Raw genomic sequence first — 72089 nt, 5'->3', positions numbered from 1 at the left:
GTGAGAGTGCTTGGTAACTCTGGTAAAGAATTGTGCTCATTTCTCTATTTTTGTTTTGTTTTTCAAATAATTCAACTTTGATGTACGCGGTCAGGAATCTGGAGGGAATTCTCGATCTATTTGGGCATAATGAGAAGCAAAGTCCCTGAAGGAGGGCACTTAATTTGTCTAACCTTAATATCGGCTACGTAACTATCCCCTCTATTTTCATGCTCTCAGTCGAACGACGCCGGGATGATGTTCAAAATTCGGGCTCAAGAGCGCCCTCATGTACGCCTGTGTTGCGTAATAGCATTCTAGGTATTGCTTCGGACCCTGCAAAAAATCGCAGCACCAATAAATGTTCCGTCCTGCACTCGGCTCAGGGGCCGCATATGAAGCGCTGAAGGGTCGTATCCAGCCCGGGCAATGGGTTGGCCACCGCTGGTGTGTATAATGCATGGTGTGTGTGTGTATATAATGCATGAATGGTGTGTGAAACAACAAAGAGTGGGGAGTGATCACAGGACCATACTAATTGAATGAAGTATTTATATTCATAGGTGAGGTAATCAAAAGGTGGGTGCAAACTGTGAACTGAAAGTGAATCAGAAAAGGGGAAGGGGAAACACAAAATGAATGTGCCCCCAAAAGAATTCACTTAAATGCACACCACCCAAGTATAAAAATTAACTTTTAATAAATCCTTAAAACATATATTACCAAAGTAACGTGTGATGTGAATTAAAAATGTATTAAATCATAGCTATCAAGCAATCGTGTCGTAAGTTATTCATACTATCCCAGTACCAGTTGATAGGATGGGATGTTAAAGACAGGGACTGCTATGAGTAGGGTATTAACCCCTCTGGGGCAACGATGAGACCAATTGTAGAGTTGTGTATAAATATATTCAGGTAGGTGGCCACAGGATTTAATATCCTATTACTGCTAAATATAGCTCCTTTGCACATTAACATAGAGATTAGTCTGAACAATAACGCTGGCATGTGATAGTATAATAGCTGTATTATAGATCTTCCAAACACAGCAGTGCTGGCTTGAATACACAGCAATTTGATGTAAAGACACCTCACATAAGGTGCAAGGATAGCAGGCTCACTGACCATGAATTGATTAATGAATAGTTAACTCATATGGTCTTCACAGTTACACCCAGGATACTGCAAACACTACATTAAAAACAGCTCCAAGTAGGAGACTGACAACATTGCGCGTCCAACGCGCGTTTCCCTCCAGCAAAGGAGCTTCTTCAGGGACAAGTATTATTGAGAGATCAAGAGATAACGAATAACTTGTCCCTGAAGAAGCTCCTTTGCTGGAGGGAAACGCGCGTTGGACGCGCAATGTTGTCAGTCTCCTACTTGGAGCTGTTTTTAATGTAGTGTTTGCAGTATCCTGGGTGTAACTGTGAAGACCATATGAGTTAACTATTCATTAATCAATTCATGGTCAGTGAGCCTGCTATCCTTGCACCTTATGTGAGGTGTCTTTACATCACACTGCTGTGTATTCAAGCCAGCACTGCTGTGTTTGGAAGATCTATAATACAGCTATTATACTATCACATGCCAGCGTTATTGTTCAGACCAATCTCTATGTTAATGTGCAAGGGAGCTATATTTAGCAGTAATAGGATATTAAATCCTGTGGCCACCTACCTGAATATATTTATACACAACTCTACAATTGGTCTCATCGTTGCCCCAGAGGGGTTAATACCCTACTCATAGCAGTCCCTGTCTTTAACATCCCATCCTATCAACTGGTACTGGGATAGTATGAATAACTTACGACACGATTGCTTGATAGCTATGATTTAATACATTTTTAATTCACATCACACGTTACTTTGGTAATATATGTTTTAAGGATTTATTAAAAGTTAATTTTACACTTGGGTGGTGTGCATTTAAGTGAATTCTTTTGGGGGCACATCCATTTCGTGTTTCCCCTTCCCCTTTTCTGATGAATGGTGTGTGTTTTTATATATATATATATATATATATATATGTATATATATATATATATATATATATATATATATATATATATCTATATCTATATAAAATGCATGGATGGTGTGTGTAAGCATATATGATGCATGGATTGTGTTCGTGTGTATATGATGCATGGACGGTGTGTGTGAGTATATATGATGCATGAATGGTGTGTGTGTGTGTGTTTATATATATGGACGGTGTGAGTGTGTGTGTATACAGTATATCCATAGTACCAGCATGGACATAAGGGTATTCATAACCCTACGTCCCTCCTTGACCCAATCCCGAATCAAACAAGCAAAGATATGTCACAGAAAAAGACACATCTTTCAGCAGCAGTTTTCCTCCAGCGTTCCAGTGTCTCACTGGGTCAGACGGACCCCGGCATGTGTGAGCAGCCTGGGGTTTTTTAAGCCCCTTAATGAGGCAGCTGGGACCTGATCAATTAGGCCAACCTTCTCCCAGCTGGAATTATCCTTACGGGCAGCAAAGGAATTAAGGGGTTAACAGAAATCCCAGACACAGAAAATTACAATATACCTATTTTTTTGTCTCCACGTACCCTTTCCAGGTCTGCCAGCAGGAGACCCGCGTCTGACTCTTTATGGGGTTGGTTGAGTGTGGGGGGCATATATCTTTAATATTATCTGAACAAGCTCCTCACCCCTACCACACGCAGCACTTATCATCTGAGATCAGACTCCAAAAGACTGTTCATGGTCCCAAGGCTCAACAAAGTATCCGGCCGTTCCTCCTTCTCGTACCGTGCACCCCAAAACTGGAACAACCTACCGGAGACTCTCACAGCCGCCACCAGTCTAAGTACTTTCTAAACTAAAACAGTCTATCATTTTAACCTAGTCTGTAACTGTTACATACGCTCATAATATATATTACTAGCTGAGAGCCCCGGCGTTGCCCGGGATGTTTGTGGTGTGGGTGTGGCATTTGGGTGGGGAGTGGTCCACGCGGCCCATGTGCGGTGGTAGTGCTGCTGTGGCTGTACTGATGGTGATTGTATTGGTGTGCTGATTTGGGAGGGTTTGGTGCTGATGTGGGGGTGCGGATGTGGGTGTGCCGATGGGGGAGGTGCAAAGGTGGCGATGTGTGGGTGCTGATGGTGTTGATGGGGGCTGGGAATGGTGGGGAGCCGAGAATGCCAGTGTGCTGGGGGGGCATGGGATACCGGTGTGCTGATGTGGTGGTGCTGGGGTGTGTGTGTGTATACATGTTTGTGTGTATACATTGTATGTGTGTGTGTGTATACATGTGTGTGTGTGTATGTGTACGTGTGTGTGTATACACGTGTGTGTATGTGTATACACGTGTGTGTGTATACACGTGTGTGTGTATACACGTATGTGTGTGTATACACATGTGTGTGTATACACGTGTGTGTGTATACACGTGTGTGTGTATACACGTGTGTGTGTATACACGTGTGTGTGTGTATACACGTGTGTGTGTGTATACACGTGTGTGTGTATACACATGTGTGTGTGTATACATTGTGTGTATGTATATATCGTGTGTGTGTGTACACATGTGTGTATACACGTGTATACATGTTTGTGTGTGTGTATACATGTTTGTGTGTATACATTGTATGTGTGTGTGTGTGTGTGTGTGTGTGTGTGTACATTTGTGTGTGTGTACACATGTTTGTGTGTGTATACACATGTGTGTGTATACACATGTGTGTGTGTGTGTATACGTGTGTGCGTGTGTATACATGCGTGTGTGTATACACGTGTATGTGTGTATACACATGTGTGTGTATACACATGTGTGTGTGTGTGTGTGTATACGTGTGTGTGTGTGTATACGTGTGTGTGTGTATACATGTGTGTGTATATACATGTGTGTGTATATACATGTGTGTGTATACACATGTGTGTGTACACATGTGTGTGTGTACACATGTGTGTGTGTGTATACACATGTGTGTGTGTGTATACATGTGTGTGTGTGTATACATGTGTGTGTGTATACATGTGTGTGTGTATACATGTGTGTGTGTGTATACATGTGTGTGTATACATGTGTGTGTGTGTATACATTATGTGTATATATACCTGTGTGTATACGTGTGTGAGTGTATATGTGTGTGTGTGTGTGTGTACATGTGTGTGTGTGTGTATGTCTCCATGTGTGTGTGTGTGTATGTCTCCATGTGTGTGTGTGTATGTCTCCATGTGTGTGTGTACGTGTACATGTGTGTGAGTATACGTGTACATGTGTGTGTGTGTACGTGTCTACGTGTACATGTGTGTGTGTGTGTGTGTGTGTACGTGTCTACGTGTACATGTGTGTGTGTGTCTACGTGTACATGTGTGTGTGTCTACGTGTACGTGTGTGTGTCTACGTGCGTGTGTGTACGTGTGTGTGTGTGTGTGTGTACGTGTGTGTCTACGTGTGTGTGTATGTGTGTGTGTCTACGTATGTGTGTTTGTGTATACGTGTGTGTGTTTGTGTCTACGTGTGTGTGTTTGTGTCTACGTGTGTGTGTTTGTGTCTACGTGTGTGTGTTTGTGTCTACGTGTGTGTGTATACACATGTGTGTACACGTGTGTGTGTACACATGTGTGTATACACATGTGTGTGTGTATACACGTGTGTGTGTGTGTGTATACATGTGTGTGTGTGTATACATGTGTGTGTGTGTATACATGTGTGTGTGTGTGTATACATGTGTGTGTGTGTATACATGTGTGTGTATACATGTGTGTGTGTGTGTATACATTATGTGTATGTATACCTGTGTGTATACGTGTGTGAGTGTATACGTGTGTGTGTATGTGTACATGTGTGTGTGTGTATGTCTCCATGTGTGTGTGTGTATGTCTCCATGTGTGTGTGTGTATGTCTCCATGTGTGTGTGTGTGTATGTCTCCATGTGTGTGTGTGTATGTCTCCATGTGTGTGTGTGTATGTCTCCATGTGTGTGTGTACGTGTACATGTGTGTGAGTATACGTGTACATGTGTGTGTGTGTACGTGTCTACGTGTACATGTGTGTGTGTGTGTACGTGTACATGTGTGTGTGTGTGTGTACGTGTCTACGTGTACATGTGTGTGTGTGTCTACGTGTACATGTGTGTGTGTGTCTACGTGTACGTGTGTGTGTGTCTACGTGCGTGTGTGTACGTGTGTGTGTGTGTGTGTGTGTGTGTGTGTGTGTGTGTGTGTGTGTGTGTGTGTGTGTGTGTGTGTGTGTGTGTACGTGTGTGTCTACGTGTGTGTCTATGTGTGTGTGTGTGTCTATGTGTGTGTGTTTGTGTATACGTGTGTGTGTTTGTGTCTACGTGTGTGTGTTTGTGTATACGTGTGTGTGTGTATACGTGTGTGTGTGTGTGTGTGTATACGTGTGTGTGTGTGTGTGTATACGTGTGTGTGTGTCTACGTCTGTGTGTGTGTGTGTGTGTCTGTGTCCCTGTGTGTCCTTTGGCCCGTGACTCCGCCTCAGGGAAGGGGGGGGGGGGGGGGGGGAAGGTGGTGGGAAGGGGGGGGGGGGTGGGGGGGAGGTGGTGGGAAGGAGGGGGGTGGGGGGAAGGGGAGGTGGGGGGGAGGTGGTGGGAAGGGGGGGGGGTGGGGGGGAGGTGGTGGGAAGGGGGGGAGGTGGTGGGGAGTTGGGAAGGGGGGTGGGGGAGGTGGGAAGGGGGGTGGAGGTGGGAAGGAGGGAGTGAAGGGAAGGTGAAGGGGGGGTGAAGGTGGGGGTGGAGGGGAGGTGAAGGGTGGGGGTGGAGGGGAGGTGAAGGGTGGGGGTGGAGGGGAGGTGAAGGGGGGGGTGGAGGGGAGGTGAAGGGGGAGGGGGTGGAGGGGAGGTGAAGGGGGGGGGGGTGGAGGGGAGGTGAAGGGGGGGGGTGGAGGGGAGGTGAAGGGGGGGGTGGAGGGGAGGTGAAGGGGGGGGTGGAGGGGAGGTGAAGGGGGGGGGGGGGTGGAGGGGAGGTGAAGGGGGGGTGGAGGGGAGGTGAAGGGGGGGTGGAGGGGAGGTGAAGGGGGGGTGGGGGGGTGAAGGGGAGGTGGGGGGTGAAGGGGAGGTGGGGGGGTGAAGGGGAGGTGGGGGGGGGTGAAGGGGAGGTGAAGGGGGGTGGAGGGGAGGTGAAGGGGGGGTGGAGGGGAGGTGAAGGGGGGGTGGAGGGGAGGTGAAGGGGGGGTGGAGGGAGGTGGAAGGGAAGGGAAGTGGAGTGAGGGGAGGTGAGGGGTGGGTGAGGGGAGGTGAAGGGGGGTGAGGGGAGGTGAAGGGGGGTGGGGGGGGGTTAAGGGGGGTGAGGGGAGGTGAAGGCCGCTCCCTCACCCGTCCGGCAGCTCACTCATACGTCCGGCAGCTCCCTCACCCGTCCGGCCGCTCCCACGTGTATCTGAGGCGGGAGGCAGCTTGTTGTGGCCGCTCCCCCGCTGTGTCCCGGGCGCTCGCTCGCTCCGCTGACTGTAGCGGCGCCGGGGGGGGGGGGGGGTGGAGGGGAGGTGATTTGAAGGGGGGTGAGGGGTGGGTGAAGGCCGCTCACTCACCCGTCCGGCCGCTCCCACGTGGAACTGAGGCGGGAGGCAGCTTGTTGTTGCCGCTCCCCCGCTGTGTCCCGGGCACTCGCTCCTCCGCTGACTGTAGCGGCGCGGGGGGGGGGGGTGTTTGAAAGCGCGGGAGACACGGGGAGAGGAGGACGTGCGCGCGGGTGTGGAGGCTGATTTCGGGGAGGAAGAGGCGGAGGCTCCGGCGGGTATGTGAGCCCCCCCCCGGGTTATACATGCTGCTAATGTACACCCCCCCTACTGTGTGTGTGTGTGTGTGTCCGTGTGTGTCCCTGTGTGTGTGTGTCCCTGTGTGTGTGTGTCCCTGTGTGTGTGTGTCCCTGTGTGTGTGTGTCCCTGTGTGTGTGTTTGTGTCCCTGTGTGTCCTTTGGACCGTCACTCCGCCTCAGGCCAATGAGAGGTGTGCGGGGGCGGCCCAATGGACCAATGAGATTTCCCCTAGGGACACCGGACATCCAGCAGGCAGGCATACAGTGCTTTCACTAATATAGTATAAGATCTGTAACTGTGCATGCAATGTCTTGTATATAATGTGTAACCCTGATCCCTTAATGTAACTATGTATTTGTAACCATGTATCTGTCACCATAACTCTGTGCCCAGGACATGCTGTACGTGAAAACGAGAGGTAACTCTCACTGTATTACTTCCTGGTAACACATTTTATAAATAAATATATGATGCAGCCCGTATTAATACAAGGATAGCGTCTGTCATTAAACTGGGCTGAAGCAGCAGCTCAGTAGCAACGTCACTACCCTTTGAAGTGGGTGAACTCAGTTCAAACCACTGCATCAGCATGGGCGAGTCACTTTCTCGGTGCCGACATTAGAGTGTAAGCCCTGCGGGCAAGGATCCCGTGCCTGCATTCTATGTACAGCACTGCGGACACAGCCAGCGATATAGTTAACTCCGCGGCTGGCGGCGGGTCTGGCCGTGCCTCTGTAGTATGTAAGAGGAACCGTATGTGTGCCTCGCTGTGTACGTCCGAAGAAGAATAGGCGCATTGTAACAGAGATAACGAGGCGTATGATCTTTACCCCCAGGGACAGACATGCTGTAATACACACTGCTGCTCACTTATCCTCTGTGCAAACAGCCTCTGTCATGAGACGTAGCCTGTCACCCTCACAGCCCACCCGGCACCCTCAGCTTGCGCCAAGCCCGAAGCAGCGTGCGGGCGGGGGGCAAGAGAGGCGGGGTGCTGTGGGGCCAAGGGTGGTGAAGGGGGATGCTACAGGGCCTGGGAGGGTGCTATGGAGTCAGGGATAGTGTGGTGGGGGGGGGGGGGGGGGTGCTACGGGGTCCAGGATAGTGAGGGAGATGGTACTGGCCAGGGATTGGGATGGAGGGTGCTACTGGGCCAGGGATAGTGAGGGGGCGTGGTATGGAGTGAGGGATAGTGAGGGGGGGATGCTATGGAGTGAGGGATTGTGAGGGGGCGTGCTATGGAGTGAGGGATAGTGAGGGGGGGATGCTATGGAGTGAGATAGTGAGGGGGCGTGCTATGGAGTGAGGGATAGTGAGGGGGGGATGCTATGGAGTCAGGGATAGTGAGGGGGGGATGCTATGGAGTGAGGGATAGTGAGGGGGGTGTGCTATGGAGTCAGGGATAGTGAGGGGGGATGCTATGGAGTGAGGGATAGTGAGGGGGCGTGGTATGGAGTGAGGGATAGTGAGGGGGCGTGCTATGGAGTGAGGGATAGTGAGGGGGCGTGCTATGGAGTGAGGGATAGTGAGGGGGGATGCTATGGAGTGAGGGATAGTGAGGGGGGGGATGCTATGAGTCAGGGATAGTGAGGGGGCGTGCTATGGAGTGAGGGGTAGTGAGGGGGTGTGCTATGGAGTGAGGGATAGTGAGGGCGTGGTATGGAGTGAGGGATAGTGAGGGGGGCGTGCTATGGAGTGAGGGATAGTGAGGGAGCGTGGTATGGAGTGAGGGATAGTGAGGGGGCGTGCTATGGAGTGAGGGATAGTGAGGGGGCGTGCTATGGAGTCAGGGATAGTGAGGGGGCGTGCTATGGAGTGAGGGATAGTGAGGGGGCATGCTATGGAGTGAGGGAGAGTGAGGGGGCGTGCTATGGAGTCAGGGATAGTGAGGGGGCGTGCTATGGAGTGAGGGATAGTAGGGGGGGCGTGCTATGGAGTTAGGGATAGTGAGGGGGGCGTGCTATGGAGTCAGGGATAGTGAGGGGGCGTGCTATGGAGTTAGGGATAGTGAGGGGGCGTGCTATGGAGTCAGGGATAGTGAGGGGGGGCGTGCTATGGAGTTAGGGATAGTGAGGGGGGCGTGCTATGGAGTGAGGGATAGTGAGGGGGCGTGCTATGGAGTCAGGGATAGTGAGGGGGCGTGCTATGGAGTTAGGGATAGTGAGGGGGGCGTGCTATGGAGTCAGGGATAGTGAGGGGGCGTGCTATGGAGTGAGGGATAGTAGGGGGGGCGTGCTATGGAGTTAGGGATAGTGAGGGGGCGTGCTATGGAGTCAGGGATAGTGAGGGGGCGTGCTATGGAGTTAGGGATAGTGAGGGGGGCGTGCTATGGAGTTAGGGATAGTGAGGGGGCGTGCTATGGAGTCAGGGATAGTGAGGGGGGCGTGCTATGGAGTGAGGGATAGTGAGGGGGCGTGCTATGGAGTCAGGGATAGTGAGGGGGCGTGCTATGGAGTGAGGGGGCGTGCTATGGAGTCAGGGATAGTGAGGGGGGCGTGCTATGGAGTGAGGGATAGTGAGGGGTCGTGCTATGGAGTGAGGGATAGTGAGGGGGGCGTGCTATGGAGTCAGGGATAGTGAGGGGGCGTGCTATGGAGTGAGGGATAGTGAGGGGGCGTGCTATGGAGTGAGGGATAGTGAGGGGGCGTGCTATGGAGTCAGGGATAGTGAGGGGGCGTGCTATGGAGTTAGGGATAGTGAGGGGGCGTGCTATGGAGTCAGGGATAGTGAGGGGGCGTGCTATGGAGTGAGGGATAGTAGGGGGGGCGTGCTATGGAGTTAGGGATAGTGAGGGGGCGTGCTATGGAGTCAGGGATAGTGAGGGGGCGTGCTATGGAGTTAGGGATAGTGAGGGGGGCGTGCTATGGAGTTAGGGATAGTGAGGGGGCGTGCTAGGAGTCAGGGATAGTGAGGGGGGCGTGCTATGGAGTGAGGGATAGTGAGGGGGCGTGCTATGGAGTCAGGGATAGTGAGGGGGCGTGCTATGGAGTGAGGGGGCGTGCTATGGAGTCAGGGATAGTGAGGGGGGCGTGCTATGGAGTGAGGGATAGTGAGGGGTCGTGCTATGGAGTGAGGGATAGTGAGGGGGCGTGCTATGGAGTCAGGGATAGTGAGGGGGCGTGCTATGGAGTGAGGGATAGTGAGGGGGCGTGCTATGGAGTGAGGGATAGTGAGGGGGCGTGCTATGGAGTCAGGGATAGTGAGGGGGCGTGCTATGGAGTTAGGGATAGTGAGGGGGGCGTGCTATGGAGTTAGGGATAGTGAGGGGGGCGTGCTTTGGAGTCAGGGATAGTGAGGGGGGCGTGCTATGGAGTGAGGGATAGTGAGGGGGCGTGCTATGGAGTCAGGGATAGTGAGGGGGGCGTGCTATGGAGTCAGGGATAGTGAGGGGGGCGTGCTATGGAGTCAGGGATAGTGAGGGGGGCGTGCTATGGAGTGAGGGATAGTGAGGGGGCGTGCTATGGAGTGAGGGATAGTGAGGGGGGATGACACGGGCCAGGGATGGTGAGAGCGGTGGCTACGGGGTCCAGGATGTTGCGAGGAACCATAATGCTATGCGTAGGGGGAGGCTCGCCATGCGTAGGGGAGGCCCGCCATGCATAGGGGAGGCCCGCCATGCGTAGGGGAGGCCCGCCATGCGTAGGGGAGGCCCGCCATGCATAGGGGAGGCCCGCCATGCGTAGGGGAGGCCCGCCATGCGTAGGGGAGGCCCGCCATGCATAGGGGAGGCCCGCCATGCGTAGGGGAGGCTCGCCATGCGTAGGGGAGGCCCGCCATGCTTAGGGGAGGCCCGCCATGCGTAGGGGAGGCTCGCCATGCGTAGGGGAGGCTCGCCATGCGTAGGGGAGGCCCGCCATGCTGCTGCCCTATGTACAAATAATGACATCCTTTAGGACAGTATACTAATAATAGTGCTCATTCTGCACGGGCGCCCCTGCCTGAGGCACTGCGGGGGAATGGGACTCGCCCGAGAGAGGAGAGCGGGCACTAGGATTCGAACCCGGGCTCACCCACTTCCAAGACAGTGTGCGGCTACTGCAGCGGGGAGCATCCATGGGCAGCGGGGGGATCCACGGGCAGCGGGGGGATCCGCGGGCAGGATCAGCGGGGGGATCCGCGGGCAGCGGGGGGATCCGCGGGCAGCGGGGGGATCCACGGGCAGCGGGGAGCATCCATGGGCAGCGGGGGGATCCGCGGGCAGCGAGCGGTGGGGAGGCAGCAAAGAGATAATGGTGTCTCCTGCCATTTCTAGCCACTGATCCCAAACACCGGCACACCATGCTCTTTAACCACTGCACAAATTCACAGTCACGGGGGGACACAGTCACAGACACACACACTGATACACACACAGTCACAGACACACACACTAATACACACACAGTCACAGACACACACATACACACAGTCACAGACACACACACTGATACACACAGTCATAGACACACACACTGATACACACAGTCATAGACACACACACTGATACACACAGTCATAGACACACACACTGATACACACAGTCATAGACACACACACTGGTACACAGTCATAGACACTAATACACACACAGACACACAGTCACAGACACACACACACTGATACACACAGTCACAGACACACACACTGATACACACAGTCATAGACACACACACTGATACACACAGTCATAGACACACACACTGGTACACAGTCATAGACACTAATACACACACAGACACACAGTCACAGACACACACACACTGATACACACAGTCATAGACACACACTGATACACACAGTCATAGACACTAATACACACACAGGCACTGTTCCACACACACACAGACACACTGCTATATACATACAGGCACATTGATACACTGATACGGTATATACACAGGTTCACACTCACACACAGACCCACACATGGTATATACACTGCTGAGATGGGAAGCCTGTTGTTATATGGGGGCTGCACTGCTGACATGTGGCAGGGAAGGGGTTACATGTAGTGTTTACCCCACACACCTTCTGGGAACTGCAGAGCGTCCGGACCAGATGTTACTGGGGTGAGTCCAGTTCTTTTCATCCTGCAGAGCCGGAAGCTTCATAAAATGTTGAGACCAACCCATCCGAACACCCACCCAGCTGGGAGATGGACCAGGCAACTCTGTGTGTGTTCGCCCAGCTTAGAGTGTGAGCGTGTGTCCTCTCCCTAAATACACCCATCACACACACCGTCATAATTATACCCATCAAACACCGTCATAACTACACCCATCACACACACCGTCATAACTACACCCATCACACACACCGTCATAACTACACCCATCACACACCGTCATAACTACACCCATCACACACACACACCGTCATAACTACACCCATCTCACACACACCGTCATAATTACACCCATCACACACTGTCATAACTACACCCATCTCACACACACCGTCATAATTACACCCATCACACACCGTCATAACTACACCCATCACACACACCGTCATAATTATACCCATCACACACCGTCATAACTACACCCATCACACACACCGTCATAACTACACCCATCACACACACCGTCATAACTACACCCATCACACACACACCATCATAACTACACCCATCACACACACCGTCATAACTACACCCATCACACACACACACCGTCATAACTACACCCATCACACACACACTGTCATAACTACACCCATCACACACTGGCATAACTAAACCCATCACACACACCGTCATAACTACACCCATCATACACCGTCATAACTATACCCATCACACACCGCCATAACTACACCCATCACACACCGCCATAACTACACCCATCACACACACCGTCATAACTACACCCATCTCACACACACCGTCATAACTACACCCATCACACACCGTCATAACTACACCCATCACACACACCGTCATAACTACACCCATCACACACCGTCATAACTACACCCATCACATACACCGTCATAACTACACCCATCAAAACACAGCGTCATAACTACACCCATCACACACAGTCATAACTACACCCATCACACACACCATCATAACTACACCCATCACATACACCGTCATAACTACACCCATCAAAACACACAGTCATAACTACACCCATCAAAACACACCGTCATAACTACACCCATCACACACAGTCATAACTACACCCATCACACACATCGTCATAACTACACCCATCACACACCGTCATAACTACACCCATCACACACACCGTCATAACTACACCCACCACACACCGTCATAACTACACCCATCACACACCGTCATAACTACACCCATCCCACACACACCGTCATAACTACACCCATCACACACACCATCATAACTACACCCATCACACACACCGTCATAACTACACCCATCACACACACCGTCATAACTACACCCATCACACACCGCCATAACTACACCCATCACACACACACACCGTCATAACTACACCCATCTCACACACACCGTCATAATTACACCCATCACACACTGTCATAACTACACCCATCTCACACACACCGTCATAATTACACCCATCACACACCGTCATAACTACACCCATCACACACACCGTCATAATTATACCCATCACACACCGTCATAACTACACCCATCACACACACCGTCATAACTACACCCATCACACACACCGTCATAACTACACCCATCACACACACACCATCATAACTACACCCATCACACACACCGTCATAACTACACCCATCACACACACACACCGTCATAACTACACCCATCACACACACACTGTCATAACTACACCCATCACACACTGGCATAACTAAACCCATCACACACACCGTCATAACTACACCCATCATACACCGTCATAACTATACCCATCACACACCGCCATAACTACACCCATCACACACCGCCATAACTACACCCATCACACACACCGTCATAACTACACCCATCTCACACACACCGTCATAACTACACCCATCACACACCGTCATAACTACACCCATCACACACACCGTCATAACTACACCCATCACACACCGTCATAACTACACCCATCACATACACCGTCATAACTACACCCATCAAAACACAGCGTCATAACTACACCCATCACACACAGTCATAACTACACCCATCACACACACCATCATAACTACACCCATCACATACACCGTCATAACTACACCCATCAAAACACACAGTCATAACTACACCCATCAAAACACACCGTCATAACTACACCCATCACACACAGTCATAACTACACCCATCACACACATCGTCATAACTACACCCATCACACACCGTCATAACTACACCCATCACACACACCGTCATAACTACACCCACCACACACCGTCATAACTACACCCATCACACACCGTCATAACTACACCCATCCCACACACACCGTCATAACTACACCCATCACACACACCGTCATAACTACACCCATCACACACACCATCATAACTACACCCATCACACACACCGTCATAACAACACCCATCACACACACCGTCATAACTACACCCATCACACACCGTCATAACTACACCCATCTCACACACACCGTCATAACTACACCCATCTCACACACACCGTCATAACTACACCCATCTCACACACACCGTCATAACTACACCCATCACACACACACTGTCATAACTACACCCATCACACACACCGTCATAACTACACCCATCACACACACCGTCATAACTACACCCATTTCACACACACCGGCATAACTACACCCATCACACACACCGGCATAATTACACCCATCACACACACCGGCATAATTACACCCATCACACACCGTCATAACTACACCCATCACACACACACCGTCATAACCATAACTACACCCATCACACACACCGTCATAACTACACCCATCACACACCGTCATAACTACACCCATCTCACACACACCGTCATAACTACACCCATCTCACACACACCGTCATAACTACACCCATCTCACACACACCGTCATAACTACACCCATCACACACCGTCATAACTACACCCATCACACACACCGTCATAACTACACCCATCACACACCGTCATAACTACACCCATCACATACACCGTCATAACTACACCCATCAAAACACAGCGTCATAACTACACCCATCACACACAGTCATAACTACACCCATCACACACATCGTCATAACTACACCCATCACACACCGTCATAACTACACCCATCACACACACCATCATAACTACACCCATCACATACACCGTCATAACTACACCCATCAAAACACACAGTCATAACTACACCCATCAAAACACACCGTCATAACTACACCCATCACACACAGTCATAACTACACCCATCACACACATCGTCATAACTACACCCATCACACACCGTCATAACTACACCCATCACACACACCGTCATAACTACACCCATCACACACCGTCATAACTACACCCATCACACACCGTCATAACTACACCCATCCCACACACACCGTCATAACTACACCCATCACACACACCGTCATAACTACACCCATCACACACACCATCATAACTACACCCATCACACACACCGTCATAACAACACCCATCACACACACCGTCATAACTACACCCATCACACACCGTCATAACTACACCCATCTCACACACACCGTCATAACTACACCCATCTCACACACACCGTCATAACTACACCCATCTCACACACACCGTCATAACTACACCCATCACACACACACTGTCATAACTACACCCATCACACACACCGTCATAACTACACCCATCACACACACCGTCATAACTACACCCATTTCACACACACCGGCATAACTACACCCATCACACACACCGGCATAATTACACCCATCACACACACCGGCATAATTACACCCATCACACACCGTCATAACTACACCCATCACACACACACCGTCATAACCATAACTACACCCATCACACACACCGTCATAACTACACCCATCACACACCGTCATAACTACACCCATCTCACACACACCGTCATAACTACACCCATCTCACACACACCGTCATAACTACACCCATCTCACACACACCGTCATAACTACACCCATCTCACACACACCGTCATAACTACACCCATCACACACACACCGTCATAACTACACCCATCACACACACCGTCATAACTACACCCATCACACACACCGTCATAACTACACCCATTTCACACACACTGGCATAACTAAACCCATCACACACACCGTCATAACTACACCCATCATACACCGTCATAACTATACCCATCACACACCGCCATAACTACACCCATCACACACCGCCATAACTACACCCATCACACACACCGTCATAACTACACCCATCTCACACACACCGTCATAACTACACCCATCACACACATCGTCATAACTACACCCATCACACACCGTCATAACTACACCCATCACACACAGTCATAACTACACCCATCACACACATCGTCATAACTACACCCATCACACACCGTCATAACTACACCCATCACACACACCGTCATAACTACACCCATCACACACCGTCATAACTACACCCATCACACACCGTCATAACTACACCCATCCCACACACACCGTCATAACTACACCCATCACACACACACCGTCATAACTACACCCATCACACACACCATCATAACTACACCCATCACACACACCGTCATAACAACACCCATCACACACACCGTCATAACTACACCCATCACACACCGTCATAACTACACCCATCTCACACACACCGTCATAACTACACCCATCTCACACACACCGTCATAACTACACCCATCTCACACACACCGTCATAACTACACCCATCACACACACACCGTCATAACTACACCCATCACACACACCGTCATAACTACACCCATCACACACACCGTCATAACTACACCCATTTCACACACACCGGCATAACTACACCCATCACACACACCGGCATAATTACACCCATCACACACACCGGCATAATTACACCCATCACACACCGTCATAACTACACCCATCACACACACACCGTCATAACCATAACTACACCCATCACACACACCGTCATAACTACACCCATCACACACCGTCATAACTACACCCATCTCACACACACCGTCATAACTACACCCATCACACACACACCGTCATCACTACACCCATCACACACACACACCGTCATAACTACACTCATCTCACACACTCGTCATAACTACACCCATCACACACACCGTCATAACTACACCCATCACACACACCGTCATAACTACACCCATCATCTACACCGTCATAACTGCACCCATCACCTACACCGTCATAACTGCACCCATCACCTACACCATCATAACTACACCCATCACACACACCGTCATAACTACACCCATCACACACACACACCGACATAACTACAACCATCACACACACCGTCATAAATACACCCATCACACACACACACCGACATAAACACAACCATCACACACACCGTCATAACTACACCCATCACACACACACACCGACATAACTACATCCATCACACACACCGTCATAACTACACCCATCACACACACACACCGACATAACTACAACCATCACACACACCGTCATAACTACACCCATCACACACACCGTCATAACTACACCCATCACACACACACACACCGACATAACTACAACCATCACACACACCGTCATAACTACACCCATCACACACACCGTCATAACTACACCCATCTCACACAAACCGACATAACTACAACCATCACACACACCATCATAAATACACCCATCACACACACCGACATAACTACAACCATCACACACACCGTCATAAATACACCCATCACACACTGGCATAACTACACCCATCACACACACCGTCATAACTACACCCATCACACACTGGCATAACTACACCCACCACACACACACCGTCATAACTACACCCATCACACACACACACCGTCATAACTACACCCATCACACACACCGTCATAACTACACCCATCTGACACACACCGTCATAACTACACCCATCTGACACACACCGTCATAACTATAACGACACCCATCTCACACAGTCATAACTACACCCATCACACACAACCAGCACCAAAGACCAGCAGACCCTTAACCTACAGCATGCCCCACGAATACCCGCATCCCCACTGATGGATACTGCAGAATGCGGCTCCATTAACCCCTTCCCAGCTGCAGAGCACACCCCGCTTCCCAAACGGATAGCTGCAGCACATCCCTTCCCAGGCTAGAGAGATCTGCAGCACATCGCTCCAGGCTAGACAGAGATCTACAGAGTATCGCTCCTCTCCCTTCCCAGGCTAGAGAGAGAACTGCCAGTATCACTCCTCTCCCTTCCCTGGCTGCAGAGAGACCTGCAGCACATCGCTCCACACCCTTCCCAAGCTAGAGAGATCTGCAGAGTATCGCTCATCTCCTAAAACCCTTGCAGTAACTTCAGCAATGAAACAGTTAACCCAGCATTAAAGACACAGAACTCCCCCCCCCCCCCCCGTCCCTTACCTGTCAATAATATATGACATCGTCCCCCCCCCCCCCTCAGCCAGCGATGTCTGGGGTTATATTTAACACAGTACAAGCGCAGGCTGGAGAGGTACAGACTTGCAGGATAAGGGGTGGGGTCACTTTAAGGAACTCCTTATAATAAATGAACGCCTTCCTCTGTGACTGTATATTCCATCCATTCTACATTGGGACAATATGTTCATCGACTTCAATATATGAGCCCAAGCACAGCGTGTACCCATAGGGTAAGTACTGGGGGTTAGGGGGCCACAGCTTATACCCATAGGGTAAGTACTGGGGGTTAGGGGGCCACAGCTTATACCCATAGGGTAAGTACTGGGGGTTAGGGGGCCACAGCTTATACCCATAGGGTAAGTACTGGGGGTTAGGGGGCAACAGCATGTACGGTGTACCCATAGGGTAAGTACTGGGGGTTAGGGGGCCACAGCTTATACCCATAGGGTAAGTACTGGGGGTTAGGGGGCCACAGCGTGTACCCATAGGGTAAGTACTGGGGGTTAGGGGGCCACAGCTTATACCCATAGGGTAAGTACTGTGGCTAGGGGGCCACAGCGTGTACGGTGTACCCATAGGGTAAGTACTGGGGGTTAGGGGGCCACAGCGTGTACCCATAGGGTAAGTACTGGGGGTTAGGGGGCCACAGCGTATACCCATAGGGTAAGTACTGGGGGTTAGGGGGCCACAGCGTGTACCCATAGGGTAAGTACTGGGGGTTAGGGGGCCACAGCGTATACCCATAGGGTAAGTACTGGGAGTTAGGGGGCAACAGCGTGTACCCATAGGGTAAGTACTGGGGGCTAGGGGGCCACAGTGTATACACATAGGGTAAGTACTGGGGGTTAGGGGGCAACAGTGTATATCCATAGGGTAAGTACTGGGGGTTAGGGGGCCACAGCGTGTACACATAGGGTAAGTACTGGGGGTTAGGGGGCAACAGTGTATATCCATAGGGTAAGTACTGGGGGTTAGGGGGCCACAGCGTGTACCCACAGGGTAAGTACTTGGGGTTAGGGGGCCACAGCGTGTACGGTGTACCCATAGGGTAAGTACTGGGGGTTAGGGGGCCACAGCGTATACCCATAGGGTAAGTACTGGGGGTTAGGGGGCCACAGCGTGTACCCACAGGGTAAGTACTTGGGGTTAGGGGGCAACAGAGTATACGGTGTACCCATAGGGTAAGTACTGGGGGTTAGGGGGCAACAGCGTGTACGGTGTACCCATAGGGTAAGTACTGGGGGTTAGGGGGCCACAGCGTATACCCATAGGGTAAGTACTGGGGGCTAGGGGGCCACAGTGTATACACATAGGGTAAGTACTGGGGGTTAGGGGGCAACAGTGTATATCCATAGGGTAAGTACTGGGGGTTAGGGGGCCACAGCGTGTACACATAGGGTAAGTACTGGGGGTTAGGGGGCCACAGCGTGTACGGTGTACCCATAGGGTAAGTACTGGGGGTTAGGGGGCCACAGCGTATACCCATAGGGTAAGTACTGGGGTTAGGGGGCCACAGCGTGTACCCACAGGGTAAGTACTTGGGGTTAGGGGGCAACAGAGTATACGGTGTACCCACAGGGTAAGTACTTGGGGTTAGGGGGCAACAGCGTGTACGGTGTACCCATAGGGTAAGTACTGGGGGCTAGGGGGCCACAGCGAATACCCATAGGGTAAGTACTGGGGCTAGGGGGCCACAGCGTGTACCCACAGGGTAAGTACTTGGGGTTAGGGGGCCACAGCGTGTACCCACAGGGTAAGTACTTGGGGTTAGGGGGCAACAGAGTATACGGTGTACCCATAGGGTAAGTACTGGGGGTTAGGGGGCAACAGCGTGTACGGTGTACCCATAGGGTAAGTACTGGGGGTTAGGGGGCCACAGCGTATACCCATAGGGTAAGTACTGGGGCTAGGGGGCCACAGCGTGTACCCACAGGGTAAGTACTTGGGGTTAGGGGGGCACAGCGTGTACCCACAGGGTAAGTACTTGGGGTTAGGGGGCAACAGCGTATACGGTGTACCCACAGGGTAAGTACTTGGGGTTAGGGGGCAACAGCGTGTACGGTGTACCCATAGGGTAAGTACTGGGGGTTAGGGGGCCACAGCGTATACCCATAGGGTAAGTACTGGGGGCTTAGGGGGCCACAGCGTGTACCCATAGGGTAATTACTGGGGGTTAGGGGTCCAAAGCGTGTACCCATAGGGTAAGTACTGGGGCTTAGGGGGCCACAGCGTATACCCATAGGGTAAGTACTGGGGCTTAGGGGGCCACAGCGTATACCCATAGGGTAATTACTGGAGGTGAGGGGGCCACAGTGACATTTTTAGTGCGGTACCATGAAATTGCAACAGAGTCAAACCCCATTGATTGAAGCGAATAGGTTAAAGTTGGGGTTTTAAAATGGCGGAAAAAGCAGTGGGGATCACGGCAGATTTGAAGAAATAATGTTTTAATATTGAAAGGAAGGATCTTAGCTTGTGGAAATGTTTGTCCAGTTTTCACGCTGGAGAAATAGGAAGAATCCCTTTTCTTTGAGGAGGGAGTGGTACTCTCGCCCGTGAGCGGCTCAGTGAGTAGAAACACTGTCTAATACCAAGCACCCCGAGTGTGACGCGGGGGAACCCCGTCCCATTCCCGGGGTCAGCCCTCGGTGACCTTGCGCAAGTCACTTAATCTCCCTGTGCCTCAAGCACCAAAGCATAGATTGTAAGCTCTGCGGGGCAGGGACGGTGTCTACAATCCTATGTACAATGCTGTGTGCTGCACACTAATAATAATAATAATAATATATATTGTGTTTGCGCTATATGAAAGAAAGTTATTCTTACAAAGTAGTTGTTACTTTACTGGGGGTAAAAATGTTAAAGTTAATGAGTAGTAATAAAGGTTCGGGAATGTCATGAAAAAAAAGCAGCAGTACTGTTGAAATGAAGGTTATGGTACTTCGGCTTAGAAGATGAAGTAGTACTGGTACTTCTCACCGGCAGATAACAGAAGTGGTACTCCTGGTATGAAAATTAAAAGTACTGGCATACAAAAAAATAAATGTGATACACTGTTCCCTGTCACACTATAAGACCACTGATTCTGGTATGACCCGTAGTACAATTCATCGATTTACAGCTATTGATCCTGAAAGTATTGCTTTTAGATTAGATAAACTATTGATTCTCTGCTGTATCAGTTCTAAGGCCCAGGTCTACTAAGCCCGGTGCAGCCACTTTAAGACAAACCACGTATCTTCAAAAGTCAATAACTTAACGATGAGCCACGTTTCCTCCTGTACAGAGCGTAGCGGTAACTATGAAGGTCGTTAGTGATAATGACATGCAAATTATATGCAAATACGGTGTTATCATAACATGGCATATCCATTGAAGTCCGTTAAGGGGTTAACGTGAGGACGTGGCACTATGTTATTTAGGTTATACCTAAACGTGGCGTTACTCACCTCCAGATCCTGATTTCGGGCGTGTACAGGGTGTGGGTGGGTGGAACGCCACAGTTAGGTATGATTTATCTAACATAGCGTTATTTCCCTCTCCTCTCTCCATACTCCAGTAGGAGCCTTATTTCAGGGTCTGGATAGGAGTAACACTAAGGCCTCAGACATGGTCAAAAAGACCGTGCTGAGGCGCGCTGAGGGGAAACATTATCCCTATCAGCGCGGCTTTAGACGACGCTTCCGCACGCTTCCGCAGGCGCGCGGAGGCGTGTGGAAATGCAGGAGACGGGCAAGTTTAAATTTTGCCGCTCATGCAAGCGCTGGGCCGGTCACGTGACTGCCAGAAGCCAATGGCAGTCCGTGACGTCGGCGCCGTGACGTGGCGCCCTAGCCCTGCCTCGCCTCCATACCTGCCTCCCGCCCGGCTCCCACCCGGCACACAAGCGCGCTCGCTGACGCTCATGCAGGGACAAGAAAAATCTCCTGCATGAGCGTCAGCGCTGCCCAGCGCCGCTCCCTGCACCATGTCCCAGGCCTAAGACGTACTTAAAGTAGCTTTACCTCTTGGGGTTATTTTTTATGTGTGTCACCCTCCGGGCCCGTCTTCCTAGTGAGGTCACATTGGTGCGGTGTGTATGTGGCTACTCCGCATGTGTTACCTGAACTCATGGCGCTGACATTCAGCCGGCCGGGCGGTCAGGTAGCAAGGTTGTATAATAATGGGCGCCAGGAACTTTTATAGTACAACGGTCTCCAATTCGTGTCCCCAAAGCACAGGGACCTCCCATTCATATACTGACACGTTGCACAGGGACCTCCCATTCATATACTGACACATTGCACAGGGACCTCCCATTCATATACTGACACGTTGCACAGGGACCTCCCATTCATATACTGACAGACCTCCCATTCATATACTGACACGTTGCACAGGGACCTCCCATTCATATACTGACACATTGCACAGGGACCTCCCATTCATATACTGACACATTGCACAGGGACCTCCCATTCATATACTGACACATTGCACAGGGACCTCCCATTCATATACTGACACGTTGCACAGGGACCTCCCATTCATATACTGATACGTTGCACAGGGACCTCCCATTCATATACTGACACGTTGCACAGGGACCTCCCATTCATATACTGACACGTTGCACAGAGACCTCCCATTCATATACTGACACGTTGCACAGGGACCTCCCATTCATATACTGACACGTTGCACAGGGACCTCCCATTCATATACTGACACGTTGCACAGGGACCTTCCATTCATATACTGACACGTTGCACAGGGACCTCCCATTCATATACTGACACGTTGCACAGGGACCTCCCATTCATATACTGACACGTTGCACAGGGACCTCCCATTCATATACTGACACGTTGCACAGGGACCTCCCATTCATATACTGACACATTGCACAGGGACCTCCCATTCATATACTGACACGTTGCACAGGGACCTCCCATTCATATACTGACACGTTGCACAGGGACCTCCCATTCATATACTGACACGTTGCACAGAGACCTCCCATTCATATACTGACACGTTGCACAGAGACCTCCCATTCATATACTGACACATTGCACAGGGACCTCCCATTCATATACTGACACGTTGCACAGGGACCTCCCATTCATATACTGACACGTTGCACAGGGACCTCCCATTCATATACTGACACGTTGCACAGGGACCTCCCATTCATATACTGACACATTGCACAGGGACCTCCCATTCATATACTGACACATTGCACAGGGACCTCCCATTCATATACTGACACATTGCACAGGCACCTCCCATTCATATACTGACACGTTGCACAGGGACCTCCCATTCATATACTGACACGTTGCACAGGGACCTCCCATTCATATACTGACACGTTGCACAGAGACCTCCCATTCATATACTGACACGTTGCACAGGGACCTCCCATTCATATACTGACACATTGCACAGGGACCTCCCATTCATATACTGACACATTACACAGGGACCTCCCATTCATATACTGACACATTGCACAGGGACCTCCCATTCATATACTGACACGTTGCACAGGGACCTCCCATTCATATACTGACACATTGCACAGGGACCTCCCATTCATATACTGACACGTTGCACAGAGACCTCCCATTCATATACTGACACATTGCACAGGGACCTCCCATTCATATACTGACACATTGCACAGGGACCTCCCATTCATATACTGACACGTTGCACAGGGACCTCCAATTCATATACTGACACATTGCACAGAGACCTCCCATTCATATACTGACACGTTGCACAGGGACCTCCCATTCATATACCGACACATTGCACAGGGACCTCCCATTCATATACTGACACATTGCACAGGGACCTCCCATTCATATACTGACACGTTGCACAGGGACCTCCCATTCATATATTGACATGTTGCACTGTATTTTATATCAGACATACATGAATAGTTCTTCGATCAGTGCCCTTGCTTAACACTTGAATGATGATACATATCTTGCTGCTTTACTGTGATAAGACCCGCCCCCCTCCCCCCCACCCTTTAACCGTTATGGTTACTGCCACTTCCACTTCAACCTGAGAGGAATGTATATGCAGATCCGCGGTTAGAGCCAGTCCGCCGGCTTCCGGGAACCCTCGTTACTGAGGCCCCTCTGGCGCATGCCGTTTCATACATAGCACTTATCTTGGACCCCCTTGGTCTTCTCTGGGGATCCTAACTGACAAGGTTACTGTCCCTGTCTAGAACATAACAAAGGAGGGCGGCCTGGTCTATTCAATTACTGTAAGAACAAGGGTGTCTGCTCTTCCCGAGGCTCCTCTCCTCATGTCATCCTGGAACCTACCCCTACAGAACTGTCTCTCCTCTTTAAATACCCCTGCGTGACGTCTGGATCCGCATAGCAACCCAGGCCGGGCCTGGCCTACACCAACACTGTAGTAACCCGCGCGCCGTACCTCCGATGTCGGTGCGTGCCGGAAGCAAGCTGGGCCCAGCTTCTAGCATGTACCGGCATGAGAGAAAGGCCCGGCGAGCGCCAACTTCAGAGCAGGGGGTCTCCGGAGCTGAACCGCATTAATTTAATCTCCGGGGACCCCCTACTTCCTGAGATAATTGCCTCTGAAGGGGCTGCAGGTCCAGCTGGGCAAAAAAAAAATGTCTATTTAAAGGTCCCGGCCGGCCAATGGGGAACAGCGATGTCATCCCCTGCAGCTTCCGATTGGTCCACATGACGTGGGACCTTTTGAACAGAACAGAGATACCGTCATCACTTTCCGATGTGAGTATCTCTGGGAGCAGGGAGTCCCCGGAGCTGAAATTAACGCAGCCAAGCTGCGGAGACCCTCCCTCTGTTTCCCACCTAGGGGGGAAATATATATATATATATATATATTTTATTTAACTCTTTTTTAAGTTCCTTTAAAGTCACGTTTTCGGATGATAACACAATTTTATGCTACAATAATGTATCGTTAACGAGATGTAGTTGGAACGTTGTTCTTGCATATAAGTAGCTTTGAGGATCAGCGTTAAACTCCGGGAACATCCCGTCCGTTCCTGTTTGAGGTAACGTCCCGTTCTAAGCCCGGATTCTGCAGGGCTTAGTGGATCTGGCCCTAAAATGCCAAGTTATTGACTCATCCCTGTAATTCTACACATAACACAGTACCGCTGATTTTGAGGTGTTGAGTAACCAGTATAGCTCAGAGGTAATGCCCGTTTCCGTATTCCACTATCAGTTTTAAAATCACTAATCCTAAACCATAATATGACAGCAGGAGGAAAGACGATTATATCCTGGGGTGTAATATCACAGATCCTATTAAAAGTACAGTAATTAATGAGGTATAATCAGGTGAGTCAGACAGGGAAAAGTAGTCATTTATCGGCTTGGCTGCAAGCGAGTAATAGAATTACTAAGGATGGGCAGGGTCACGGGTTCAAACTCCAAGCTTCATTGGATGTCTGCGTCGTACTTTGGATTAAATATACGAATCAGAGCAAAATGTTAGACAAAACACAGATTAAACCTCAGATATATATATATATATATATATATATATATATTTTATTATTATAATTGTAACCTGCCTCTGGGATTACTAAGGCATTATTAGGGGGTTTACTGTGTGGGAGGTGGGTGTCTTTGGGGGGGTGGGGTCTTCTTGTATGTATTTGGGGGTGGGAGATTTTTCTTGTATGTATTTGGGGGTGGGGGTCTTCTTGTATGTATTTGGGGGTGGGAGATTTTTCTTGTATGTATTTGGGGGTGGGGGTCTTCTTGTATGTATTTGCGGGTTTGGGATTTTTCTTGTATGTATTTGGGGGTGGGGGTCTTCTTGTATGTATTTGGGGGTGGGAGATTTTTCTTGTATGTATTTGGGGGTGGGGGTCTTCTTGCATGTATTTAGGGGGTGGGACGGGTTTTTGTATTTGCTGGTGTTTTTTTTTTTTTTTTTTTAGGTATGTATTTTGTGGGAAGGGGTTGTGTGTGTCTGGGGCCAAGGGGGGGAGGAGAGAATGAGCGTAAGGAGGGGGGATTGAGGGAAAGTGGTGTAATTGATGGGGGGGGGGGAAGAAGAGAGAGAGGAGAGAGTGGCTGTAAGAGAGGGGTGAGGGGGGAGGAGGGGGTAGTGATGAAGAGAGGGGGTAAGAGTGAGATGGAGGGGAGATAAATACTTTGGAAGAGGGGGGGGGAAATAGAGGAGGGGGCTCGCAAGGTGTGAAATGGGGGGGACCCGGGAAGGGGGGGGGGGTGGTGGTCAAAACCCTGACAAAGTAACCAACCCCCAGCCTGCACGGATCCAGCACCCTGACAAGGTAACCAACACTGAGTAAGCCAATTCCGGGGACATTTGATGTAATCCTGCTAGGAGCCGGGCAGGGAGAGTTACACAATTCACTATTATATATTTTTAAAACTGGGTGAACTTTTGGATTGCCGGACAAGAACCTATAAACCTTTGCACCATAGTTAGAATTGTGAAACTGTCAACTTACCAAAACGCCAGTGAAAGTCCCCACCCTTAGGAGGTTGGCATCTGTGCAGTGGAGAGAAAGTAAGATGACCGTACGTGCCCCAGTTTAGCCGGAACAGTGCCGGATTTTTCATTAAACAGTGTCCCGACAATTTAATCAACTCCGTTATGGAGGGTAAGAAAGTGACAGAGATCCTCCACCGTGCAGTGCACAGCAATTAAAGCTATCACGCCTCGGGCAGGTCTGCAGCCCCCTGCCTTTCCCCATTATCTCTTAGCTTACAGCGCTTCCACTGCAGCCAGTGATTCTGGGTAATGACATGCAAATGAGCACAGTGTCACCTTTTGCTTCTTATCCATGTCAATGTGTGTGTGTGTAACACCTCTATCCTGCCCGGCAGCCAGCGATAGGGTGTACACACATTCTCACCCTCTCAATGTCTCTGGTTCTATCAGACAGGGTTGAGTGTGTAGCTCAGTTGGTTTACCTCTTAGCTCAGGGTCCTCTCTGCGTGGGGTCGGGGCAAGGCTGTAGAGGAGTGGAACGAATGTAGAACAGGGCGCCAGAAGCTTTTCAACAGGCACTTTGTTGGGCGCACCACATCAGCATACATAGCAGCGGCAGGACAGGCTTTCAGCCAACGAAAATGCAATCTTCCTCGTGCAATTCGAGATAGGTCACCTCCCCTGGTTCCTACATAACCAGATGGGTGACCTCCCCCTTGTCCCTTCCAACCCCTACTTAAACTGTGGGACATGATGAAGTCCCTCTCTTGGCTCAGGAACTGACACTTCTTTGTTGGAGATGTCTCCAGTGGCTCGAGGCTCTGGCCCTCTCATAGGACTGCCCAGGACACAGGTCCATGCCTGCCTCTCACCCTTCCCTTGGGTAGGACTGCACCTACCCCCTTTGGGCAAGACTAGAAATCTGCAGAATGGGTTTCCCCACCCAGGGCTCTCACTACCCCCTGGGCAGGACAGGATAGTCTTCACCCCCTGAGGGACTGGACTGGAACTCCCTGTCATTTGGAGGGGGGATCACAAGTTTTATACAGGAGGAGGAGCCAGCTCTTCTGCCCCAGTAACTGGGCAGAATTAAAGTAGCTAGGCCCTCATCCAGTCATGGGATTCCAACTGCTCCCAGATATGTGCCTGAAAGCTGCAACATAATAGATACTCTATAGGAAGCTAACTCACAAGCAGGTCTATGTGCTAGTTGTTAACCCTAGCACTGCCTGCTATTACCAGGACTTGCATGCCAGGCCAGAGAAATATAGCAGGGTGCTGCTACATGTGGTTGAAACCTTTTCCAGCCTCACACTGATGAGACCCAAAAGGTCGAAACAGCCGTCTGTGAGCAGGGTTACTGGCCCCAGGGCTGCAGACAGATTTCCAGGGCCCAGGACTAGAGATACATCCAGCCCTCCCCCCCCCCATTTCACACCTTGCGAGCCCCCTCTATTTACCTCCCCCTCTTCCCATGTATTTCTCTCCCCTTCTCACCCCCTCCATCAATTACCCCACTCTCACTCAATCCCCCCCAGTCTCGCATGTATTTCTCTCCCCTGCGTCTCACTCTTACGCCCTCTTTTCCTCACTCCCTCACCCCCTCTTTTCTCAGTGTCCCCCCATCTCTCAATTACCCCACTCACACTCATTCCTTCCCACCCCTTACAAAATCTCCCCCCTACAAAATACATACCGAAAAAAAGCCCCCCCCCAAATACAAAAAATCCCCACCCCCAAATACATACAACCCCCTCACCCCCCAAATACATACAAAATTTCCCCAAAATATATACAACCCCTCCAAATACATTTTTTTAAACAATTAGATTGTAAGCTCCTCGGAGCAGGGACTCCTTCCTTAATGTTACTTTTACAGTATGTCTGTAGCACTTATTCCCATGATCTGTTATTTATATTATTTGTTATTTATATGATATGTATTACTACTGTGATGCGCTATGTACATTTATGGCGCCATATAAATAAAGACATACAATACAATTAATACATAACAAAAATCTCCAAATACATACAAAAAAAACGAGAGAGGGTGTATATATATATATATATATATATATATATATATATATATATATATATATAAATAAACAGCATGCAGTGGCTTGAGGATTGGCTTGTGTAATACGAGCTTGAGACAAAAGGTGGCACTGAGTGCTCATTTGCATGTCATTTCCCAGAATCCCTTGCTGCAGTGGAAGCGCTGTATGCTGGGTGACAATGGGGAAAGGCGGGGTTGCAGACCTGCCTAAGACATGCAGATGAGCATACAGCTATATTTGCATATATATATATATATATATATATATATATATATTTATTTGGGGGAGTGATTGAATGCATATAGAGTGTGATATATTTCATTGGGTGGTCAGTAATAAATGTTTTGGTATGCAAACAAGATCATTATTAATAAAGTTATTTAAAACAAAAACTTTTTTGATAAAGTTTTTTTTTTTAAACAAAAACGTGTGGCGCCTACTCTAGCATGGACTAAGAAAAAGAAGACGATTGGCTCACAGTGGGGTTTACTATGCACGCGCTCCTGTGATTGGTTGAGCCTCCAGGCGTCTTCCGCGTGGCAACGGTTGACAGGGTGTGCTTCCTCCTGCACGTGTGTGTGTTTCCCGGGCCGACAGGGCGCGGGTCCCGCCTCTCCTGCACGTGTGGATGTGTTTCCCGGGCCGGCAGAGCGCGGATCCCGGCTCTCCTCGTCACTGCGACCCGGGGCTTCAGGGAGAGGAACCCGGCCCCACATAGAGGTTCGCAGTGATCCATCCAAGCGTGGCGGGGCGGGATAGTGACCGGCGACAGTAGTGTGAGCCCTAATATACTCTTAGTATGTTATATACAGCGGAATAAGAAACCTGTTTTCTGGGGGTGCAAGTCAGGGGCGCTCAACTCCAATCCTCAAGCGCCCCCTCCCCAGCTTCAGCACAGGTGGCTTGTCAGTCCCAGCTTCAGCACAGGTGGCTTGTCAATCCCAGCTTCAGCACAGGTGGCTTGTCAGTCCCAGCTTCAGCACAGGTGGCTTGTCAGTCCCAGCTTCAGCACAGGTGGCTTGTCAGTCCCAGCTTCAGCACAGGTGGCTTGTCAGTCCCAGCTTCAGCACAGGTGGCTCAGTTGATTAAGCCACCTGTGCTGAGCTGGGATATCCTTAAAACTTGACGGGGGGGGGGGGGGGGGGGGGGGGGACTGGAGTTGAGCACCCCAGGTTTAGGTTATACTACTCATACATGGGGGTGCTGGCTGGGCATAACTGGCCTCATTAATCTACACTTATTTATCTCAGTATTGTTTTTCTTCTTTGTAAAGGATCTGCTCATATCTCTTTCTTAACCACTTCTTTATTCTTTAGTTCTGTCTTTCTTGAAATGTACAGGCTAGTTAACCGGTGTGCAGGGTAAATAAGGGACTTATTCAGCCTTGTTTACCTGGCAGCAGGATGAATAAAAAAACTTGTTTAGCCCAATCCTCAAGATATGTCTGCCTGGTCTATACCCAACACTAACCATAATGTACATGCCTAACCTATATCACAACCTTAACATGCCAGCCTAACCCTTACCCCAACTCCAGCCCATATAATCTAGCCTAATCTTTACCCTAACATGCCATCCTAAACCTAATATGCCTGTTTAATGCTTATCCTAACCTAGTCCTTAGATGCCAGCCATGCTTTTACCCCAACGCAATGTGCCAGCCTAACGCATGCCCCAACCACAACATTTACCCTAATATGGTAGCCTAACCCTTACCACAACCCTAGCCCTTATATGCTAGTCTAATCTTTACATGCCACCCCAAACCTAATATGCCTGCCTTACCCTAAGCTAAGCCTTGGATGCCAGCCGTACCCTTGCCCCAACCCTAATGTGCCAGCATAACCCTTACCCTAAAATATCAGCCTTACCCCAACACTAATGCGCCAGCCTAACCCTTACCCCAACCAGAACATGCCAGCCTAATAATTACCCCAACCATAACATACCAGCCTAACCCTTACCCCAACCATAAAATGTCCGCCTGACAATTCCCGACACCAGCAAACTCTGACTCCTAATAATCTGTTACAGAATAATTTCTAGTGAAATGAAGGAAAAGGTTATAGAGCCGGCTGCCGTTTATTCTACTTTCTGATAATGGGATCCAAGCCGCGTCTTCACACCAGCCTCCATCTTTCTTTAAATCAAGCACAGTCCCGCTGCTCTTTAATAACTCTTCAACCTAAAGTCATTTAAAGCAGTGACTTCTCCTACTTTTTGACCCTTTCTTTTCCCCCTTTTTGTTTTTTGCACAGATGTAAGCAAGGGGTCTCCAGAGATAAAGCCCATTCAGCCGGTTTCCGAGATACGTACCTGTGAAGGTCGCACCGCTACCCCTTCAGGGAAAACATAATGGCCATTTAAATCTCCCGCCATACGTGGGCCAGTAGCTAGCCGCAAGTAAATCTGTTGCGGCTTCCTATTGGCCTGCGTGATGCTAGGGGATGTAAACAGAGAGGAAGTCCTGGAGTCCGTTCCTGGTATTCATCTCGGAGACGCAGCAGGTCCCCAGTGCTAAAATGAATGGGGGTTCAGCTCTGAAAAACCCTGAAACCAAAATTGTGGGGGGCTTGTAATGCGGTAATCTAGATATGGGGGGGATAAACTCCAGTCCTCAAGATCCCCCAACAAGTCAGGTTTTCAGCATATCCCTGCTTCAGCACCGGTGGCTCAATCAGTCTTTGCTTCAGCAGAAGGGACTCAATCAGAGGCTCAGTCAAAGACTGACCTGAAGTAAGGACTGATTGATCCACCTGTGCTGAAGCAGGGATATCCTGACCTCTTGGGGGGTGGTGGGGGGCTTGAGGACTGGAGTTGAGCCCCTCCTGCTCTAGATTACACTTATACCACGTGGTTGTCAGTCTGCTGAGAAAACTTATTGTGCTGCCTTGTGTTTTTCAGTTGACTAGGTACATAATCCACTTTTCAATCGATGACCCGTCCAAGCTGACACCACACCATGCTGTCGGCAGCCTGCTCCCACAGGTACTGAGCGAGGCGTGTTGGGTGTGGGCGGAACCGCCTAAAGCACAAACCCAAACATGGCATGTGTTGACTGCCTCCCCTCCCTCTCGCAGGCTCGTGTCGCTGCTCAGCCAGGCACTTGGGAGATGCACGGAAGAGGAAACGCAGTTGGAGCATCAGCTTAGACAATGCCATGTCCTTCTGGGAAGCTGGTATGTTACCGGGCACCTTGTGACAGATGGGCACAGGGGCATCCGCTTCCATGTGGCGTCTACATCTCTGTGCAGTTGGCGTTCTCTAGAGCAGGACAGTCCAAGCCCAGTTATTCCTGAAGACCTTACAGCAGGGGTGTGCAAACTTGGGGGCACAGGATTTTTTTGGGCGGGGGCGTGGTCACGTGGTGGTTACAGAGGCCCTGCGCTCTTCCTCAAGGCATTTAAATTAAATGCCGGGGGACTGCGCGAGACCTCTGTAACTTAACGGGGTTCAGAAGGCTTGGTGTCAAATGACGCCGCAGGATTATGTCACGTCACATGACCTTGCAGCGTTATTTGTCACCATGGCAACGCGGCATGTGATGCCACAGGGTCATGTCACATAACCCTGCGGCGTCATTTAACGTCGGCAAAAAAGGTAAGGGGGGCACGAGCACCGGGGGTAGCAGACGGGGGTGCAGCTCAAAAAGTTTGCGCTCTCCTGACTTAGTATTGTATGTCTTTCTTTATATAGCGCCATTAATGTACATAGCGCGTCACAGCAGTAATACATGTGGTAATCCAATAAATAACAGATAATATAAATAACAGATCATGGGAATAAGTGCTTTAGACATTAAGGAAGAGCAGTCCCTGCTCCGAGGAGCTTACAGTCTAATTGGTACGTAGGAAGAACGTACAGAGACAGTAGGAGGGAGTTCTGGTAAGTGCGTCTGCAGGGGGCCAAGCTTTATGTATCATGTGTTCAGAATAGCCACAGTGCTATTCATATGCTTCTTTAAGCAAGTGTGTCTTAAGGTGGGTCTTAAAGGTGGATAGAGAGGGTGCTAGTCGGGTACTGAGGGGAAGGGCATTCCAGAGGTGCGGGGCAGTCAGTGAAAAAGGTTTAAGGCGGGAGAGGGCTTTAGATACAAAGGGGGTAGAAAGAAGACAACCTTGAGAAGAACGCAAGATTCTGGATGGTGCATAACGAGAAATTAGGGCTGAGATGTAAGGAGGGGCAGAAGAGTGTAAAGCTTTAAAAGTGAGGAGAAGAATGGAGTGTGAGATGATCGGAAGCCAGGAGAGGGATTTCATGAGGGGAGATGCTGAAACAGATCTAGGAAAGAGTAGAGTGATTCTGGCAGCAGCGTTAAGGATAAATTGTAGGGGAGAAAGGTGAGAGGCAGGAAGGCCGGACAGCAGGAGGTTACAGTAATCAAGACGGGAGAGAATGAGGGCCTGAGTCAGAGTTTTAGCAGTCGAGCAACAGAGGAAAGGGCGTATCTTTGTTATATTGCGGAGGAAAAAGCGACAGGTTTTAAAAATGTTTTGAATGTGAGGGGCAAATGTGAGAGAGGAGTCGAGGGTGACCCCTAGGCAGCGTGCTTGGGCTACTGGGTGAATGATCGTAGTTCCAACAGTAATGTGGAAGGAGGTAGTAGGGCCAGGTTTGGGAGGAAGTATGAGGAGCTCTGTTTTAGCCATGTTGAGTTTAAGGCGGCGGAGGGCCATCCAGGATGATATAGCAGAGACATTCAGAAACTTTGGTTTGTACAGCAGGTGTAAGGTCGGGTGTTGAGAAATATATTTGTGTGTCGTCAGCATAGAGGTGATATTTAAACCCAAAAGATGTTATTAGGTCACCTAGAGAGAGAGTATACAGAGAAAAGAGAAGAGGTCCCAGGACAGAGCCCTGGTGTCATCATCTCTCATCATGCCCCTGCTTGTCTCCTGCGCTCTGCTCATAACTGTCTCCTCTCTACCCCTTTCACCTCTACTGCTCTCTCTCATCTTAAACCCTTTTCCCCTCACCGCCCCCTACCTGTGGGACTCTGTATGCACCGAGCACCTTCTCTCCCCACCTTTAAGACAAACCTTAACTGACCTCTTAATGAAGCATTTCAATAGCCTGGACTCATGGCTACTGTCCCACACCCACAGTCACTCCTACCAACCATCGATGCCAAGCACTGCCAACTACTTCACTTACCCACCATCAAGGCCAGGTACTGCCATGTACTGCACTTACCCACCATCGTGGCCAGGCACTGACATCTCCTGCACTAACTCCCTGACCTGCTGTCTCTGTAACGCTCCCATCATACCACTTAGAGTGTAAGCTCTCCGGGGCAGGGATTTCCTCTCCTGTTGTCTGACCTTGTTTGTTGCACTTCTTGTGCTGTAATGCCCTCTGTCAGCGCGCCTCCTTGGTAAATCCCTGTAGGCGCTCAGTAAATACAAATATAGATGGGTGATGGTTGGTATCTATGGCACAGTGACAACAAAGGCACTTCTCCAATGTGGAGCGGGATATTTAATGCCGGCTTGCCCATGTACAAAAAGTATCGCTGAAAATGCAATAAGGCACCTCGAGAGGGACCTATAGTTCTTTAAATTTGCAAGGCTATGTGACATTGTGTACCTGAGCCTTTAACTACTGCAGTGCCATAAATCTAGATGCAGGCTAACTTGCCCTTCATGTCCAAAAGGGATTGATGCTCTGTAGGTGTGGGAGTGATGCTCTGCAGGTGTGGGAGTGATGCTCTGCAGGTGTGGGAGTGATGCTCTGCAGGTGTTGGAGTGATGCTCTGCAGGTGTGGGAGTGATGCTCTGCAGGTGTGGGAGTGATGCTCTGCAGGTGTGGGAGTGATGCTCTGCAGGTGTGGGAGTGATGCTCTGCAGGTGTGGGAGTGATGCTCTGCAGGTGTGGGAGTGATGCTCTGCAGGTGTGGGAGTGATGCTCTGCAGGTGTGCGTTGGAGGACGAGATTCATGCAGAACAAATTCCCGTTATAAACGTGTTTGCTGTCTCCTCTTTTCTTCTGTACAGGAAAACCGCAGCGTGTGAGAGTCCGGAGCAGGAGGACACAACAAGCGGGTGTCAGGGTGAGTGACCCCGCTCCTGGCCAGACCATCTGTGTCCTGTAACCTCCTCCTAGTGTTACAACTGCTGCACGTCTCGCCCGCAGCCCCCTCCTATCCTGCAGCACGTCTCGCCCGCAGCCCCCTCCTATCCTGCAGCACGTCTCGCCCGCAGCCCCCTCCTATCCTGCAGCACGTCTCGCCCGCAGCCCCCTCCTATCCTGCAGCACGTCTCGCCCGCAGCCCCCTCCTATCCTGCAGCACGTCTCGCCCGCAGCCCCGTCCTATCCTGCAGCGCGTCTCGCCCGCAACCCCCTCCTATCCTGCAGCGCGTCTCGCCCGCAACCCCCTCCTATCCTGCAGCGTGTCTCGCCCGCAGCCCCGTCCTATCCTGCAGCGCGTCTCGCCCGCAGCCCCGTCCTATCCTGCAGCGCGTCTCGCCCGCAGCCCCGTCCTATCCTGCAGCGCGTCTCGCCCGCAGCCCCCTCCTATCCTGCAGCACGTCTCGCCCGCAGCCCCGTCCTATCCTGCAGCACGTCTCGCCCGCAGCCCCGTCCTATCCTGCAGCGCGTCTCGCCCACAGCCCCCTCCTATCCTGCAGCGCGTCTCACCCACAGCCCCCTCCTATCCTGCAGCGCGTCTCACCCACAGCCCCCTCCTATCCTGCAGCGCGTCTCGCCCACAGCCCCCTCCTATCCTGCAGCGCGTCTCGCCCACAGCCCCCTCCTATCCTGCAGCGCGTCTCGCCCACAGCCCCCTCCTATCCTGCAGCGCGTCTCGCCCACAGCCCCCTCCTATCCTGAAGCGCGTCTCGCCCACAGCCCCCTCCTATCCTGCAGCGCGTCTCGCCCACAGCCCCCTCCTATCCTGCAGCGCGTCTCGCCCGCAGCCCCCTCCTATCCTGCAGCGCGTCTCGCCCGCAGCCCCCTCCTATCCTGCAGCGCGTCTCGCCCGCAGCCCCCTCCTATCCTGCAGCGCGTCTCGCCCGCAGCCCCCTCCTATCCTGCAGCGCGTCTCGCCCGCAGCCCCCTCCTATCCTGCAGCGCGTCTCGCCCGCAGCCCCCTCCTATCCTGCAGCGCGTCTCGCCCGCAGCCCCCTCCTATCCTGCAGCGCGTCTCGCCCGCAGCCCCCTCCTATCCTGCAGCGCGTCTCGCCCGCAGCCCCCTCCTATCCTGCAGCGCGTCTCGCCCGCAGCCCCCTCCTATCCTGCAGCGTCTCGCCCCCGCAGCCCACTCCTATCCTGCAGCGCGTCTCGCCCGCAGCCCTCTCCTATCCTGCAGCGCGTCTCGCCCGCAGCCCCTTCCTACTGATACTGCTGCAGCACATCTCGCCCTCAAGAAGCCACGTTATCACTGACCAAATCAGCAGGGCCCCTTCCCTGTTCCATGTAACAAAGACTCCTAATATTGCAGCGCAAACCCCTGCGACCTTCATCGCCGCCTCGCTGACAGCTAGGATCGGGCATCTTAAGATGAACGCGAGTTAATTAATGCTAATTCCACTTCCGCTGTCACGTTCTCTCGTCCCCCCCCTGGGCCCTGAGCGTGAGGGGGAATAAGTCATTCTTCTCCCGGCTGTTATTACATCCGTTTTTCTCTCGTCGAAGGAAGTGTGCAGCGTGAGCTGACGGGTGCGTAAACCAGATACTGGGAATAGGGCGTCAGTTCTTTATTCAAGCTAGAACTATAGAAAGGGACCTCGCTCAGACCCCTAGAAGGTAGAGGCGTGCTGCCTGGGGATGGGCTAGATAGATAATAAATGTGTATCGAGAGTGATACACCAAAGAATCCCCTTTGGATAGGCGCACTGCAGACCTGAAAATAAAGACGGTCAGGGGTAGGATATGGTGTGTATAAATAAAAAACTTTATTAAATATTTGTGTATAAATAAAAACTTTATTGAATATTAGTGTAATAGTGTACACAAAACAGTATATAGTGCTGTACTATACACTGACTAATGATAGACTGCTGTTGGTCTATGTCAACCTCCGTCAAGCGTCTCACTGTGCTCCCATTAGTTCTGTCTCCCTTGAGGTGTGAAAATCTTGGCAGATGCTCTAAATGTCAATAATCTAGATGGGTTATTGTAACCCTATGACATATTGGTAGGTATAGGCTCTACCGAGACTAACAGAGAAGTTCACGCAGCACATCAACGTAATGTGCACACTGCGCATGCGTCATGTAAGTTAAAACAGTAGAGTCTGTTTATATGCGAGTTGCGCATGCGCCGGGGCAGTGCGTGAAGTAAATGTTTGGACGGCCCGTATAAGGTTGGTAGCGGGTAAAGGGAGTACTGGGTATCGAGGAAATGTTCAATAGTGATTACACATAGTGACACACAGAGCGTAGTGCCTGATGGATCACTATAGATCGTAGTTTGATATGAACCCAGTATATATGCGTATTCTTTGTACATTGGTGCGTTCATGTGTCAAAGTTTGTGCTGTATCTGGTATAGTGTGCGTCTCAAACGGGCGTAGGTACGAGGATGCTGTGCACCTTTAGTAGCAGGAGTAGTGAAAAATAGTAAACGCAGGTCTGGGCTGCTTGGTAATATTTTCAACGGGGTTTTTTGGTGCCCATGTGACCGCAGAGCTGCTCACTCGTAAACTGCTGCAATTGAGAAAATGGTATAGCACACGAGACCTAGGTAGTCAGAGCAGCTGTGTCTATACAGGGCTGCATGGAAAAAACATGCACGGTAGTATTTAAAGCAGGCAGGCTATTATGATAGTGAATAGCAAGTGCTGCCCTGTAGCAGCACTAACACCTCTTTAAATGGGTGTATCAAATGAAAGTAAGACACAGGTCAGCGCACTAGAGGAGCTAGTAGAGATAGCTGGCGTGGTAAGGTATGAATCATACAGCTAAAGACCCGACATGCTGCATGTTTCGTCACTTCCTGTGACTCCATTTAAAGAGGTGTTAGTGCTGCTACAGGGCAGCACTTGCTATTCACTATCATAATAGCCTGCCTGCTTTAAATACTACCGTGCATGTTTTTTCCATGCAGCCCTGTATAGACACAGCTGCTCTGACTACCTAGGTCTCGTGTGCTATACCATTTTCTCAATTGCAGCAGTTTACGAGTGAGCAGCTCTGCGGTCACATGGGCACCAAAAAACCCTGTTGAAAATATTACCAAGCAGCCCAGACCTGCGTTTACTATTTTTCACTACTCCTGCTACTAAAGGTGCACAGCATCCTCGTACCTACGCCCGTTTGAGACGCACACTATACCAGATACAGCACAAACTTTGACACATGAACGCACCAATGTACAAAGAATACGCATATATACTGGGTTCATATCAAACTACGATCTATAGTGATCCATAGGCACTACGCTCTGTGTGTCACTATGTGTAATCACTATTGAACATTTCCTCGATACCCAGTACTCCCTTTACCCGTTACCAACCTTATACGGGCCGTCCAAACATTTACTTCACGCACTGCCCCGGCGCATGCGCAACTCGCATATAAACAGACTCTACTGTTTTAACTTACATGACGCATGCGCAGTGTGCACATTACGTTGATGTGCTGCGTGAACTTCTCTGTTAGTCTCGGTAGAGCCTATACCTACCAATATGTCATAGGGTTACAATAACCCATCTAGATTATTGACATTTAGAGCATCTGCCAAGATTTTCACACCTCAAGGGAGACAGAACTAATGGGAGCACAGTGAGACGCTTGACGGAGGTTGACATAGACCAACAGCAGTCTATCATTAGTCAGTGTATAGTACAGCACTATATACTGTTTTGTGTACACTATTACACTAATATTCAATAAAGTTTTTATTTATACACAAATATTTAATAAAGTTTTTTATTTATACACACCATATCCTACCCCTGACCGTCTTTATTTTCAGGTCTGCAGTGCGCCTTTATTCAAGCTAGTCAGCTTTCTGGTGCCGTCATTGATACATTTTGTAGTGGACATTTAAAACAATAAAATAATAATGTGGAGATATAGATATCTATCACTCTTATCTCTATCTCTTCTAGCTCTTATCTCTGTCTCTCATATCTCATCATTATCTCTATCTCGCTCTTATCTCTATTATATCTCATCTTTGGCATGTTACTCTTATCTATCTTCTCTGGTCTCTTATCTCTATTATCTTTTTTTTTCTTGAGATGATAGAGAGATATTAGTGTTCACCTATTTGTATGTTGGAATGACTCCTATCTAACTGATAAGTGCCTGGAAGCTTCAAACTCATGTTCACTCCACGTTATAATAAACACAAAACGGTGTACGTGTGTATTTTGTATAGAAATCTTTCCTGGTAACCAAAAAGTGGTTGCATAACCAGCCCAAAAAAGGATATGCGCGCAGACGTAGCGGCTTTAGTTGGGAACAAACTGGTTCCAAGATAATCTATCGTGATAGAAAGAAGCGCATGCTCCACAGTACAGATCGATTTTAATATAAAAAGTGATGGTTAGATATCCGGGTTTAAAACACTCACAAACAATTGATTCTTTAAAGCTTATTGGTAATTATGTTACCACACGGCAGGACATGGAGAGCTACGCACTCGGTGCTCTTAGATGTCTGCCGAAGTGTCCCAAAGCCACCACAATCCAATCGGTTGGGCGCCAGATACAAACGAGTGCCACATTGTTCTCACGTCACGTGAAGGGGAAATATCTTCTGATATAAATCCAAGGACGTAGCAGGTATCACTGTGCCCGAAGACGCCTCCAATGGGACTTACCGCTCTCGGCGTGACCAGCAAGCGGGTTAGTCGCTGACTCCAGCGTCACGGCTTGCACCCCTGAGGAGGTTGCAGGTTTGCGACGAAACGCGCGGGGACTATCTTGTATTGGATCGTTTGTTGAGCTTATTGACAGTTTTCCACTTTGAAGGGGTACAAGCCGTGACGTTGGCGTCGGCGACCAACCCGCTTGCTGGCCACGCCGAGGCAGTAACGGTAAATCACATTGGAGGCTTCTTCCAGAATCCCTTGCTGCTGTGGAAGCACTGTATGCTAGGTGATGGTGAAAGGCAGGGGTGCAGACCTGTCTATGGCCTCGTTCAGGGTGCCAACTGCAGGACTCGGAGGGAGGGCGGGAGGGAGGCAGTGCTGCAGTTTGCTGGGCGATCTGTGTTTATCCCCCAGCAGACTTTTCAGCGTTGGGGAAGGGGCGGGGTTACAGACGGCAGGTTAAGTATCGAGGTTGCAGTCATGAAATCATTCTGAAGAATGATTTCATTGGCTGCCATGGTCCCTGTGACGCTGCTGCAGCTCCAAAAAACGAAATTTTCGTTTATTGAAACTAGTCAGCTTCAACTCCTGGCTTCGGAGACAGGGCAGCTGCCACCCTGACAACCAGTATTCAAATTGAATACTTTGTTTCTCACGGCAGCACGCACGGCAGCACGCCCTCCCTCCGAAGCCAGCACCCTGAACGAGGCCTGAGACATGTGAATGTGCTCACAAGTGATCTTTTCATTGTGTGTGTGTGTGTGTGTATATATATATATATATATATATATAATGTATCTTATGATTGTAAGCTCTTCGGGGCAGGGATTTCCTTTCCTATTGTCTGATTTTGCTGCACGTATTGTATTATTATAATTCCCTGTACTGTATTCTTTGTGAAGCGCTGAGTACACTTTTGGCGCTATATAAATAAAGACATACAATACAATGTGTGTACATATGTACGTACACACACACACACACAGTAGACCTTGCCTGGGTGCTACTGGAAAGAGTAAATGGATTCTAATATGGAAAAAAACAAGCACTTGCAGGCCTCAGAAAAAAAATATATAATGATTTTATTGAACACATCTTGTGAGATGAGTGCTTGACTCACACACTCGCACTCTCACCCACACACACACTTACATCTGAGATTATTTACCACATTTCTATATGGAGTTTCTTTTCTTCTCATACAGTAAGAATGGGACATTTAGTTACCATTTTTTTTTGGCCAAAACATGTCACACCTTCAACCTTAAGGTGACTGTGTCAGCAGGTCCTGCACTGCTATCTTATACTGCGTCTTTTTCTATTTCCTGCACTGCGGAGAGGAAAGAGGGAACCAGAGGAGACGTGTATGCATAATTAAATATAATCACTATTTAATGCTGGGGCTTTGGCCTTGCCAGCAGATACCGTGTTTTCCCCCTTTCTTACAATATTTTGGCATGTTTTTCTTTGTTGCCAGTATTCCTGTTCGTGCTTTGATACACACACACACACACACACTCACTAGTGGTTAATGTGAATATTGTGTTCTTTTCTTATACGCTGTCCCTTACGGGCATGGTTACGGTGCGTACGCTGTTGCTTAGCAATGAGCTGGGCATTTGTGAGTGACACAGGAGATATATGCACAGCTAGCTTCAAGCAGTCGTTTTATGATCTAATAATGTTTTTTTATTTGTTATTAATACTCTATTTTATTCAATTCAGAATTCATACTGGAACTGTACGGTAAGCCTCATTGAGCCATCACGAGATATTTACACTGTTGCCTAGCAACAGTTGCCATGTGTCATTGCTCGCCGAAGAAGTTGTATCCTTAAAGGTGGGATCCGCTCCCTCTCCCCACAACATTTGTTTACTTGCAAGATGTCCTGTGCAGTGCCCTGCTTATCCCAAAGTGTATATGTGTATATACATATACACATGCATATATGCACGTACTTGCACACGTGTATGTATATCATCATCTTCAGCCCGTGTCTCCCCACTGCTGAATGATCTCCCAGGTACTGCGGTTACAGCCTCTTCTCCTCGTTGCGGCAACGCTTTCTGATTTCATCCTCCCATCTTACTTTAGGTCGTCGTCTTTTCATTTCTATTTAGAATATATTTGAGTACTATCGTTGTTCAGTGATAGTCATTTCTTGCGATATGTCCGACCCACCGCCATTTTAATTTCTTGACACTTGTGATGATGTCACAGACTTTTTTTTAATTTGATTTCATTCCCATTTCATTCTTTTTCCTGTCTCTTCGGGTAATACCCAGCGTCATGATAATATCCTGAGAGATTCTGTATTTCAGAATTGTTTGTTCAAGTGTCTCCGGGCAAACCGAAGCGATTTTTCATCTCCAGTTGAAATTCTCTGCTTTTGTTCTTGATGGTTGTTTTCGTCTCTCTAATCTGTTTTTCTTCTTTCCATCTTTGCATTCGGATGTAATTTCCAGCGAACCAATCACTGATCACGCCTCGTGTGAAAACGGTTGAAGATGGTGCATCTTCAATCACGTGTTTCTTGTTAGCTAGGCTGTAGTCCACTTCATTCTTGATTCCATTGGGTTCATTCCATGTCCATTTTGAATTTGGCTCTGTCTCCACGTTCATTCCTGTTGCCGTAACCATACTTACGCCATGTCTTTCTGCTGGGTACCAATCTTTGCATCAAAATCTCCCATAACGATCTCGAGGTGACAATTTCCTTTAAGTTGGTTGCTTTCATGGTAGAAGTCTTCCACTTGATTGCCTGCGTGACTTAACGTGGGGGCAGACACTTGGATTATTTGAAGCCTGTATCTCTTTGTTAACTGACTGATGATCCTGGCTTCTCTTTCTGATGAGCTTTCATACTCCGCTGTGTTGTTTCTCCATCTCTTGGTAACGATGAAGCCTATTCTGCTGATTCTTCCATTATCTGTACCTCAGTAATAGAATAGGTGTCTGCTTTTGAGGTTAACGTGGCCCCCTAGAGAGAGGGGGGGAAAGGGAGGGAGAACCTTAACAGAACATATAGCTCACATTGGCAAGTGGACACGCCATAAATGTATAATATACTTCACCATAGAGCAGTGAAGGTGGCACAGGCAGTAAGGAAGCTGCACCTCCCTGAGGAGGGGGCCCCGAGTTGGCTCTGAAACGTCGGCAATCTTTGGATGTGTATTAAATACATATTTTTATTTGCCAACTGGTGCGTGTATTTTTTTTGTGTGTGTGTGTGTGATTATTTTTGACATTGCTAACGCCTGCCTGCTGAGATCTTCCAGAACACTGGTTCATGAGCACCCTACCAAAGACATGTATTTTGGGGTCTCATTCATTTAGCGGTGCCAATCGGCATCGAAAGCCACCTGATGGCCCTTTGACCTGAATGGGCTGGGAGGTGTCTTCCCACGCTGGAAGGTGTCCAATAGCATAGCACCATGTAGTAAGCATTGCTCTATATGTCTGGAACATGCATACAGCTCCCCTGTGCAGTAGCACTATGCATTGGGGATACGTGGTAGAAATTATTCATCGGATTGCGGCTGCATGTGTGTGAACGGTTCAGTACAGGAATAGCCAAGGATGTAGGGAAGTATAGAGCTGCAGTGGCAGAGCTGTGTGTGCAGAGGTTAGTAGGGGTATTTAATGAGTTGTTGATCAGTATTATGGTGCAGTGACAGGGCTGCCTGTGTGTGAGGATCAGTATTGCAGTGACAGGGATGCCTGTGTGTATGCCGTACCAGATATGAGATATAGGGTCACATTTACATACATGTTACAGCTCCGGAAGACATCTTACAATGAATGGGTTGGAACATGTCTTAAGACCTAGCGCCGACACGGTAGACCAGTGCTTATTGACACATTTATACCTGGATCCTTTGAACAAAAGCGTGGCATAAAATAAATTTGCTTTTATTCACATAAAGAGCACACACACAGCTTGAATGACAAAATTATCACGAATAGCACTTACTGAAACGAAATAAAATAGTCCTTGGACGAAAGTTCTTAAAATGCAGGTTCCAGGTATCAATTCCCAGAGAGGGGTTGATGCACCAGCGGAGTCCTTTGGTTAGGGCGCAACTTGCTAGCCATTCCCTATGTACTTCGTTCACGCTATCTATTGCAAAGATATAATGTTTGACAAATAGATCACTGTATATTGATGTCATATGTTACCTTACATTCATACTGTATAGGATATGGATGCCTCTGGCTATTCTCTCATTATTTTTCTTTAACTATGTTGTGTCCCTTTTTAGTATCTGCCAGTATTTCATTGGAACGAAGTACATAGAGAATTTATGATATATGCCTTTCATTGTTTTTTTCAACTGAAGATGTGAACGTAGCATTTAATTATTATATTTGATATATAATGTCTTGCATTTATCCCTTTACACATTACTCATGTCTTCTATTCCAATGATACTGTGTATTAGGTTGACATAGTGTTAAGCTTTTTAATCAATGTAATTACCACTTATGATTATCCATTCCAGCTGCGTGTTAAGTGTACAGGAGGGGCTATGTATAGGAGATTAACTCACAGTCCCCACTATCCCCCTTGAGAAAGGGATCTTAGAGCCTGAAACGCGTAGGAGGTTGTGTGTATTTGTATTTTGTTTGTCCCTTTTTTCATTTTTATGTAGTTTAAATAATTGTTTTTAAGCCTTTCTACCTGGTGAGCTGATGGTGCATTTTTGGACATTGCGGTCTATTTCCAATCCCTTTCTACTTTTGAGATGAGCAGCCCCCTATACTGCCTATGTAAATGGGGTTCATAGCCATGCTCAATGACTTCCTCTGACATCCCTTCAAACCTATGGAGCTTGGGGGATGGTTAAAACCCATTCTCTTTTTCCCTTATTCAAAAACATTGTTACCATAATTCATACACTTAACACACTATATGATTTTTCCCCTAAACCCCTAAACTGGACTCTGGGTACCTGGGCATCACTTGGGTCATGTCCCTTTTATCCAAGGGACCCTGTGTAAGGTGTGGGTATTTATTAACCCTGTGTCCCCATTTTAATAAAACAAACCTCCGTCTTGTACACATTCACAGGACTGCAGCCAGCAGTTGGCTGCAGAGCTGACACTCTATGCTTTAACTCAAAATTTAACCACTACAACTCTCTCCACCTTATCCCTGGTGAAAGAGTTACGGAACCCCTCACTGGGTCCTGTGGTTTGGGCATATCCCGGGACCTGGAATGTAACCCAGTTCCCTGCCCAGTTTTACTGTCCTAGTTTGTGCTGAAGCAGGGGGATTTGGCGGTGAGCTGCAACCTGTGTTCCAGGGAGGATTTTAGCCGGGGGAACACACCCTGACAACAGTTTACCGGGAAATCATCCCTGACTCTCACGCCTGGCACATCCCTGCTGGCTGGCACTTCTGGAACAGTAAAACCACATACATCCTTATTATACCAACAGTTGTACATACCAATTGGGTAGAAGAGCTGGCACTCACAATTCCCCAATATAGCTCAGGGGCACATTTCACACACTGTATTATACAATTTTAGGGCTGCAGCCAGCAGTAGACTGCAGAACTGACACTCCACAGTCACCTTTTATGACTCTGGGCCCCCCCAGCTGGGCATAATGCTTTAATTGGTGGCCTGGGGACTCCGTCATCGTCACAAGCGCCGCTTAGTAAATCTGCGCCTTGGTGCCATCGTTCAAAGTAGTATTGAGTTCCTCTTGGTCTGCTGTATGGTGGTTAGTACTAAAAGGGACGTGATGTAGGGCTTGTCTGAGGTTCTCTGACGGAACAGCACGTTGTGAATGTGTTGTAGCTTCTCTCTGACTCTGTCTCTATCTCCCTATGTTAGAGAGTGAGCCATCAGTGGACGAGCTTGAGGATGTTGAGCTACTGAACAGAGCTCTGGAGAAAGCCCTGAGAGTGCGCGGGAGCAGCAGATCAGAAACTCCGGTGGTCAGAGCACCGCCCAACACCCAGAAAGCACCATCCGCCCCACCCACCAAGCCACCCAAATCTACCTGCAGAATCTCAAAGCCCGGCAGAAAAACAGCGACCTACATATTGAATCCTCCATACAGGACTAACCCCGAAAGGAAGAGGGTCCGTGGATCTGGGAGACCGGCATCAAATCCCGTGGTTGCACGCTCGGACACTCCAGGGTGTCTCCCCGCTGAAAAGGGCAGCAGAAGCTGTGCTGGGCAGCCAGAAGCCAGAGGAGACTCTGGCACGGCAGAGAGCATGCTGGGAAAATCTGTCTCTCATTCTGCAAAGGAGACGCCAGTCGTGGAGACCAAAGGAGATCGAGGAGAGCCGAACTTTACTCTGAAGGATAAAGGGTAAGTTAGAAGGGAGGGGAGGCATGTTAAGGAGATAAGCCTTACCAGCCATCCACAGTATTATACAGAGGTAGAAGAGGTCCCCTGTGCTCCTCCTATGTATGTATTCAAGAGATTAACTAAATTAACTTGGTGATGGGTAAAGAACCTGTCCCCTCTAAACTAGGTGTTTCATGGGATGGGCACAGGGTTACATAGTCTGTCACTTTCAGGAACAGGTCCCCTCTGCTTCCTCCTCGCCACTGACGGAAGAGGTCCCCTCTGCTTCCTCCTGGCCACTGGCGGAAGAGGTCCCCTCTGCTTCCTCCTGGCCACTTACGGAAGAGGTCCCCTCTGCTTTTTCCTGGCCACTGGCAGAAGAGGTCCCCTTTGCTTCCTCCTGGCCACTTACGGAAGAGGTCCCCTCTGCTTCCTCCTAGCAGAAGAGGTCCCCTCTGCTTCCTCCTGGTCACTGGCGGAAGAGGTCCCTTCTGCTTCCTCCTGGCCACTGGCGGAAGAGCTCCCCTCTGCTTCCTCCTGGCCACTGGCGGAAGAGCTCCCCTCTGCTTCCTCCTGGCCACTGACGGAAGAGCTCCCCTCTGCTTCCTCCTGGTCACTGGCGGAAGAGTTCCCCTCTGCTTCCTCCTGGTCACTGGCGGAAGAGGTCCCCTCTGTTCCTCCTGGCCACTGGCGGAAGAGGTCCCCTCTGTACCTCCTGGCAACTGGCAGAAGAGCTCCCCTCTGCTTCCTCCTGGCCACTGGCGGAAGAGGTCCCCTGTGCTTCCTCCTGGCCACTGGCGGAAGAGGTCCCCTCTGCTTCCTCCTGGTCACTGGCGGAAGAGGTCCCCTCTGCTACACGGAATGGAACACACCTCATTGACCTAATTCAACTCATTTACGTGTACAATAGGGGGGGTCATGTGACTAGACGTATCACTTGTTTCCCCAGAGAGACACTGAAGCTGCCACTGGCGTATCGGAGAGAGCATAAGAGGAACAGCAGGTGAGTGAGCATGTTAATCTGGATACACTTTTAGGAGTGTGTAAGGTGGGCAATAATGTGAGTGTATAGAAGTAACCGAGAAAATAGTGACGGTATAGAGAGGCGCAGCGACAGGCTATGCGCGCGCACACACACACACACACGCGACTGGGATGCAGGGAGCGAGAGATGGGTGCATGGCGAGGAGACGGCAAGACTGGACTACATGGCGTCCCACAGCTGATCCTGTGTGCGGAGGACAAGGGGTCCCACAGAAATGTATTTATTATAATAAAAATCTTTCTTGAAGATTTTAACTGAGGGGGGGTAGGCTGGGGGGAAGCATTCATGAGCAAAATTGTCATCACAAAATCCTTTGGGTCTGACTAATGCATCCCATTGTTCCCTCGGTTTGATGGAAGCACCCCCTACCAGAGCTTGGAGTTATACATATCTGGTATATCAGAAACCCCCCCGTGCAGGGGTCTCCCGGGCGCCACGGGTGGGTCTGAGAGATGGGAAAGGGTATAGGTTCTCAATGTAGTCCTTGTATATAGTCCATATATATATATAGTACAGGGCGGGATATATACTCCAGTCCTCGAGAGCCACCAACAGATATCCCTGCTTCAGCACAGGCAGTCACTATGACTGAGCCACGGCTTGAGCCACCTGTGCTGAAGCAGGGATCGCCTGATAACCCGTCCTGTTGGTGGCCCTTGAGGACGGGAGTTGGCCGCCTCTGATTATCGTAGACACACGGTTCCCACGTTTGTAAGAATTTGTCATTGAGGAAGCGTGGCATCTTTTCCATAGAAAGAGTGTGTCATATTCTGTGCTCCCAGTGGCTGCAGGGAGATCGTGTGTGTGAGCTGTGGCATCTTACTGCTGTATACAAGGAAAACGGGGGCCAGACGCAGTCAGATTGGGAAGCACTGGGGTATGGGGAGCCCGTGGGGGGGCTAATACTTTCCCCCTCTGTTTTGCAGACTATGGGAGAAGTTCTATGAGATCCAGCACCCAGCTTCCCAGCCGCCCTGTATACAGAAGCTGCAGGCCACTGTATCCTGTCTCTCACCCTCACTCACTCGCACCCACCCCCAGCACCCGCTTCCTGCTTCCCAGCCACCCTGTATACAGAAGCTGCAGGCCACTGTATCCTGTCGCTCACCCTCACTCACTCTCACCCACCCCCAGCACCCGCTTCCTGCTTCCCAGCCGCCCTGTATACAGAAGCTGCAGGCCACTGTATCCTGTCGCTCACCCTCACTCACTCTCACCCACCCCCAGCACCCGCTTCCTGCTTCCCAGCCGCCCTGTATACAGAAGCTGCAGGCCACTGTATCCTGTCGCTCACCCTCACTTACTCGCACCCACCCCCAGCACCCGCTTCCTGCTTCCCAGCCGCCCTGTATACAGAAGCTGCAGGCCACTGTATCCTGTCCCTCACCCTCACTCACTCTCACCCACCCCCAGCACCCGCTTCCTGCTTCCCAGCCGCCCTGTATACAGAAGCTGCAGGCCACTGTATCCTGTCGCTCACCCTCACTCACTCGCACCCACCCCCAGCACCCGCTTCCTGCTTCCCAGCCGCCCTGTATACAGAAGCTGCAGGCCACTGTATCCTGTCGCTCACCCTCACTCACTCTCACCCACCCCCAGCACCCGCTTCCTGCTTCCCAGCCGCCCTGTATACAGAAGCTGCAGGCCACTGTATCCTGTCGCTCACCCTCACTCACTCTCACCCACCCCCAGCACCCGCTTCCTGCTTCCCAGCCGCCCTGTATACAGAAGCTGCAGGCCACTGTATCCTGTCCCTCACCCTCACTCACTCTCACCCACCCCCAGCACCCGCTTCCTGCTTCCCAGCCGCCCTGTATACAGAAGCTGCAGGCCACTGTATCCTGTCGCTCACCCTCACTCTCACCCACCCCCAGCACCCGCTTCCTGCTTCCCAGCCGCCCTGTATACAGAAGCTGCAGGCCACTGTATCCTGTCGCTCACCCTCACTCACTCTCACCCACCCCCAGCACCCGCTTCCCAGCCGCCCTGTATACAGAAGCTGCAGGCCACTGTATCCTGTCGCTCACTCACTCTCACCCACCCCCAGCACCCGCTTCCTGCTTCCCAGCCGCCCTGTATACAGAAGCTGCAGGCCACTGTATCCTGTCGCTCACCCTCACTCACTCTCACCCACCCCCAGCACCCGCTTCCTGCTTCCCAGCCACCCTGTATACAGAAGCTGCAGGCCACTGTATCCTGTCCCTCACCCTCACTCACTCTCACCCACCCCCAGCACCCGCTTCCTGCTTCCCAGCCGCCCTGTATACAGAAGCTGCAGGCCACTGTATCCTGTCGCTCACCCTCACTTACTCGCACCCACCCCCAGCACCCGCTTCCTGCTTCCCAGCCGCCCTGTATACAGAAGCTGCAGGCCACTGTATCCTGTCCCTCACTCACTCTCACCCACCCCCAGCACCCGCTTCCTGCTTCCCAGCCGCCCTGTATACAGAAGCTGCAGGCCACTGTATCCTGTCGCTCACCCTCACTCACTCGCACCCACCCCCAGCACCCGCTTCCTGCTTCCCAGCCGCCCTGTATACAGAAGCTGCAGGCCACTGTATCCTGTCGCTCACCCTCACTCACTCTCACCCACCCCCAGCACCCGCTTCCTGCTTCCCAGCCGCCCTGTATACAGAAGCTGCAGGCCACTGTATCCTGTCGCTCACCCTCACTCACTCTCACCCACCCCCAGCACCCGCTTCCTGCTTCCCAGCCGCCCTGTATACAGAAGCTGCAGGCCACTGTATCCTGTCCCTCACCCTCACTCACTCTCACCCACCCCCAGCACCCGCTTCCTGCTTCCCAGCCGCCCTGTATACAGAAGCTGCAGGCCACTGTATCCTGTCGCTCACCCTCACTCTCACCCACCCCCAGCACCCGCTTCCTGCTTCCCAGCCGCCCTGTATACAGAAGCTGCAGGCCACTTCATCCTGTCGCTCACCCTCACTCACTCTCACCCACCCCCAGCACCCGCTTCCCAGCCGCCCTGTATACAGAAGCTGCAGGCCACTGTATCCTGTCGCTCACTCACTCTCACCCACCCCCAGCACCCGCTTCCTGCTTCCCAGCCGCCCTGTATACAGAAGCTGCAGGCCACTGTATCCTGTCGCTCACCCTCACTCACTCTCACCCACCCCCAGCACCCGCTTCCTGCTTCCCAGCCGCCCTGTATACAGAAGCTGCAGGCCACTGTATCCTGTCCCTCACCCTCACTCACTCTCACCCACCCCCAGCACCCGCTTCCTGCTTCCCAGCCGCCCTGTATACAGAAGCTGCAGGCCACTGTATCCTGTCGCTCACCCTCACTTACTCGCACCCACCCCCAGCACCCGCTTCCTGCTTCCCAGCCGCCCTGTATACAGAAGCTGCAGGCCACTGTATCCTGTCCCTCACTCACTCTCACCCACCCCCAGCACCCGCTTCCTGCTTCCCAGCCGCCCTGTATACAGAAGCTGCAGGCCACTGTATCCTGTCTCTCACCCTCACTCACTCGCACCCACCCCCAGCACCCGCTTCCTGCTTCCCAGCCACCCTGTATACAGAAGCTGCAGGCCACTGTATCCTGTCGCTCACCCTCACTCACTCAAACCCACCCCCAGCACCCGCTTCCTGCTTCCCAGCCGCCCTGTATACAGAAGCTGCAGGCCACTGTATCCTGTCGCTCACCCTCACTCACTCTCACCCACCCCCAGCACCCGCTTCCTGCTTCCCAGCCGCCCTGTATACAGAAGCTGCAGGCCACTGTATCCTGTCCCTCACCCTCACTCACTCTCACCCACCCCCAGCACCCGCTTCCTGCTTCCCAGCCGCCCTGTATACAGAAGCTGCAGGCCACTGTATCCTGTCGCTCACCCTCACTCACTCGCACCCACCCCCAGCACCCGCTTCCTGCTTCCCAGCCGCCCTGTATACAGAAGCTGCAGGCCACTGTATCCTGTCGCTCACCCTCACTTACTCGCACCCACCCCCAGCACCCGCTTCCTGCTTCCCAGCCGCCCTGTATACAGAAGCTGCAGGCCACTGTATCCTGTCCCTCACTCACTCTCACCCACCCCCAGCACCCGCTTCCTGCTTCCCAGCCGCCCTGTATACAGAAGCTGCAGGCCACTGTATCCTGTCCCGCACTCACTCTCACCCACCCCCAGCACCCGCTTCCTGCTTCCCAGCCGCCCTGTATACAGAAGCTGCAGGCCACTGTATCCTGTCGCTCACCCTCACTTACTCGCACCCACCCCCAGCACCCGCTTCCTGCTTCCCAGCCGCCCTGTATACAGAAGCTGCAGGCCACTGTATCCTGTCCCTCACTCACTCTCACCCACCCCCAGCACCCGCTTCCTGCTTCCCAGCCGCCCTGTATACAGAAGCTGCAGGCCACTGTATCCTGTCCCGCACTCACTCTCACCCACCCCCAGCACCCGCTTCCTGCTTCCCAGCCGCCCTGTATACAGAAGCTGCAGGCCACTGTATCCTGTCGCTCACCCTCACTCTCACCCACCCCCAGCACCCGCTTCCTGCTTCCCAGCCGCCCTGTATACAGAAGCTGCAGGCCACTGTATCCTGTCGCTCACCCTCACTCACTCTCACCCTCCCCCAGCACCCGCTTCCTGCTTCCCAGCCGCCCTGTATACAGAAGCTGCAGGCCACTGTATCCTGTCGCTCACCCTCACTCACTCTCACCCACCCCCAGCACCCGCTTCCTGCTTCCCAGCCGCCCTGTATACAGAAGCTGCAGGCCACTGTATCCTGTCGCTCACCCTCACCCACCCCCAGTACCCGCTTCCTGCTTCCCAGCCGCCCTGTATACAGAAGCTGCAGGCCACTGTATCCTGTCGCTCACCCTCACTCACTCTCACCCGCTTCCTGCTTCCCAGCCACCCTGTATACAGAAGCTGCAGGCCACTGTATCCTGTCGCTCACCCTCACTCACTCTCACCCACCCCCAGCACCCGCTTCCTGCTTCCCAGCCGCCCTGTATATAGAAGCTGCAGGCCACTGTATCCTGTAGCCCTCATCCACTCTCACCCACCCCCAGCACCCGCTTCCTGCTTCCCAGCTGCCCTGTATACAGAAGCTGCAGGCCACTGCATCCTGTCACTCGCCTGCTCGCCCTCCCTCACCCCTACTCGCCCGCTCGCCCTCAATCACCCCTGATCACCCTGCTTCCCACCCTCGCGCACACGCAACCCATCCCTCCCCCTCTCCACCCCCCTCACACACACCCAGCCCCCAAATGCATTAGGGGTTCAGCAGCAATAAAAGGCACAGAACATAAGCCCTGCTCTGCCAGCGGGGGAGCCAGCGAGTAAACCTTTACAGGGCCCTTATGACACACCTGGTACAGGCATAAGCCCCGGCAATACCCGGTACGTGAAGGGCACTGGCTCGTTTCCCAGGCGAGGATCAGGCTGAACGGAGAGGCTGGTCGCATCTAAACAGAAGTGGCCCCCCTCCATTTCTGGCTGTCGCAGCCATGTGATTCCTCCCGGAGTGACCGCATGATCCAAAGGTCCCGCGGCACCCTGGTGCCACCAGACCGCTGCCGCTCAATAGGTTACGTTTCTGGCCCCTTTTTGAATTTGGGTGCGACCAAATACTTACTGTGTCCGACTGTCCTGGTCCCGTCCTTAACCGCCTGCCAGTTCCACCCAACGTGCTCGGGCCACAGCCTGTCCGAGCTAGAAGAAGGGGTTTCCCGCATGGAGAGAGCGTTGGTCAGTTTGCGACAGAGCACGGACACCGCCAAGCAGTGGCGAGGCACAGGTAAGAGGGCGCAGTCTTCGTGGTTGCGGGCAGGTCCGAAAGTGAAGTATCATCCGCTTCCATTACGACCGCGTACCCTTGCCTCTAACCGCCAGAGCCCCTAGCCGCCAGAGCCCCTTGCCCCTAGCCGCCAGAGCCCCTTGCCCCTAGCCGCCAGAGCCCCTAGCCGCCAGAGCCCCTTGCCCCTAGCCGCCAGAGCCCCTTGCCCCTAGCCGCCAGAGCCCCTTGCCTCTAACAGTGAGAGCCCCTTGCCCAGAACCGCCAACAGCCCTTACATTAACGTACCTTATTGGTGAGGTTTTTCACAGCGGCTCTGCAGCACTGATTTTGGACTTGACTGTTCCCTTTTTGCATCGTGTTTAAGACAAGGTTAGACATAGATGTAGAAGGGAGCGGTATACAGGGATATACCAAATAAGTTCAAACATTGATCCAGGGAGACAGGGAGAGGGCTGATTGCTGTTAGTGGGGTGGGGAAGGAATTCATTTTTTTTTTTTTTTTGCTTCTTCGAAGGCCTCGTTTATAGTCGAGCGGGCAGCGCGACCGGCGTGACGTCACTCGCGCGAAACCTGCCCTGGAGGCGTGGCCGTGATGTCACGTGAGCGATTCGCCCCCATTGGCTGAACCGCTCACGTGACGCAGCCGTCGCGCAGGGAAAACAAATTTGGGAAATCTTTTCTAGAATGGCCCGCCAGGGCGCTGCGTACGCGCGCGCACTGTGTGCGCGCCTTCATTGCTCTGCGCGCCGCCATCCTAACCACGGCCTGAGACATCACACAAGTCTGCCTGGGATCTTTGTATGCTTGTTTCCTCTGGATCACTATAAATAGATGAAATATACGCTGAGCATCTCGCCCCCGGTTACAATTTACCAGATACGGAGCTCCAGTGACATATGTTTTCTTTCAAACTAATCTACTATGTCACACAGTGGAATATATTTATATATATATATATATATATGTGTGTGTGATTGATGCAGGGAAACTGCCATTCTTATCTATCACTGTTTGTAACCCCGGCTTTCTGTCTATTGTCCACTCATTCCGCTGCCCATACCCCTCCTGTCACTCTGATCTCTCCCCGGGGTAGGAAATGCTGGTGTACGGGTTCATTCTGCCTCTGCGCGCGTGTGTGTGTGTGTGTGTGTGTGTGTGTGTGTGTGTGTGTGTGTGTGTGTGTGTGTGTGTGTGCGCGCTGTTTAACATGGAGACAGAAGGGACCTGTGACTCACCTCCTCTTTCCCACCTATTCTGCAGCCTGCCAAGGCTTCCGCACTGCCGTCTCATGGCAGGATCACGCACGCGCAGCGCTGCGGTCTTACTCCGGGGGGCGCCAGAGCCTCCCATTCTTCTTTTCTTTCCTTTTGTCTAAAGTATATTCTGTTTGCTCCCAAACTGTTGTATTTTGTTTTCTTAACTATGGGAGGTCAGGACTTAAAGGAGCCGCCCGGTCTAGGACCAACATGCACTAAGGGCAGTGACCTGTTCAAGTGGTCAGCCCCCTCGCTAGGATCAAAGTGAGTCTGATCCCTTAACCATGTCACTGCCATTAGTACACTTTGTCCCTAGGAGGGACTGACCCCTTAACCCTGTCACTGCCATTAGTACACTTTGTCCCTAGGTGGGACTGATCCCTTAACCCTGTCACTGCCATTAGTACACTTTGCCCCTAGGAGGGACTGATCCCTTAACCCTGTCACTGCCATTAGTACACTTTGCCCCTAGGGGGGACTGACCCCTCAACCATGTCACTACCATTAGTACACTTTGTTCCTAGGAGGGACTGACCCCTTAACCCTGTCACTGCCATTAGTACACTTTGCCCCTAGGGGGGACTGACCCCTCAACCATGTCACTACCATTAGTACACTTTGCCCCTAGGAGGGACTGATCCCTTAACCCTTTCACTGCCATTAGTACACTTTGCTCCTAGGAGGGACTGACCCCTTAACCCTGTCACTGCCATTAGTACACTTTGCCCCTAGGAGGGACTGACCCCTTAACCATGTCACGGCCATTAGTACACTTTGCCCCTAGGAGGGACTGACCCCTTAACCCTTTCACTGCCATTAGTACACTTTGCTCCTAGGAGGGACTGACCCCTTAACCCTGTCACTGCCATTAGTACACTTTGCCCCTAGGAGGGACTGACCCCTTAACCATGTCACGGCCATTAGTACACTTTGCCCCTAGGAGGGACTGACCCCTTAACCATGTCACGGCCATTAGTACACTTTGTCCCTAGGAGGGACTGACCCCTTAACCCTGTCACTGCCATTAGTACACTTTGTCCCTAGGAGGGACTGACCCCTTAACCCTGTCACTGCCATTAGTACACTTTGTCCCTAGGAGGGACTGACCCCTTAACCATGTCACTGCCATTAGTACACTTTGCCCCTAGGAGGGACTGATCCCTTAACCCTGTCACTGCCATTAGTGCACTTTGCCCCTAGGAGGGACTGATCCCTTAACCCTGTCACTGCCATTAGTACACTTTGCCCCTAGGGGGGACTGACCCCTCAACCATGTCACTACCATTAGTACACTTTGCCCCTAGGAGGGACTGACCCCTTAACCATGTCACTGCCATTAGTACACTTTGCCCCTAGGAGGGACTGACCCCTTAACCATGTCACTGCCATTAGTACACTTTGCTCCTAGGAGGGACTGACCCCTTAACCCTGTCACTGCCATTAGTACACTTTGCCCCTAGGGGGGACTGATCCCTTAACCCTTTCACTGCCATTAGTACACTTTGCTCCTAGGAGGGACTGACCCCTTAACCCTGTCACTGCCATTAGTACACTTTGCTCCTAGGAGGGACTGATCCCTTAACCATGTCACTGCCATTAGTACACTTTGCCCCTAGGAGGGACTGATCCCTTAACCATGTCACTGCCATTAGTACACTTTGCCCCTAGGAGAGACGGACCCTTTAACCCTGTCACTGCCATTAGTGCACTTTGCTCCTAGGAGGGACTGACCCCTTAACCATGTCACTGCCATTAGTACACTTTGCCCCTAGGAGGGACTTACCCCTTAACCATGTCACTGCCATTAGTACACTTTGCCCCTAGGAGGGACTGACCCCTTAAATATGTCACAGCCATTAGTACACTTTTCCCCTAGGAGGGACTGACCCCTTAACCATGTCACTGCCATTAGTACACTTTGCTCCTAGGAGGAACTGACCCCGTAACCATGTTACTGCCATTAGTACACTTTTCCCCTAGGAGGGACTGACCCCTTAACCATGTCACTGCCATTAGTACACTTTGCCCCTAGGAGGGACTGACCCCTTAACCATGTCACTGCCATTAGTACACTTTGCCCCTAGGAGGGACTGACCCCTTAACCATGTCACTGCCATTAGTATACATTGCACCTAGGAGGGACTGACCCCTTAAACATGTCACTGCCATTAGTACACTTTGCCCCTAGCAGGGACTGACCCCTTAAGTCCCTCTCATACTCACTCTGTGCTGCGGACAAACTTCTTTCCATCTTACCCCTTCCCCAAACTCGAGCCCTTTCTTACTGTGCGCCCCCTCCCTCTTTCTCACAGGTCCCCAGCACTGGCAGAACTACCGCTCGCTGCTGACCTTCGAAGCGCTGGAGGAAGAGACGTCCCAGAAGCTCTCCGCTCTGCACCAACTCCGGCAGTGTAAGTGCCCGGTGCAGGCCCAAATCCGCTACCTTCTCGCTGCGCCTATACTTGCGGGATTATTAAATGGTTGAAGGAACCCCGCGGTTCATGAGATTTGTGTGTAGGGAGGGGGGGGTTGCATGCCAGTATTGACACCAAAGATCTACAAACATGGCTGCCAGATCGCCAGTAGAAAGCCAAGATGTCATCTCTCCATGGCGTTGCGGTTTTTCTATTGGCCACCGGAGCAAGCTCTGACCCCCGGCCATTCTGGATCTACAGTACCAGTTTACCTGAAAAGGGGGCTTCCCGGATGTCGGGGGACACTGCATGAGAACCGGGGGTGGTGCCCAGTTCAGGTAAACGCGTCACGTCGGACTATTGGCGGAATAAAGGGTTTTGCAGACATCCGTAGCGTCCGGTTTCCATCCTGCATTAGGCTACGGCCCCAGTAAGCGCTCCCGAGCAGCGGAGCGCCTGGCGGTGCTCGTGGCCTTCACCCGAGCGATCTGAGGACTTAAGATCACTCCCGATGGGGAGGCGTGGCGGTGGCGCAGCCATGACGTCACGCAGCCGGTTCGCCCCCATTGGCTGAACCGCCGCCGGGAAGTGGCCGTCGCTCGGCTGCCGCGCCACAATTCAAATTTCTGGACTTTTCACAATGTGATCGCGCTTTGTGCACGCGCGCGCGCGCACTGACTGGGGCCGTCTCTTGTTCACGCCGCGCACTCCGTCGCGATCACTGGGGGCGAGGCCTTGGTGCTCCAGATGTGTTTGAATGTTTATTGATCTGTTCCTGCCCTCCTCTCCATCACCAGCTGCTGAGCAATACCTGAGAGGGGCTGAGGGATCCCGTGCCCTGGGTGCAGATCAGAGAGGCTGCCCCACCCCCTTCCACAGGGCTCCCACACTGCTCATATACAGCAGCTCGCAGGAGCTCGCACAGCTGACTCGCTGCAGGCTGCGGGTGCTGGAGCTCCGGCAAAAGATCTATTTACAGAAGGTAAGATACCCACAACAGCCTTCTCTCCCACTTTCTTTCTCTTTGTTTTTTCTTAATCTCTCTCCCATCCCGCCTCTCTTTCCCCCACCCCCTTTGGCCTCTCTTCTACCCCCCCCCCCACCCCCTTTGGCCTCTCTTCCCCCCCCCCCCCATCCTCTCTTCCCCCCCCCCCCCCCCATCCTCTCTTCCCCCATCCTCTCTTCCCCCCCCCCCCCCCATCCTCTCTTCCCCCCCCCCCCCCATCCTCTCTTCCCCCCCCCCCCCCGGCCTCTCTTCCCCCCCCCCCCCCGGCCTCTCTTCCCCCCCCCCGGCCTCTCTTCCCCCCCCCCGGCCTCTCTTCCCCCCCCCTGGCCTCTCTTCCCCCCCCCCCCCTTTGTTCTCTCTTTCCCCCCCCCCCCTTTGTTCTCTCTTCTCCCCCCCCCCTTTGTTCTCTCTTTCCCCCCCCCCCTTTGTTCTCTCTTCTCCCCCCCCCCCCCTTTGTTCTCTCTTCTCCCCCCCCCCCTTTGTTCTCTCTTCTCCCCCCCCCCCCTTTGTTCTCTCTTCTCCCCCCCCCCCTTTGTTCTCTCTTCTCCCCCCCCCTTTGTTCTCTCTTCTCCCCCCCCTTTGTTCTCTCTTTCTCCCCCCCCCCTTTGTTCTCTCTTTCCCCCCCCCCCCTTTGTTCTCTCTTCCCCCCCCCCCTTTGGCCTCTATTTCCCCCCCCTCCCCCTTTGGCCTCTCTTCCCCCCCCCCCCAACCCCCCTTTTGGCCTCTCTTCCCCTCCCCCACCCCCCCTTTTGGCCTCTCTTCCCCTTTGCCTCTCTCCCCCTTCCCCTTCGCCTCTCTCCCCCCTTCCCCTCTCTCCCCCCTTCCCCCCTTCCCCTCTCTCCCCCCCCTTCGCCTCTCTCTCTCCCCCCTCTTTCTCCTACATATGGTACATATAAACCAGTAAAAGTAATTCCATCAGTTGCGCTGCTGCCGGCCACCACGTGTGACATCCCAAACCCCCGACACCACCAGCACTCCGGTGCACCGAATAATAACACTTTTACTCAGTACAACACGGCGCCTCTCCCGGTGCCCCCAACGTGCCAGCTCTAATGACAACATATAAATCCCAAACCATAGAAAATCTGCCTCAAAATATCGCCTCCGATCCAATCCCCTGGAAATAAGGAGCGGGGAAACAGCACAAACTCTCCGTGACCGGCCAAACGGGAACAATCTGTTCCTAACATAAGGAACAAAATAACGTATGTCCCCAGTAATGCAACAACTGTTCCATCTCTCTGTCTCCCCCACGCACTTATTTCTGGGAGACTGGCTTGGAATACAGGCTATTTTTTTAGGTCCATTTTTCCATTGTTTGGGATTTCTGTGGGATTATTAGAAGTGGACATTGGGAACACTGGAGAGGCGGCAGTTAAATAATTTGTTTCTTTTTGCTTTATTATACGCCGCCTTTGATTACCTTTATTGAAAACTAATTACCTAAGCTGCTGATCGATTTTTGGTTTTCCCGTGAGCGATCAGCAAAGATCCTGCTTCGCAGGGTTCACTAAATGGCCGCCATTCAGTTTCCATCAGTCCTTCAGTCAGTGTAAGTTATATGACTAAGGTAACATTGTCTATTGTTACTGTTTGCAGCTCAAACTGCTGGGAACACTGGCAACAAATGATCACTTACAGGAAAGTGTTGCACAGATCTTGCACTGCTGGGGAAGTGTGCTAAAGCCTGCTATAGAAATCACAGGGTGCTCAGTGTATTAAATCTTAATACTATTTTTAATAAGAGTTGAATTTAAAAAAAAAGGTAGTATTATCTAATACTACAGAACTGATTTATTAAAAAACCACATATAGGATATTGCGCTCAGAGACGCGCGCACATTATTACTAACGACGGGGTCGATTTACGTATTATTTGGACGCCTTCAACACCGATGTGCTCAATTCAGTCATAAAAAATGTATTTTTTTGCTTCAGTGTGGGCTTTCCGTGTATAAATAAGCCCCCCGTTCCCCAGGTGCTGAGCGAGGGGCTGTTCTCCGAGGCACGTTCCCAGCGGCGCAGTCCCCCGGCGGCGCGGCTGCTGTACAGAGCGATGTATACACAGCTGTGTGAGGGCGGGGAGCGCTTCCCCGTGCTGGTGCGTGAGCAAACCGCCGAGTGACACATCACGCAGAGTACGGCCTCAGAGTGGGCACGCGACAGAGCGCATGGCGTCGCACGCGCCGGTCGGGCCCGCGATCTGTGGACTGAGATCCACGCCAACGGGGAGGCGTGGCCGTGACATCACAAGGCTGGTTCGTCCTCATTGGCTGAACCGCTCACGTGACCCTGCCGTCGCGCAACAAAAACAAATTCTCCTGTCTGCTGAAAACGGCGTTGCGCTTCATCGCCTCCTCATAGAGGTGCGGCCTGTTTGAGCGCGGTCGCTCGCACTATGGACGTGGCCAAACACACACCACGCAGATGTGTACAGCCCAACGAGGGGAATAAAACACCATGGGGTTAATGCAGGGGTCTTTTCTTTTTTCCCTACACAGGGATTGGGGGAGGGTGAACAGGCTAGGGGATTGATGGTCTGCAGCATGGAAGTGGTTAATAGAGCAATTATCTGCTGGTCTTAAGCAGGCCATGGGTTAATGGAACAAGGAACCCGCGGGTCTCTTGTTTAAGGGGTCAGTCCCTCCTAGGGGCAAAGTGTACTAATGGCAGTGACAGGGTTAAGGGGTCAGTCCCTCCTAGGGGCAAAGTGTGCTAATGGCAGTGACATGGTTAAGGGGTCTGTCCCTCCTAGGGGCAACGTGTACTAATGGCAGTGACATGGTTAAGGGATCAGTCCCTCCTAGCAGATAAGTGGTGACCAAACAGCAATATTAATTTTACTCAATAAGCAGTGGAGGTAAAAGTATAAAGAATGCTTGTAGGGATGTGCTATAAACCACCAAATAGAGATTGAGGAAGCTAAGATACTTTTGCAAATGGAGAAGGCATCAAAAGTAGGTAATGTTTGCATAATGGGGGATTTTAATTATCCAGACCTAGACTGGGGCAATGAGATTTAGCATTACAACTAAAGGAAACAGGATTTTGGGGGGGTGCTTAAAGACAATTTATATGTCCCAAATTATTGAGGAGCCAACCAGGAGAGGGGGGCAATACTGGATTTGGTAATATCAAACAATGTAGAAGTAATGGCAAATATTCAAGTCCTGGAACATTTGGGTAACAGTGATCATAACATGGTCTCATTTGAAATTAATTATCAAAAAACAGATTACTTGGGTCCAACAAAGACCTTAAACGTTAGAAAGGCAGATTTTAATAAACTGAGGACTAGTCTGCAAGGAATGCATTGGGATGATGCTTTTGCAGGGAAAATGTAGAAGATAAATGGGCAGTCTTTAAAACATTGTTAGAAAAGCACACTTATCAGTGAATACCCCCGGGTAATAAGTATAAAAGAAATAAGTCAAAACCAATGTGGCTAAATAAACAGGTAGGGGAGGAAATGGACAAGAAGAGGAAGGCGTTTAGATTCTTTAAGTCAGAAGGGACGGAGACATCGTATCAGAAGTATAAGGAATGGAACAAAAATTGCAAAAGGGCAATCAGATTAGCAAAAATGGATAATGAAAAAAGGATTGCAATAGAAAGTAAGGTCAACCCTAAAAAGTTCTTTACCTTAACAAAAAAATGAGAAAAGAAAATCTAGGACCCTTTCAGTTTGAGATGGGTAGGCAGATTATTGGAGATAAGGAAAAAGCTGAGGTATTAAACATATTCTTTGCTTCTGTATTTACCCGGGAAGAATCTATTTCAATAGTAGTGCCGCAGGAGGAAGCCACAACCTCCATATTAATGAACAATTGGTTAACTGAGGAAGAAGTTCATAAGCGACTTGAAAAAATTTAAGTAAATAAGGCACCTGGCCCCGATGGCATGCATCCAAGAGTTCTCAAGGAGTTAAGCTCAGTAATAGCCAAACCATTATATTTAATATTCAATTACTCCATTTCCACAGGCTCAGTACCACAAGATTGGCGTAAAGCAGATGTGGTGCCTATATTTAAAAAGGGAGTGTGACGGTAAGGGGTAACCTGGCTCACAAAAGGTTAAGCCCGGTTTTGGTTACCCCTGATCCGTGAGGACTGGTTCTGAGGAGTGAAGTTACCTGTTCCAGGCTTATTCCAGCTCCGTGGAGTGGACAAGGTAAGCCTTTGCTGAAGCAGGCGCCTTGCAACTAGGAAAGTCTACTTTTTAACCCCAGACCCAAAGTAAGTGTGTATATTCTCGGTATTTTTGTATTTCTGTGTGTTTCCGAGGTCTTATCCAAATAAACCTCATTTTATTTCATTACCTTTGTTTTGCCTTGTGATTGATCCCTTAAATATAAATTGTGTTAAAAGACCTGATCTACCGTGACAGGGAGCTAGATCACAACCGGGGAATTACAGACCTGTAAGCCGGACTTCAATAGTGGGAAAACTACTTGAAGGTTTAATACGGGATAATATTCAGGAATACCTAATGGGAAAACAAAATTATTAGTAATAGCAGGGATTTATGAAGGGATAAATCATGCCAAACTAACCTTATTTGTTTCTTTGAGGAGGTAAGTAGGAATTTAGACCAGGGTAATGCAGTTGTGGTCTACTTAGATTTTGCAAAGGCTCAAAGGATACAGTATCTGTTGTCTAAATTTAGCATAGGTTGAACTTGATGAACGCGTCTTTTTTTCAACCTCATCTACTATGTAACTAAAATCCATACAAATGGGGAAAAGCAAATCCTCTAACGCGTTTCGCAAGGTGTACGTGCTTTGTCAAAGAGCAAAGTGTACTAATGACAGTGACGTGTTTAAAGGATCAGTCCCACTCTGTCATCTACACACACACACACACTGCCCCCCACCACACGCACGCTCTCTGCCCCCCACCACACGCACGCACACTGCCCCTCACCGCGCACTCTGCCTCCCACCACACGCATGCTCTCTGCCCCCCACAACACGCACACTCTGCCCCCCACGTGCACTTTCTTTCCCCTGCGCACTCTGCCCACCCGTGTGCACTCTGCCCTCCCCCGCGTGCACTCTGCCCTCCCCCGCGTGCACTCTGCCCTCCCCCGCGTGCACTCTGCCCTCCCCCCGCGTGCACTCTGCCCTCCCCCCGCGTGCACTCTGCCCTCCCCCGCGTGCACTCTGCCCTCCCCCCGCGTGCACTCTGCCCTCCCCCCGCGTGCACTCTGCCCTCCCCCCGCGTGCACTCTGCCCTCCCCCCGCGTGCACTCTGCCCTCCCCCCGCGTGCACTCTGCCCTCCCCCCGCGTGCACTCTGCCCTCCCCCCCGCGTGCACTCTGCCCTCCCCCCGCGTGCACTCTGCCCTCCCCCCGCGTGCACTCTGCCCTCCCCCCGCGTGCACTCTGCCCTCCCCCCGCGTGCACTCTGCCCTCCCCCCGCGCGCACTCTGCCCCCCCCGCGCGCACTCTGCTCCCCCCCGCGCGCACTCTGCCCTCCCCCCGCGCGCACTCTGCCCCCCCCGCGCGCACTCTGCCCCCCACTCACACACACACTCTGCCCCCCCCGACTCTCTCCTCCACACACACCCCCTGTCATACAGCCCTCACACCCCACTCCTCCTGCAGTAATGCCCTGATTACCACAGTGCAACCCCGCAGTGTGAGAGCAGCTTTCAGTGATTATTCTTGTGGTCTCTGTAATGAGAGCGCTGGGAGCAGAGCGCCTGCACATGTGTTTAACCGCGGGGGGGTCATTACTGGAGCGATGGTCTGCGGATCACAGGAGATACATTACTGGAGCGATGGTCTGCAGATCACAGGAGATACATTACTGGAGCGATGGTCTGCGGAACACAGGAGATACATTACTGGAGCGATGGTCTGCGGATTACAGGAGATACAGTACTGGAGCCATGCTTTCCAGCGATTAAACCGTCTGTTCCTCGTACGAGAGTAAAATAAGGACGGGCAAAAAAGATAGATATTTTTTAATATGTTTTAAGAACGTTCTCCACTCTAAACACAATCTTTGGGGGGTCTCTAGGAAAGGTCGCGGTGTCTTTTGGGGATCAGACTGTTTGTTACATTGTTAGCTTTGCTCTGTGTTTTGTTTCCAAGTAATGACTATTCCAGCATCAGCCAAACAGATAAACACAAGTAGCTGATCCGGGCAGAGCATCCTGCCATTGTCCAGATACGCACTGTGTCCTGCCTTTAACCATTACCCGCTAGACATCTGCAGAGCATTGCACCCAACCTTGCTAGAGTGACCCAGCTCTTCCCATTGCCCGGCTCTGCCCCCTCCACCCATCGCGCCCGGGTCTGCCCCTGTGCTACCCATTACCTGGCCCTGCCCCCTGCCACCCATCACCAAACTCTGCCCCCTTCTCCCTTCTCTATCCTGCCTAGAAACACTTCTGCCAGACCCCCTTTCCCTTCTGCGGAGGCTCTCAGCCACCACGTACTGTACCTCCCCCCCCTTCCACAGCTGCGTCTCCACGGCAGCTGCAGGTCCAAAGAACCAATTCTAACGGGAACATGAATAACCTCAGTGCGCACAGAACATGTGAATAACCTCAGTGCGCACAGAACATGTGAATAACCTCAGTGCGCCCAGAACATGTGAATAACCTCAGTGCGCACAGAACATGTGAATAACCTCAGTGCGCACAGAACATGTGAATAACCTCAGTGCGCACAGAACATGTGAATAACCTCAGTGCGCACAGAACATGTGAATAACCTCAGTGCGCACAGAACATGTGAATAACCTCAGTGCGCACAGAACATGTGAATAACCTCAGTGCGCACAGAACATGTGAATAACCTCAGTGCGCACAGAACATGTGAATAACCTCAGTGCGCCCAGAACATGTGAATAACCTCAGTGCGCACAGAACATGTGAATAACCTCAGTGCGCCCAGAACATGTGAATAACCTCAGTGCGCACAGAACATGTGAATAACCTCAGTGCGCACAGAACATGTGAATAACCTCAGTGCGCACAGAACATGTGAATAACCTCAGTGCGCCCAGAACATGTGAATAACCTCAGTGCGCACAGAACATGTGAATAACCTCAGTGCGCCCAGAACATGTGAATAACCTCAGTGCGCACAGAACATGTGAATAACCTCAGTGCGCACAGAACATGTGAATAACCTCAGTGCGCACAGAACATGTGAATAACCTCAGTGCGCACAGAACATGTGAATAACCTCAGTGCGCACAGAACATGTGAATAACCTCAGTGCGCACAGAACATGTGAATAACCTCAGTGCGCACAGAACATGTGAATAACCTCAGTGCGCACAGAACATGTGAATAACCTCAGTGCGCACAGAACATGTGAATAACCTCAGTGCGCACAGAACATGTGAATAACCTCAGTGCGCACAGAACATGTGAATAACCTCAGTGCGCACAGAACATGTGAATAACCTCAGTGCGCACAGAACATGTGAATAACCTCAGTGCGCACAGAACATGTGAATAACCTCAGTGCGCCCAGAACATGTGAATAACCTCAGTGCGCCCAGAACATGTGAATAACCTCAGTGCGCACAGAACATGTGAATAACCTCAGTGCGCACAGAACATGTGAATAACCTCAGTGCGCACAGAACATGTGAATAACCTCAGTGCGCCCAGAACATGTGAATAACCTCAGTGCGCACAGAACATGTGAATAACCTCAGTGCGCACAGAACATGTGAATAACCTCAGTGCGCACAGAACATGTGAATAACCTCAGTGCGCACAGAACATGTGAATAACCTCAGTGCGCACAGAACATGTGAATAACCTCAGTGCGCACAGAACATGTGAATAACCTCAGTGCGCACAGAACATGTGAATAACCTCAGTGCGCACAGAACATGTGAATAACCTCAGTGCGCACAGAACATGTGAATAACCTCAGTGCGCACAGAACATGTGAATAACCTCAGTGCGCCCAGAACATGTGAATAACCTCAGTGCGCCCAGAACATGTGAATAACCTCAGTGCGCACAGAACATGTGAATAACCTCAGTGCGCACAGAACATGTGAATAACCTCAGTGCGCACAGAACATGTGAATAACCTCAGTGCGCCCAGAACATGTGAATAACCTCAGTGCGCCCAGAACATGTGAATAACCTCAGTGCGCACAGAACATGTGAATAACCTCAGTGCGCACAGAACATGTGAATAACCTCAGTGCGCACAGAACATGTGAATAACCTCAGTGCGCACAGAACATGTGAATAACCTCAGTGCGCACAGAACATGTGAATAACCTCAGTGCGCACAGAACATGTGAATAACCTCAGTGCGCACAGAACATGTGAATAACCTCAGTGCGCACAGAACATGTGAATAACCTCAGTGCGCCCAGAACATGTGAATAACCTCAGTGCGCACAGAACATGTGAATAACCTCAGTGCGCACAGAACATGTGAATAACCTCAGTGCGCACAGAACATGTGAATAACCTCAGTGCGCACAGAACATGTGAATAACCTCAGTGCGCACAGAACATGTGAATAACCTCAGTGCGCACAGAACATGTGAATAACCTCAGTGCGCACAGAACATGTGAATAACCTCAGTGCGCCCAGAACATGTGAATAACCTCAGTGCGCCCAGAACATGTGAATAACCTCAGTGCGCACAGAACATGTGAATAACCTCAGTGCGCACAGAACATGTGAATAACCTCAGTGCGCCCAGAACATGTGAATAACCTCAGTGCGCACAGAACATGTGAATAACCTCAGTGCGCCCAGAACATGTGAATAACCTCAGTGCGCCCAGAACATGTGAATAACCTCAGTGCGCACAGAACATGTGAATAACCTCAGTGCGCACAGAACATGTGAATAACCTCAGTGCGCACAGAACATGTGAATAACCTCAGTGCGCACAGAACATGTGAATAACCTCAGTGCGCACAGAACATGTGAATAACCTCAGTGCGCACAGAACATGTGAATAACCTCAGTGCGCACAGAACATGTGAATAACCTCAGTGCGCACAGAACATGTGAATAACCTCAGTGCGCCCAGAACATGTGAATAACCTCAGTGCGCACAGAACATGTGAATAACCTCAGTGCGCACAGAACATGTGAATAACCTCAGTGCGCACAGAACATGTGAATAACCTCAGTGCGCACAGAACATGTGAATAACCTCAGTGCGCACAGAACATGTGAATAACCTCAGTGCGCACAGAACATGTGAATAACCTCAGTGCGCACAGAACATGTGAATAACCTCAGTGCGCACAGAACATGTGAATAACCTCAGTGCGCACAGAACATGTGAATAACCTCAGTGCGCACAGAACATGTGAATAACCTCAGTGCGCACAGAACATGTGAATAACCTCAGTGCGCACAGAACATGTGAATAACCTCAGTGCGCCCAGAACATGTGAATAACCTCAGTGCGCACAGAACATGTGAATAACCTCAGTGCGCACAGAACATGTGAATAACCTCAGTGCGCACAGAACATGTGAATAACCTCAGTGCGCACAGAACATGTGAATAACCTCAGTGCGCACAGAACATGTGAATAACCTCAGTGCGCACAGAACATGTGAATAACCTCAGTGCGCACAGAACATGTGAATAACCTCAGTGCGCACAGAACATGTGAATAACCTCAGTGCGCACAGAACATGTGAATAACCTCAGTGCGCACAGAACATGTGAATAACCTCAGTGCGCCCAGAACATGTGAATAACCTCAGTGCGCACAGAACATGTGAATAACCTCAGTGCGCACAGAACATGTGAATAACCTCAGTGCGCACAGAACATGTGAATAACCTCAGTGCGCACAGAACATGTGAATAACCTCAGTGCGCACAGAACATGTGAATAACCTCAGTGCGCACAGAACATGTGAATAACCTCAGTGCGCACAGAACATGTGAATAACCTCAGTGCGCACAGAACATGTGAATAACCTCAGTGCGCACAGAACATGTGAATAACCTCAGTGCGCACAGAACATGTGAATAACCTCAGTGCGCACAGAACATGTGAATAACCTCAGTGCGCACAGAACATGTGAATAACCTCAGTGCGCCCAGAACATGTGAATAACCTCAGTGCGCACAGAACATGTGAATAACCTCAGTGCGCACAGAACATGTGAATAACCTCAGTGCGCACAGAACATGTGAATAACCTCAGTGCGCACAGAACATGTGAATAACCTCAGTGCGCACAGAACATGTGAATAACCTCAGTGCGCACAGAACATGTGAATAACCTCAGTGCGCACAGAACATGTGAATAACCTCAGTGCGCACAGAACATGTGAATAACCTCAGTGCGCACAGAACATGTGAATAACCTCAGTGCGCACAGAACATGTGAATAACCTCAGTGCGCACAGAACATGTGAATAACCTCAGTGCGCCCAGAACATGTGAATAACCTCAGTGCGCCCAGAACATGTGAATAACCTCAGTGCGCACAGAACATGTGAATAACCTCAGTGCGCACAGAACATGTGAATAACCTCAGTGCGCACAGAACATGTGAATAACAGCATAGGCGTCACACCACCCCATCTATCTGTGTCGTTTTTACAATTCTTGTGACACACACACACACACACACACACATATACACTCACACACACACTCATACACTCACACACATACATACACACACTCACACACATACACACTCACTCTCTCTCACACTATATATATATATGTTGGTGTCCGGCGCCGCTAGCCTCTGGCCACCTTTGGCGATCTTGCGTGACCGCCGTATCTCTGTATATGTGAATAATCTAAGGATAAATAATGTCCTCAATTAGTGACCGAATATATATACAACCACCCAATATATCTCTGTAAAGACCATGCGATAATGTCCACAAAGTACATCCACACCAATCCTTTCAGGGGTCCAAAAGAGTGGTGCTGCTGCTTCAATATAAGGCTGCGTCCAGGGTCAGCGCTCATGCACTGACCCGTGCTGAGGTGCGCTCACGCTCGGCACTGAGCCCCTGCAGCCGCAATGAGAGCGGCTTTAGCAGGGGCTCGCGCACGCTTCCGCAGGTGTCTTATGAAAAGTTTAGATTTGGCGCTTGCCGGACGGAGCGCAGGGCCGGTCACATGAGCGGTTCGCCCAATGAGGGCGAACCAGCTCTATGATGTCACTGGCCCGCCCCCCGACACGCCCCCGTACGGCGCGCTGACCAAGGCCAGGGAAAGCACTCACTTTCCCTCAGCCTCAGCGCGCCTCCGCACGGGAGAAGGCACCCTGGACGCAGCCTTAGGCTCAATCCAACCTCTATAAGAAGTCGCACGCACGTCCCTTGTGTACAGAAGAGCGCTTTGGGGTTTTATTAACCCCTTCCCTGCCTGGAAAGTGTCAGATGCCCGCATTAACCCCCTGTTCTCCCCCCCCCCACCGGGCTGCCAGGGAACCCCTCTAGCAATGAAGGGGTGACAGGGTTTGAAGACACTACTGTCATGATAGAGGGGGTTTGGCCTGGGATTAAAGGGGTTACACCCCATTTGGCCACCCCCTACTCTCACTTGGGAAGCAAGGGGTTAACTGGACTGAGTCCAGTAATGTGTTTTTACCTTGCTTCAATATCCAAATGTTTATTCCCCCGTGTAACTGTATTGTGTTATCCTGGTGTTTGCACTCACACATACACTAGGGTTGATGCAGGAGGGAAGGGGTTAATGTTAATTTAGTTATTATAGCCCTTTGTTCCCTTTTCCCACCTTTTCAGGCTCCATTTTGCAGCCGTCCATAGGTCGCCATTGAGCCTCCATGCTTTCTAATGGCAGAAGTAGCGGTTTTGGACTTGTTTTCCAGCGACGACCAGCAGGTGGCGTCCGAGAGGAGGAGCGGCGGTTTCCCATTGTAAGTCAATGGGCTCATTGACTTCAATGGAGATTCCTCAACGCCGGCCTCGAGGAACAGGTTGGCAGCCATCCAAACCGCAGACCGCAAAAGCGGAACAATGTCAAGTTCAAAGACAATTGGCGTGGGAATCTTAGGTTCTAGGGCCCCTGGGAATAAAGTTCTTTTTGCCCCTAGCTCCTAGGAACCCCCACACACGATCCACACCGGGTCCAGGAATGAGAGACCCCTGTAAGGGGTCGAGCGGAGAAGGAGGGTCGCGCCATTGACTTCAATGGCGGAGCGGAGGTCCCATTGAATCTAATGGTGACGTGCGCCATGCATTGTCTATGGTGGCGCCGGCCATTGATTCCAATGGGGAAAAGCCGCGTGGCGTAAAAACGACTAAGTGTAAAATGTTGAAAAATGTAAGTCCATATCTCCGGTTCTGGAATGACCAGGGGGATGGGATTTGGGTGGCATGTACTCAAGGTTCCGGCTTTAATGCATGACCCTTCCCAGCCCCCTCCGACCAACCAGACGGAGTGTGGACGAATGTAAAGATTTGTGTTTTTTCCCATAGACTTTAATGGCGGTGGTTTCTCCATTGAAAGCCTATGGCGGGAAATCCCATTGACGGCAACGGCGGAGCCCGCCATTCAACGTTATGGCGGCGAACCCTGTTGATTTCAATGGGGTTTTAGTGAAAAACTGAGATTTCTTTTTAACGGAGGTTTTTATAATAAAATATGAAACGGTTTATATGGTATTTGTATATCTCCGGTTCCGAAGGTCGCAGCGGCCTGAAACTTGGACCCTATAGTCTACCATTTCCGGCATTAAGGTCTGGAAAGTTTCGATCCGCTGGACCTACCAGAACCGGGTATTTTAATATGTGTAAATATTAAAGTGTATATGGGATTTTGGATCTGCTCTGAAAATGCAGACCCCATCTGCTATGCTAATAGGGCAGGAAGAGCATCCTGAAAGAATTAGCATAGCCCTGTGATGCAAAGTGATCAAACGTTAACTGCCCTGATTGTTTATACTAGGGCCGGGAACAAAAGGAGCTGAGTGTTTGTAAGTGTGGTACTTCACACTTACAGGGAAAGCCAAAATCTACTTCAAAGAGATTCTTCTTGCCAACTCGGCGCCTAGGGTTAAGAGTAAAGGGTTGAAATGGTATATAAGTCAGAGTCCCCCCTTACTCAAGGGTCTTCATGCATGTTCTTCATGATCCTCATGTATTGTCGTGATGTCCACATCTGAACCTGAATTATGGAAGAAATGGCCCATCCTGTATCCTGATGGCTTTCTTGTCCTAACCTTTAAGTAAGTGCTATATTTTGTCTGTTATTTGTACTATCTGTTGTGTTCACCTTCTTCAAGGAATAAATTATATTTGATCATATCTAAGCCTCGTTCAGTTCAACCCAGTTATATTGGGGGTGTATTATTATAGCCTGTCACAAAGCTCCCGTCACTACTACTCATTGGGAACCCCCTCACCCCTCTCCCCCCCAGGTCCTGCGACTGCGCGGGGGGGTGTTGGCGCATTGCAAACTTTCCCACCTGCGGAGCTGCTTAACCTTTTCACTGCCAGAGGGCGAGAACCGCAGGTTTGTGCCTCCAGGGCGCCGTGCAGCCGAGCGAAGAACCATCCGGTTCTATTTGGGGGAGAGACGGCGAGCCGGGGCGCGGGAGATAAATAAAACCTGTTGATGAACTAAATCTGGGGCACCTGACTCCTGTCCTCCCACCAACCAGTCAGGAGTTAAGGATATCCCTGCTTCAGCAAAGGTGGCCCAATCAGTCCATGCTTCAGCAAAGGTGGCTCAATCAGTCCCTGCTTCAACACAGGTGGCTCAGTCTTAAAATGAGCCACCTAAGCTGAAGCAGCGGTATCCTGAAAACCTGACCTGTTGGTGGCCCTTGAGGACTGGAGTTGCCCCGCCCCTGATTTGGAGATTAGGAAAGGGGCTGGAGACGGAGAAATCCTTTTAATGATGATTGGTTGCATCATATAAATGAACGCGCTTTGCTCAGAGACCCGGCGCTTTGCTTAGAGACCCGGCGCTTTGCTCAGGGACCCGGCGCTTTGCTTAGAGACCCGGCGCTTTGCTCAGAGACCCGGCGCTTTGCTCAGAGACCCGGCGCTTTGCTCAGGGACCCGGCGCTTTGCTTAGAGACCCGGCGCTTTGCTCAGAGACCCGGCGCTTTGCTCAGAGACCCGGCGCTTTGCTCAGCGACCCGGCGCTTTGCTCAGGGACCCGGCGCTTTGCTTAGAGACCCGGCGCTTTGCTTAGAGACCCGGCGCTTTGCTCAGAGACCCGGCGCTTTGCTCAGAGACCCGGCGCTTTGCTCAGGGACCCGGCGCTTTGCTCAGGGACCCGGCGCTTTGCTCAGAGACCCGGCGCTTTGCTCAGAGACCCGGCGCTTTGCTCAGAGACCCGGCGCTTTGCTCAGAGACCCGGCGCTTTGCTCAGAGACCCGGCGCTTTGCTCAAAGACCCGGCGCTTTGCTCAGAGACCCGGCGCTTTGCTCAGAGACCCGGCGCTTTGCTCAGAGACCCGGCGCTTTGCTCAGAGACCCGGCGCTTTGCTCAGGGACCGGCGCTTTGCTCAGAGACCTGGCGCTTTGCTCAGAGACCCGGCGCTTTGCTCAGAGACCCGGCGCTTTGCTCAGAGACCCGGCGCTTTGCTCAGAGACCCGGCGCTTTGCTCAGAGACCCGGCGCTTTGTTCTGGGACCCGGCGCTTTGTTCTGGGACCCGGCGCTTTGCTCAGAGACCCGGCGCTTTGCTCAGAGACCCGGCGCTTTGCTCA

At 50.9% G+C, this 72089-nt stretch overlaps 1 protein-coding gene across 4 annotated transcripts; it reads left to right on the top strand.

Annotated features, from left to right (window-relative positions):
- The first annotated feature begins 18499 nt into the window (after positions 1–18499).
- Positions 18500–61692, top strand: TEDC2 (tubulin epsilon and delta complex 2). 4 transcript variants are annotated; one of them, XM_075566412.1, is made up of 11 exons: positions 18500–18561; positions 31771–31854; positions 31947–32045; positions 34860–34915; positions 45469–45955; positions 46884–46937; positions 47906–47978; positions 52619–52739; positions 56308–56406; positions 57207–57391; positions 59394–61362. In XM_075566412.1, exons 2-11 carry the CDS (start codon positions 31829–31831, stop codon positions 59538–59540), a joined length of 1347 nt encoding a protein of 448 aa, XP_075422527.1. In that variant the 5' UTR covers positions 18500–18561; positions 31771–31828; the 3' UTR covers positions 59541–61362. The 4 variants fall into 4 exon arrangements, with proteins under 4 accessions (XP_075422527.1, XP_075422528.1, XP_075422526.1 ...); XM_075566413.1 differs by lacking the exons at positions 18500–18561; positions 59394–61362 and adding exons at positions 29387–29642; positions 61398–61692; XM_075566411.1 differs by lacking the exon at positions 18500–18561 and adding an exon at positions 29387–29586.
- Positions 61693–72089: the final 10397 nt, after the last annotated feature.

Source organism: Ascaphus truei, chromosome 11 (genome assembly GCF_040206685.1).
Source record: "Ascaphus truei isolate aAscTru1 chromosome 11, aAscTru1.hap1, whole genome shotgun sequence".
Taxonomy (NCBI): Eukaryota; Metazoa; Chordata; class Amphibia; order Anura; family Ascaphidae; genus Ascaphus; species Ascaphus truei.
Note: the sequence above shows the minus strand (reverse complement) of the source record. Positions and strands in the feature narration are given on the sequence as shown.

Bases quoted from the DNA above. Each gene is read 5' to 3' on its own strand.
- TEDC2 (XM_075566412.1), top strand. From the start codon at position 31,829: ATGCTGTCGGCAGCCTGCTCCCACAG. The intron at 32,046-34,859 runs GTATGTTACCGG...TCTTCTGTACAG, and splicing joins CATGTCCTTCTGGGAAGCTG to GAAAACCGCAGCGTGTGAGA. The intron at 45,956-46,883 runs GTAAGTTAGAAG...TTGTTTCCCCAG, and splicing joins TTTACTCTGAAGGATAAAGG to AGAGACACTGAAGCTGCCAC.